General features: G+C 44.8%; 2 protein-coding genes and 1 non-coding gene across 3 annotated transcripts; 2 read left to right on the top strand and 1 right to left on the bottom strand.

The window, feature by feature from the left end:
• The first annotated feature begins 33,387 nt into the window (after positions 1-33,387).
• Positions 33,388-33,548, top strand: LOC123126776 (U1 spliceosomal RNA). Its single transcript, XR_006461998.1, has one exon. It is a non-coding gene; the product is annotated as a U1 spliceosomal RNA (small nuclear RNA).
• A 793-nt stretch (positions 33,549-34,341) lies between these two features.
• On the top strand, positions 34,342-35,181 carry LOC123123413 (uncharacterized). The gene is made up of 3 exons (XM_044543916.1): positions 34,342-34,617; positions 34,691-34,769; positions 34,891-35,181. Exons 1-3 carry the CDS (start codon positions 34,473-34,475, stop codon positions 35,036-35,038), a joined length of 372 nt encoding a protein of 123 aa, XP_044399851.1. The 5' UTR covers positions 34,342-34,472; the 3' UTR covers positions 35,039-35,181.
• A 167-nt stretch (positions 35,182-35,348) lies between these two features.
• LOC123123412 (uncharacterized) lies at positions 35,349-38,992 on the bottom strand. The gene is made up of 3 exons (XM_044543915.1): positions 38,806-38,992; positions 35,993-36,093; positions 35,349-35,857 (listed from the first exon to the last, which is right to left on the bottom strand). The coding sequence occupies exons 1-3, from the start codon at positions 38,894-38,896 to the stop codon at positions 35,579-35,581; spliced, it is 471 nt and encodes a 156-aa protein (XP_044399850.1). The 5' UTR covers positions 38,897-38,992; the 3' UTR covers positions 35,349-35,578.
• Positions 38,993-72,089: the final 33,097 nt, after the last annotated feature.

Here is a 72,089-nt window from a genome sequence, read left to right as displayed (position 1 = left end):
GGCACCGCACACGGCTAAGAATAATGTCTGTTGTGTGTCCTAGGGTGCCCCCTGCCCTCGTATATAAAGGAGCAAGGGGGAGGTCGGCCGGCCCTTGGGGCACGCCAAGGAGAGGGAGGAGTCCTCCTCCTAGTAGGAGTAGGACTCCCCTTTTCCAAATCCAACTAGGAAGGGGGAAGGGGGAAGCAAGGAGAGGGAGAGAGGGAGGAAAGAGGGGGCGCCACCCCTCCCCCCTCCTTGTCCAATTCGGACTCCCAAGGGGGGGCACGGCCAGCCCATGGCTCCCTCCTCTCTCTCTCTCTGACAGGGCCCATGTTGGCCCATTAGTTCCCCCGGGGTTTTCGATAACCCCCCAACACTCCGATAATTATCCGGTGACCCCCGGAACACTTCCGGTGTCCGAATATAGTCGTCCAATATATCAATCTTTATGTCTCAACCATTTCGAGACTCCTCGTCATGTCCGTGATCACATCCGGGACTCTGAACTATCTTCGGTACATCAAAACACATAAACTCATAATACCGATCGTCATCGAACGTTAAGCATGCGGACCATACGGGTTCGAGAACTATGTAGACATGACCGAGACGCGTCTCCGGTCAATAACCAGTAGCGGAACCTGGATGTTCATATTGGCTCCCACATATTCTACGAAGATCTTTATCGGTCAAACCGGATAACAACATACGTTGTTCCCTTTGTCATCGGTATGTTACTTGCCCAAAATTCGATCGTCGGTATCTCAATACCTAGTTCAATCAAGTTACCGGCAAGTCTCTTTACTCGTTCTGTAATGCATCGTCCCGCAACTAACTCATTAGTTACATTGCTTGCAAGGCTTATAGTGATGTGCATTACCGAGAGGGCCCAGAGATACCTCTCCGACAATCGGAGTGACAAATCCTAATCTCAATCTATGCCAACTCAACAAGTACCATCGGAGACACCTGTAGAGCACCTTTATAATCACCCAGTTACGTTGTGACGTTTGGTAGCACACAAAGTGTTCCTCCGGTATTCGGGAGTTGCATAATCTCATAGTCATAGGAACATGTATAAGTCATGAAGAAAGCACTAGCAATATACTAAACGATCAAGTGCTAAGCTAATGGAATGGGTCAAGTCAATCACATCATTCTCTAATGATGTGATCCCGTTAATCAAATGACAACTCGTGTCTATGGCTAGGAAACTTAATCATCTTTGATTCAACGAGCTAGTCAAGTAGAGGCATACTAGTGACATTCTGTTTGTCTATGTATTCACACATGTACTAAGTTTCCAGTTAATACAATTCTAGCATGAATAATAAACATTTATCATGATATAAGGAAATATAAATAACAACTTTATTATTGCCTCTAGGGCATATTTCCTTCAGTCTCCCACTTGCACTAGAGTCAATAATCTAGATTACACAGTAATGATTCTAACACCCATGGAGTCTTGGTGCTGATCATGTTTTGCTCGTGAGAGAGGCTTAGTCAACAGGTCTACAACATTCAGATCCGTATGTATTTTTCAAATCTCTATGTCTCCCTCCTTGACTTGATCGCGGATGGAATTGAAGCGTCTCTTGATGTGCTTGGTTCTCTTGTGAAATTTGGATTCCTTTGCCAAGGCAATTGCACCAGTATTGTCACAAAATATTTCCATTGGACCCAATGCACTAGGTTTGACACCTAGATCGGACATGAACTCCTTCATCCAGACTCCATCATTTGCTGCTTCCGAAGCAGCTATATACTCCGCTTGACTCATAGATCCCGCCATGATGCTTTGCTTAGAACTGCACCAACTGACAGCTCCACCGTTCAATATAAACACGTATCCGGTTTGTGACTTAGAGTCATTCGGATCAGTGTCAAAGCTTGCATCGACGTAACCATTTATGACGAGCTCTTTGTCACCTCGATAAACGAGAAACATATCCTTAGTCCTTTTAAGGTATTTCAGGATGTTCTTGACCGCTGTCCAGTGATCCACTCCTGGATTACTTTGGTACCTCCCTGCTAAACTAATAGCAAGGCACACATCAGGTCTGGTACACAGCATTGCATACATGATAGAGCCTATGGTTGAAGCATAGGGAATACCTTTCATTTTCTCTCTATCTTCTGCAGTGGTCGGGCATTGAGTCTGACTCAACTTCACACCTTGTAACACAGGCAAGAACCCTTTCTTTCCTTGATCCATTTTGAACTTTTTCAAAACTTTATCAAGGTATGTGCTTTTTGAAAGTCCAATTAAGCGTCTTGATCTATCTCTATAGATCTTGATGCCCAATATATAAGAAGCTTCACCGAGGTCTTTCATTGAAAAACTCTTGTTCAAGTATCCTTTTATGCTATCCAGAAATTCTATATCATTTCCAATCAACAATATGACATCCACATATAATATTAGAAATGCTACGGAGCCCCCACTCACTTTCTTGAAAATACAGGCTTCTCCAAAAGTCTGTATAAAACTATATGCTTTGATCACACTATCAAAATGTTTATTCCAACTCCGAGATGCTTGCACCAATCCATAAATGGATCGCTGGAGCTTGCACACTTTGTTAGCATCCTTTGGATCGATAAAACCTTCAGGTTGCATCATATACAACTCTTCTTCCAGAAATCCATTCAGGAATGCAGTCTTTACATCCATTTGCCAAATTTCATAATCATAAAATGCAGCAATTGCTAAAATGATTCGGACGGACTTAAGAATCGCTATGGGTGAGAAGGTCTCATCATAGTCAACTCCTTGAACTTGTCGAATACCTTTCGCAACAAGTCGAGCTTTGTAGACAGTAACTATACCGTCAGCGTTAGTCTTCTTGAAGATCCATTTATTCTCTATGGCTTGCCGATCATCGGGCAAGTCAACCAAAGTCCATACTTTGTTCTCATACATGGATCCCATCTCAGATTTCATGGCCTCAAGCCATTTCGCGGAATCTGGTCGCTTCCTCATAGTTCATAGGTTCGTCATGGTCAAGTAACATGACCTCCAGAATAGGATTACCGTACCACTCTGGTGCGGATCTAACTCTGGTTGACCTAAGAGGTCCGGTAGTAACTTGATCTGAAGTTACATGATCATCATCATTAGCTTCCTCACTAATTGGTGTAGGAGTCACAGGAACAGATTTTTGTGATGAACTACTTTCCAATAAGGGAGCAGGTACAATTACCTCATCAAGTTCTACTTTCCTCCCACTCACTTCTTTCGAGAGAAACTCCTTCTCTAGTAAGGATCCATTTTTAGCAACGAATGTCTTGCCTTCGGATCTGTGATAGAAGGTGTACCCAATAGTCTCCTTTGGGTATCCTATGAAGACACATTTCTCTGATTTGGGTTCGAGCTTATCAGGTTGAAGCTTTTTCACATAAGCATTGCAGCCCCAAACTTTAAGAAACTCCGTCCTTGGAGTGCTTTGCCGGCAAAACTTCCTGGGGTTTGTCACGTTGCCTGGTGAGGGTCGGCTTCCGGAGCTTGGATTGAGCTGGGAGCACTACTTGGCTGCCCCAGCCCCGCCGGGTGAGATTATCGACGGTGTCTTGTGCGACACGAGGGCAGACGTGGTGATCAGAAAGTTCTGGGTAATTTCCCCTTTACACAATTAAAAATCATCAACTAGCTAGTTATTAATTGTACTAATCAATATTGTCTCATTTGATTGCAGACATTCTACAGGTGTGAGGAGGGATACGAGGAGGAGGCGGCAAATGTTATCGAGAACGTCTGCAAGCGCCTACTACAGAACTTATGGCACGAGGCTCGGGTGCAGGCTGTTCGAGACTACTATGCCTTGCGTGGTATCAAGAAGCCCAAGTAGGCGTGCCGCGAGAAGTTCCTGAGTAAGGATCAGTACATGAAGGTAATTCTTAAGGCCTTGTACTTACTTCCTTCATTTAGTAATTCATAGCCGTAGCGCTCAAGTTTCTATTTGCTAACTTAGGCGCCTCCGTGATGGTGTGCGGATCGGATGGATTGTTGGGAGGTGTTGGTCAATGAGTGGTGCTCAAAAGAATGGCTAGCCGTCCACAACGCGGCCAAGGACAAACGTGCCCAAATGGAAGGTGTGCCACACCCCAACTTATATCAGTTCGGGCGGAACTGGGTATGTGGTTTGCTTCATGATTCATGCAATTCATTCATCATGCTAGCTTGAGCCCTTTAATTACTAATTTACATTGTTTATCTCTTTCAGGCACGCTACAATAAGGCGGATAAGGTGCCAGAGGTGTACAACCTCTATGCCATGGCCCATACTGCCTCTTACAAGAAAGTCAAGGCATTCTCTCCATCTGACCTCGATGATGCAAACAACTTCACCAACATCTCCTCCCACGACAAGCTCGTGAAATATAGAGATCAAGGGAAGGCGAGGAAAGGGGAGGACTTTAACCCGAGCCATGGTCCCATTGATCCAGAGCTGGTGATGATAGCTGGTGGCGGGAGGTCCCATGGCTCGATAGCCATTGGAGATGGACTTATCTGTTGTCCTAGCACTCTCTCGGAGATCAAGGCGCGCCAGTCGAGATCCGCTCCTGAGATAAGGCCTCGTGAACGGCCAGTCCAACTCGCCTTCAAGGTTAGTTATACGTACTCAGCTATCTTTCTCCATTACATTGTGTGCGCTTCCATCAATGATTACAAATGCTAACGAGGAGTGGTGTTGCAGGCTGCTATACAGAGTGAGAGAGATAGAACGGTGAAACTTCTGTCGGAGGCGGCGGAGAGGCAGCGGGAGTTGGAGGAGAGGACGACAAATATGTTGGAGGAGGAGAGAGCACGGAATGACATGCAGGCAAGGGCAATGTACGAGCTCCTTGTGGTAAGTTTCTTCTGCTGATTAGCCAAAACATTCATGTAGTGTTTGTCTCATTACTAACTAGTATGACTGAGTCGTCAAAACCAAATGTGTAGTCTGTGTGCGAGAAGTCCGGTCAGACCGCTCCGCCGATGCCAGAGATTGCTCCTGGGACGACGGTGAGTTTAATTTGAATGGACACTACTTGCTAGTCTTAACATTTGAGTGTCATCATACTAACGAGACAATGGAAATGATCTTTGTTGCAGCGTAACTCCAGACAAGCATCGCACGATCCTTCTCCAACTACCGGCACGAGCCAGCCCGCTCCCACACCTCCATGATCACGGTAAGTTTCTCTAGTGTTTTGCTTAACAAATGCATAAAGACCTAGACTTAGCTTTATTTCCTCCAAAATGACTTCATAAGCTTACTGACCTCCAAAACCATCCATTTTACCTAAGTTAGCTCTAAAACGATCTATACTTAGCTTTGTTCCTCCAAAATGACCAAAGTTAGCTCTCATATGCTTAGTTAACTAGGTTTGCTCAATAATGACATGTACTTAGCTTACTTATGTCAAAAATGGCATAATTAGCTTAGCTAGCTCATAAACGATCCATTTTACCTAAGTTAGTTCTAAAATGATCCATTTACCTTAGTTAGCTCATAAACGATCCATTTTACCTAAGTTAGCTCTAAAATGACCCATTTTGCCTTACTTAGCTCATATATGATCTATTTTACCCAAGTTAGCTTTAAAATGACCCATTTTACCTAGGTTAGCTCCAAAATGATCCATCTTACCTAGGTTAGCTCTAAAATGATGCATTTTACCTAAGTTAGCTCATAAGCGATCCATTTCACCTAGGTTAGCTCATAAACGATCCATTTCACCTAAGTTAGCTCACAAATGATAAATTTCACCTAAATTAGCTCATAAATGTCATATATTCTTCTTCTTCTTCATTTTCTTATTCTTCATTTTCTTCTTCTTCTTCTTCTTCTTCTTCTTCTAATCTTCTTCTTCTAACTTTCTTATTTCCCATTTTGCAGAATTCATTCGCTTCACGGAAGCTTGCATAGATGGAGTGCTTGTTTGGATGAACTATGTTTCTTTTGTATCGATGAACTATGCATGTATGATAGGATGACACTATTGTAATATGTATGGTTGGATGCATGTATGTGGAACTTGCTATGTATGGTTGATGGAACTATGCATGTACGATGAAATTATATGTGTTGGATATCTCATATGTTTGCTGTGAACTTGCCATGTGAAAAATATATATGTATCATCTATTTGCTGTGAAAATGGTTAAGAAAAAAAAAAGAAAAAAAAGAGGCAATGCAGGCTCTTTGCCGTCTGCCACCGATGGCAACGGGCTCTTTGCCGTCCGCGGCGGACGGCAAAGAAGCCACGTGGCAACCACCTGTGCTTCCTGGCAGCTGACCCATTTGGTCAGTTTGCCTACAGTGGCAGACGACAAAGGCTTGATGCTCTTTGCCGTCAGCCATGGACGGCAAAGACTGCCGTTAGCCACCTAACGGACTAACAGCGAATTTATTGTCGTCGGCTTTCTTTGTCGTCCACCGCTGATGGCAAAGGCTCCTTTGCCATCCGCGTCAGGAAGCAGACGGCAAAGAAGGTCTTTGCCGATCCTTTCTCTGCCGGCGCCTTTTGCCATCCACGGCAGACGGCAAAGGCCTTTGCCGTCCTCCTTCCATGCCTTTGCCGTCTGCCTTGGCAGACGGCAAAGTAGCTGATTCCTGTAGTGGATGTGATATGGTCAAGACGTGATGATATATAAATTGTTGTATGAGATGATCATGTTTTGTAGAAGTTATCGGCAACTGGCAGGAGCCTTATGGTTGTCGCTTTATTGTATGAAATGCAATCGCCATATAATTGCTTTACTTTATCACTAAGCGGTAGCGATAGTCGTAGAAGCAATAGTTGGCGAGACGACAACGATGCTTCGATGGAGATCAAGGTGTCAATCCGGTGACGATGGTGATCATGACGGTGCTTTGGAGATGGAGATCAAAGGCACAAGATGATGATGGCCATATCATATCACTTACATTGATTGCATGTGATGTTTATCCTTTATGCATCTTGTTTTGCTTAGTTTGGTGGTAGCATTATAAGATGATCTCTCACTAAATTTCAAGGTATAAGTGTTCTCCCTGAGTATGCACCGTTGCGACAGTTCATCGTGCCGAGACACCACGTGATGATCGGGTGTGATAAGCTCTATGTTCACATACAACGGGTGCAAGCCAGTTTTGCACACGCAGAATACTCGGGTTAAACTTGACGAGCCTAGCATATGCAGATATGGCCTCGGAACACTGAGACCGAAAGGTCGAGCGTGAATCATATAGTAGATAGGATCAACATAAGTGATGTTCACCATTGAAAGCTACTCCATCTCACGTGATGATCGGACATGGTTTAGTTGATTTGGATCACGTAATCACTTAGATGATTAGAGGGATGCCTATCTAAGTGGGAGTTCTTAAGTCATATGATTAATTGAACTTTAATTTATCATGAACTTAGTACCTGATAGTATTTTGCATGTCTATGTTGTTGTAGATCAATGGCACGTGCTACTATTCCTTTGAATTTTAATGCGTTCCTAGAGAAAGCTAAGTTGAAAGATGATGGTAGCAACTACATGGACTGGGTCCGTAACTTGAGGATTATCCTCATTGCTGCACAGAAGAATTACGTCCTGGAAGCACCGCTAGGTGTACCACCCGCGCCAGCAACTGCAGGCATTGTGAATGCCTGGCAGTCGCGTGTTGATGACTACTCGATAGTTCAGTGTGCCATGCTTTACGGCTTAGAACCGGGACTTCAACGACGTTTTGAACGTCATGGCGCATATGAGATGTTTCAGGAGTTGAAGTTAATATTTCAAGCAAATTCCCGGATTGAGAGATATGAAGTCTCCGATAAGTTCTACAGCTGCAAAATGGAGGAGAACAGTTATGTCAGTGAACATATACTCAGAATGTCTGGGTACCACAACCACTTGACTCAACTGGAAGTTAATCTTCCTGATGATAGTGTCATTGACAGAGTTCTTTAATCACTGCCACCAAGCTACAAAAGCTTTGTGATGAACTATAATATGCAAGGGATGGATAAGACAATTCCCGAGCTCTTCGCGATGCTAAAGGTTGCGGAGGTAGAAATCAAGAAGGAGCATCAAGTGTTGATGGTCAACAAGACCACCAGTTTCAAGAAGAAGGGCAAAGGGAAGAAGGGGAACTTCAAGAAGAACGGCAAGCAAGTTGCTGCTCAAGTGAAGAAGCCCAAGTCTGGACCTAAGCATGAGACAGAGTGCTTCTACTGCAAAGGGACTGGTCACTGGAAGCGGAACTGCCCCAAGTATTTGGCGGATAAGAAGGATGGCAAAGTAAAAGGTATATTTGATATACATGTTATTGATGTGTACTTAACTAATGCTCGCAGTAGCGCCTGGGTATTTGATACTGATTATGTTGCTCATATTTGCAACTCGAAACAGGGGCTACGGATTAAGCGAAGATTGACTAAGGATGAGGTGACGATGCGGGTGGGAAATGGTTCCAAAGTCGATGTGATCGCCGTCGGCACGCTACCTCTAGATCTACCTTCAGGATTAGTTTTAGACCTGAATAATTGTTATTTGGTGCCAGCATTAAGCATGAACATTATATCTGGATCTTATTTGATGCGAGACGGTTATTCATTTAAATCAGAGAATAATTGTTGTTCTATTTATATGAGTAATATCTTTTATGGTCATGCACCCTTGATGAGTGGTCTATTTTTACTAAATCTTGATAGTAGTGATACACATATTCATAGTATTGAAGCCAAAAGATATAAGTTTAATAATAATAGTGCAACTTATTTGTGGCACTGCCGTTTAGGTCATATTGGTGTAAAGCGCATGAAGAAACTCCATCCTGATGGACTTTTGGAATCACTTGATTATGAATCACTTGATGCTTGCGAACCATGCCTCATGGGCAAGATGACTAAGACTCCGTTCACCAGAACAATGGAGCGAGCAACAGACTTGTTGGAAATAATACATACTGATGTATGTGGTCCAATGAGTGTTGATGCTCGCGGCGGGTATCGTTATTTTCTGACCTTCACAAATGATTTGAGCAGATATGGGTATATCTACTTGATGAAACATAAGCCTGAGATATTTGAAAAGTTCAAAGAATTTCAGAGTGAAGTGGAAAATCATCGTAACAAGAAAAAAAAGTTTCTACGATCTGATCGTGGAGGTGAATATTTGAGTTACGAGTTTGATCTTCATTTGAAACAATGTGGAATAGTTTCGCAACTCACGCCACCCGGAACACCACAGTGTAATGGTGTGTCCGAACGTCATAACCGCACTTTATTAGATATGGTGCGATCTATGATGTCTCTTATTGATTCACCGCTATCATTTTGGGGTTATGCTTTAGAGACGGCTGCATTCACGTTACATAGGGCACCATCTAAATCCGTTGAGACGACACCATATGAACTGTGGTTTGGCAAGAAACCCAAGTTGTCATTTCTTAAAGTTTGGGGCTGCAATGCTTATGTGAAAAAACTTCAACCTGATAAGCTCGAACCCAAATCGGAGAAATGTGTCTTCATAGGATACCAAAGGAAACTATTGGGTACACCTTCTATCACAGATCCAAAGGCAAAATATTTGTTGCTGAGAATAGATCCTTTCTAGAGAAGGAGTTTCTCTCGAAAGATGTGAGTGGGAGAAAAGTAGAACTTGATGAGGTAATTGTACCTTCTCCCGAATTGGAAAGTAGTACATCACAGAAGTCAGTTCGAGTGATTCCTACACCAATTAGTGAGGAACCTAATGATGATGATCATGAAACTTCTGATCAAGTTACTACCAAACCTCGTAGGTCAACAAGAGTAAGATCCGCACCAGAGTGGTACGGTAATCATGTTCTGGAGGTCATGTTACTTGACCATGACGAACCTACGAACTATGAGGAAGCGATGATGAGCCCAGATTCCGCGAAATGGCTTGAGGCCATGAAATCTGAGATGGGATCCATGTATGAGAACAAAGTATGGACTTTGGTTGACTTGCCCGATGATCGGCAAGCCATAGAGAATAAATGGATCTTCAAGAAGAAGACTGACGCTGGCGGTAATGTTACTGTCTACAAAGCTCGACTTGTTGCAAAAGGTTTTTCAACAAGTTCAAGAAGTTGACTATGATGAGACCTTCTCACCCGTAGCGATGCTTAAGTCCGTCCGAATCATGTTAGCATTTGCCGCATGTTATGATTATGAAATTTGGCAAATGGATGTCAAAACTGCATTCCTGAATGGATTTCTAGAAGAAGAGTTGTATACGATGCAACCCGAAGGTTTTGTCGATCCAAAGGATGCTAACAAAGTGTGCAAGCTCCAGCGATCCATTTATGGACTGGTGCAAGCATCTCGGAGTTGGAATAAACATTTTGATAGTGTGATCGAAGCATATGGTTTTATACAGACTTTTGGAGAAGCCTGTATTTACAAAAAAGTGATTGTGAGCTCGATAGCATTTCTGATATTATATGTGGATGACATATTGTTGATTGGAAATGATATAGAATTTCTGCATAGCATAAAAGTATACTTGAATAAAAGTTTTTTTATGAAAGACCTCGGTGAAGCTGCTTATATATTGGGCATCAAGATCTATAGAGATAGATTAAGACGCTTAATTGGACTTTGACAAAGCACATACCTTGATAAAGTTTTGAAGAAGTTCAAAATGGATCAAGCAAAGAAAGGGTTCTTGCCTGTGTTACAAGGTGTGAAGTTGAGTCAGACTCAATGCCCGACCACTGCAGAAGATAGAGAGAAAATGAAATTCATTCCCTATGCTTCAGCCACAGCTTCTATCATGTATGCAATGCTGTGTACCAGACCTGATGTGTGCCTTGCTATCAGTTTAGCAGGGAGGTACCAAAGTAATCCAGGAGTGGATCACTGGACAGCGGTCAAGAACATCCTGAAATACCTGAAGAGGACTAAGGATATGTTTCTCGTTTATGGAGGTGACAAAGAGCTCGTCGTAAATGGTTACGTCGATGCAAGCTTTGACACTGATCCGGATAACTCTAAGTCACAAACCGGATACGTATTTATATTGAACGGTGGAGCTGTCAGTTGGTGCAGTTCTAAGCAAAGCGTCGTGGCGGGATCTAAGTGTGAAGCGGAGTACATAGCTGCTTCGGAAGCAGCAAATGAAGGAGTTTGGATGTAGGAGTTCATATCTGATCTAGGTGTCATACCTAGTGCATCGGGTCCAATGAAAATCTTTTGTGACAATACTGGTGCAATTGCCTTGTCAAAGGAATCCAGATTTCACAAGAGAACCAAACACATCAAGAGACGCTTCAATTCCTGTAACACCCACGATGCGGCTATATCTCCCACGTGTCGAGGCACGACTTAGAGGCATAACCGCATAGTGGTTTTGTCGCAAGAAGGGTCATCTTCACACAATCCCATGTAATGAACAAGAATGGGATAAAGAGTTGGCTTACAATCGCCACTTCACACAATTCATAAATATAAATCATACATCATCCAAAATACATACATATAGACCGACTACGGTCAAAATCCAGATGAAAATAAGACAACCCCAAATGCTAGATCCCCGATCGTCCCAACTGGGCTCCACTACTGATCATCAGGAAAAGACACATAGTAACGACCACGTTCCTCATCGAACTCCCACTTGAGATCGATCCCATCATCCGCACTGGCATCGTCGGCACCTGCAACTGTTTTGGTAGAATCTGTGAGTCACGAGGACTCAGCAATCTCACACCCGCGAGATCAAGACTATTTAAGCTTATAGGAAAGGATGGTGTAATGAGGTGGAGCTGCAGCGGCAAAAGCATATATGGTTGCTAACATACGCAAAAGAGAGCGAGAAGAGAAGCAACGGAAACGGTCGTCATCTAGTAATGACCAAGAAGTGATCCTGAACTCCTACTTACGTCATACATAACTCAGACCGTGTTCACTTCCCGGACTCCGCCGAGAAGAGACCATCACGGCTACACACGCAGTTGATGTATTTTAATTGGGTCAAGTGACAAGTTCTCTACAACCGGACATTAACAAATTCCCATCTGCCTCATAACCGCGGGCACGGCTTTCGAAAGATAATACCCTGCAGGGGTGTCCCAACTTAGCCCATCATAAGCTCTCACGGTCAACGAAGGATAAACCTTCTCCCGGAAAGACCCGATCAGTCTCGGAATCCCGGTTTACAAGACATTTCGACAATGGTAAAACAAGACCAGCAAAGCCACCCGAATGTGCCGACAAATCCCGATAGGAGCTGCACATATCTCGTTCTCAGGGCACACCGGATTGTCCAAGCTTCCGATAGGCCAGACCAGAGTTGCCCCTGGTGGCCACCGGCGACTGACAGGTTGGACCAATACTCAGAGGAGCACTGGCCCGGGGGTTTAAAATAAAGATGACCCTCGGGCTCTAGAAAACCCGGGGGAAAAAGGCTTAGGTGGCAAATGGTAAAACCAAGGTTAGGCCTTGCTGGAGGAGTTTTATTCAAGGCGAATTGTCAAAGGGGTCCCATAAATCACCCAACCGCGTAAGGAACGCAAACTCAAGGAACATAATACCGGTATAACAGAAACTAGGGCGGCAAGAGTGGAACAAAACACCAGGCATAAGGCCGAGCCTTCCACCCTTTACCAAATATATAGATGCATTAATTAAATAAGAGATATTGTGATATCCCAACATATCCATGTTCCAACATGGAACAACTTCAACTTCACCTGCAACTAGCAACGCTATAAGAAGGACTGAGCAAAAGCGGTAACTTAGCCAAACAACGGTTTGCTAGGAAAGGATGGTTAGAGGCTGACATGGCAATATGGGAGGCATGATATAGCAAGTGATAGGTAGCGCAGCATGGCAATAGAGCGAACAACTAGCAAAGCAAAGATAGAAGTGATTTCGAGGGGTGGTCATCTTGCCTGCAAGGTTATCAGAGTTGTCGAAAGCTTGATCCCCGTAAGCGTACTCAACAGATTCCTCGTTCACGAACTCGTCTCCCGGCTCTACCCAAGACAAGAACACAAGCAACGGAACCACAATCAATCACGAGAAATGTACGAGCAACATGATGCAAAACATGTATGATATGCGAGATATGATATGCGATGCATATGCGTGCTCCGGAAGGAAAATGATGAACAAGGCAGTAACTTGGCAAACCAAGCATGCCACTGGAAAGATGAGATGATTTCGGTCGAAATCGATATAAAGATCACCGGAAACGGATGCACGGTTTGCAAATGGCAAGCAAAACAAGAATGACACGAATCTGCGATTAACAGCATGATAGCACTTAAAATGCAACAAGCAACAATGCTACAGCACTCCAACATAGCAACAAAGTATATGACAGTAAACTAAAGGAGATGCTTGACAAAATATGAACACTAAGCTACGGCTAGATCACAACATATCAAGCTCAAACAAGCATGGCAAAAGTGCAAAAGATATCAGGTTCACAGACTTAGAGAAATTACTGGACATGGCAGAAAACAGCATCAGGTAGCAATGTTCAGAGCACGAAATCAACATGCTAACGGAACTTGACATGGCAAAACAAGCAATGGCATTGTTTTACTAAATGCATATGAAAAAAGTCCCTTACTGACCATAAGCCAAAAAGGACCAGAAGATATGATGGCAAGCAGGTAAACATAGCAAGTTTCGTTAACAGGTTTCAGACTTAGCAGAAAACAGAGCATGGCAGAAATAATAATATGAAGGCATCTTTGAGAGCTTGATGTACTCACCACAAAGCAATTCATGACAAAACAAGCATACCTACAGCAAGATGGCATGTTTATGAAGCTCTCCATGGCAAGAACAAGTACATAGCATGTATGGATAAACTAAAATAAGCTTGGCAAAAATGAATATCATGTTAAGAATCTGCCAGAATTATTTTATAGCAAAAGTAGAGCAAGATAGAGTCATGCTATGGCACTCCATAAATGCAAAAAAGGGCAGGAATGGATCAATTACAACAATATCTACAAAACATCCTTACTGAACATCTCCAAAATATGCATGGATCTCTCTGTAGCATCAAGTTTACATGGCAACAAAATAACAGCAGACAAGGACTTAGAGAAATCACTAAGTCCCTGCAATCAGAAACATTACGGGGCCTAGTTTGCATGCTTGTGTTAGTCACCACAGGGATCACAAAAAATATACGGCATACACCCTTGGAAAGATGGCATGGCATACAACAAAACACATGTAGAGCTCATGCCCATAAGATGCACAGATTTAATGATACAAAAATGACAAATCTCCAAGTTCTGATAAGAACCAGCAGATAACAGCAACTAGCCCTCTTGCAACAGAGATTTGGGTATCAAGATGACCTCTAATGAACATGGTGCAATTGAACAAAATGTAGAGCATCATGAGACGAACAATTTGACATATTACACGCGCGAAACGGAGCTATATGCAGAGAGTTATGCAATGATGAACATGGGTACTTGCTGAAAATTATTGAAGACTTGGAAATATTTCGGGCACGGGAAAGTCAACCTGCTACAGTATTCTCGATCGGATATGGCTGGCTCGCACGGGCTCGGGCTCCCGAGCGGCGGCGCGGCTCGCCGGAGGGAGACCGGAGGGGAGGGCCGGCGAGGGGGGCGCGGCGGCCGGAGGGGCGGCGTCGGGCGCGGCGGCCGCGGCGGCGGAGGAGGGCGGCGCCGGCGGGGCAACGGCGCGGCGAGGCGGCGGGCGACGGCGGTGGCGCGGCGAGGCAACGACGAGGCAGGCGCGGCGCGGGGCGGCGAGGGCAGGCGCGCGGCGGCGGCCGGGCCGGGAGGGCCCGCGGCGGGCCTGCGGGCCGCGGCAGCGCGGGGTACGGGCCGCGGCGCGGCTGCCACGTGGCGAGCGTTGATTGGCCCGGGCGGTGGCGCGATTTGTCTGGCCGGCGGCGGACGCGTCCGGCGCGGTGCGAGGAGCGGGTTAGGGTTTCGTCTGCGATCGTTTTCGGGAGGGCTCACATATAAATAGGTAGAGGGAGCTAGGAGGCTCCAAATGAGGTGCGGTTTTCGCCCACACGATCGTAATCGAACGACCTACAGCATGGAAGAGAGTTTGGTGGGTTTTGGGCTGGTTTTGAGGGGGGTTATTGCTGCACACACAAATGGCCTTTGTGGATGCCCGATTAACCGTTGGAGTACCAAACGACCTCCAAATGGAACGAAACTTGACCGGTGGTCTCCGGGTGGTATACCAAGGCCACTTGACAAGCCTCGGTCCATTCCGAGAACGTTTGACACCCGCTCACGAAAGAAAACAAGAGGGGTGCACCGGAGGAGATGGAAGCGCCGGATTGCAAAACGAACAACGGGGAAAATGCTCGGATGCATGAGACGAACATGTATGCAAATGCAATGCACATGATGACATGATATGAAATGCATGACATGGGCAAAATGCAAAACAAAAGACAAAACCCGACCACAGAGGGAATATCATAGCACATAGCCGAAAATGGCAAGAGTCGGAGTTACAAATATGGAAAGTTACATCCGGGGTGTTACAATTCCATCCGCGATCAATTCAAAGAGGGAGACATAGAGATTTGAAAAATACATACGGATCTGAATGTTACAGACCCATTGACTAAGCCTCTCTCACGAGCAAAACATGATTAGCACCAAGACTCCAAGGGTGTTAGAATCATTACTATGTAATCTAGATTATTGACTCTAGTGCAAGTGGGAGACTGAAGGAAATATGCCATAGAGGCAATAATAAAGTTGTTATTTATATTTCCTTATATCATGATAAATGTTTATTATTCATGCTAGAATTATATTAACCGGAAACTTAGTACATGTGTGAATACATAGACAAACAGAGTGTCACTAGTATGCCTCTACTTGACTAGCCCGTTAATCAAAGATGGTTAAGTTTTCTAGCCATAGACATGAGTTGTCATTTGATGAACGGGATCACATCATTAGAGAATAATGTGATTGACAAGACCCGTCCGTTAGCTTAGCACTATGATCGTTTAGTTTGTTGCTATTGCTTTCTTCATGACTTATACATGTTCCTATGACTATGAGATTATGCAACTCCTGAATACCGGAGGAACACTTAGTGTGCTATCAAACGTCACAACGTAACTGGGTGATTATAAAGATGCTCTACAGGTGTTTCCGATGGTGTTTGTTGAGTTGGCATAGATCGAGATTAGGATTTGTCACTCCGATTGTCGGAGAGGTATCTCTGGGCCCTCTCGGTAGTGCACATCACTATAAGCCTTACAAGCAATGTGACTAATGAGTTAGTTGCAAGATGATGCATTACGGAACGAGTAAAGAGACTTGCCGGTAACGAGATTGAACTAGGTATGATGATACCGACGATCGAATCTCGGGCAAGAAACATACCGATGACAAAGGGAACAACGTATGTTATTGTGCGGTTTAACCGATAAAGATCTTCGTAGAATATGTAGGAACCAATATGAGCATCCAGGTTCCGCTATTGGTTATTGACCGGAGATGAGTCTCGGTCATGTCTACATAGTTCTCGAACCCGTAGGGTCCGCACGCTTAACGTTCGATGACAGTATGTATTATGAGTTATGTGATTTGATGTACTGAAGGTTGTTCGGAGTCCCGGGTGTGATCACGGACATGACGAGGAGTCTCGAAATGGTCGAGACATGAAGATTGATATATTGGAAGGTTATGTTTGGACACCGGAAAGGTTTCAAATAGGTTCGGGCATTTACCGGAGTACCGGGGGGTTACCGGAACCCCCCGGGGGTTAATGGGCCTTCATGGGCCATAGTGGAATAGAGGAGGAGGCAGCCAAGTGGAGGGGCGAGCCCCCCCAAGCCCAATCCGAATTGGGGAGGGGGGTCGGCCCCCCTTTCCATCTCTCCCTCTTCCCTTTCCTTCCCCTCCTAGTTGGACTAGGAAAGGGGGGAACCTACTCCTAGTAGGAGTAGGATTCCCACCCTTGGGGCGCGCCCCATGAGGCCGGTCGGCCTCCTCCTCCACTCCTTTATATACAGGGGAGGGGGCACCCCATAGACACACAAGTTGATTTCTTAGCCGTGTGCGGTGCCCCCCTCCACAGATTTCCACCTCGGTCATATTGTTGTAGTGCTTAGGCGAAGCCCTGCGTCGGTAACTTCATCATCACCGTCACCACGCCGTCGTGCTGATAAAACTCTCCCTCGGCCTCAGCTGGATCTAGAGTTCGAGGGACGTCACCGAGCTGAACGTGTGCAGATCGCGGAGGTGTCGTGCGTTCGGTACTTGATCGGTTGGATCGCGAAGACGTTCGACTACATCAACCGCGTTACTTAACGCTTCCGCTTTCGGACTACGAGGGTACGTGGACACACTCTCCCCGCTCGTTGCTATGCATCTCCTAGATAGATCTTGTGTGATCGTAGGAAATTTTTTGAAATATTGCGTTCCCCAACACGACCACACGGCTGCGTGAGGACCCTCTCTGTGATGCCCCCTGCTTCCTCGATGCAACACGGCGGAGGAAGCGATTCTGGAGTCTAGACAAGGCAGGGGCTTCGTCTTCGGCGGCGGCCACCTCGAGACCCTCCGTCACGGCCGCACAAGCGCAGACCCGGGAGCCGCTTCCTTGACGATCTGCAAGCGGATCCGGCGATGCAGAGAAGTGTGGAGTGTTGGGGAACGTAGTAATTTCCAAATTTTCCTACGCACACGCAAGATCATGGTGATGCATAGCAACGAGAGGGGAGAGTGTTGTCCACGTACCCTCGTAGACCGACAACGGAAGCGTTATCACAACGCGGTTGATGTAGTCGTACGTCTTCACGATCCGACCGATCAAGTACCGAACGCACGGCACCTCCGAGTTCTACACACGTTCAGCTCGATGACGTCCCTCGAACTCCGATCCAGCCGAGTGTTGAGGGAGAGTTTCTTCAGCACGACGGCGTGGTGACGATGATGATGTTCCACCGGCGCAGGGCTTCGCCTAAGCTCCGCAACGGTATTATCGAGGTGTAATATGGTGGAGGGGGGCACCGCACACGGCTAAGAGATCTCAAGGATCAATTGTTTGTGTCTCTGGGGTGCCCCCCTGCCCCCGTATATAAAGGAGCAAGGGAGGAGGAGGCCGGCCCTAGGAGGGGGCGCACCAAGTGTGGAGTCCTACTAGGACTCCCTAGTCCTAGTAGGATTCCACCTCCCATATGGAATAGGAAAAGAGGAAGGGAAAAAGAGAAGGAAGGAAGGGGGCGCCCCCCTTCCCTAGTCCAATTCGGACCAGACCAAGGGGAGGGGTGCGGCCACCCTTGAGGCCCTTTTTCTTCTTTCCCGTATGGCCCAATAAGGCCCAATACGTATTCCCGTAACTCTCCGGTACTCCGAAAAATACCCGAATCACTCGGAACCTTTCCGAAGTCCGAATATAGTCGTCCAATATATCGATCTTTACGTCTCGACCATTTCGAGACTCCTCGTCATGTCCCCGATCTCATCCGGGACTCCGAACTCCTTCGGTACATCAACATACATAAACTCATAATAAAACTGTCATCGTAACTTTAAGCGTGCGAACCCTACGGGTTCGAGAACTATGTAGACATGACCGAGACACGTCTCCGGTCAATAACCAATAGCGGGACCTGGATGCCCATATTGGCTCCCACATATTCTACGAAGATCTTTACCGGTCAGACCGCATAACAACATACGTTGTTCCCTTTGTCATCAGTATGTTACTTGCCCGAGATTCGATCGTCGGTATCTCGATACCTAGTTCAATCTCGTTACCGGCAAGTCTCTTTACTCGTTCCGTAACACATCATCCCGCAACTAACTTATTAGTCACAATACTTGCAAGGCTTATAGTGATGTGCATTACCGAGTGGGCCCAGAGATACCTCTCCGACAATCGGAGTGACAAATCCTAATCTCGAAATACGCCAACCCAACAAGTACCTTTGGAGACACCTGTAGAGCACCTTTATAATCACTCATTTACGTTGTGACGTTTGGTAGCACACAAAGTGTTCCTCCGGTAAACGGGAGTTGCATAATCTCATAGTCATAGGAACATGTATAAGTCATGAAGAAAGCAATAGCAACATACTGAACGATCGGGTGCTAAGCTAACGGAATGGGTCAAGTCAATCACGTCATTCTCCTAATGAGGTGATATCGTTAATCAAATGACAACTCATGTCTATGGCTAGGAAACATAACCATCTTTGATTAACGAGCTAGTCAAGTAGAGGCATACTAGTGACACTCTGTTTGTCTATGTATTCACACATGTATTATGTTTCCGGTTAATACAATTCTAGCATGAATAATAAACATTTATCATGATATAAGGAAATAAATAATACTTTATTATTGCCTCTAGGGCATATTTCCTTCAGTCTTCCACTTGCACTAGAGTCAATAATCTAGTTTACACAGTAATGATTCTTACACCCATGGAGCCTTGGTGCTGATCATGTTTTGCTCGTGGAAGAGGCTTAGTCAACGGGTCTGCAACATTCAAATCCGTATGTATCTTGCAAATTTCTATGTCTCCCACCTGGACTAAATCCCGGATGGAATTGAAGCGTCTTTTGATGTGCTTGGTTCTCTTGTGAAATCTGGATTCCTTTGCCAAGGCAATTGCACCAGTATTGTCACAAAAGATTTTCATAGGACCCGATGCACTAGGTATGACACCTAGATCGGATATGAACTCCCTCATCCAGACTCCTTCATTTGCTGCTTCCGAAGCAACTATGTACTCTGCTTCACATGTAGATCCCGCCACGACGCTTTGTTTAGAACTGCACCAACTGACAGCTCCACCGTTCAATGTAAATACGTATCCGGTTTGCGATTTAGAATCGTCCGGATCAGTGTCAAAGCTTGCATCAACGTAACCATTTACGATGAGCTCTTTGTCACCTCCATATACGAGAAACATATCCTTAGTCCTTTTCAGGTATTTCAGGATGTGCTTGACCACTGTCCAGTGATCCACTCCTGGATTACTTTGGTACCTCCCTGCTAAACTTATAGCAAGGGACACATCAGGTCTAGTACACAGCATTGCATACATGATAGAGCCTATGGCTGAAGCATGGGGAACATCTTTCATTTTCTCTCTATCTTCTGCAGTGGTCGGGCATTGAGTCTTACTCAATCTCACACCTTGTAGTACAGGCAAGAACCCTTTCTTTGCTTGATCCATTTTGAACTTCTTCAAAACTTTGTCAAGGTATGTGCTTTGTGAAAGTCCAATTAAGCATCTTGATCTATCTCTATAGATCTTAATGCCTAATATATATGCAGCTTCACCGAGGTCTTTCATTGAAAAACTCTTATTCAAGTATCCCTTTATGCTATCCAGAAATTCTATATCATTTCCAATTAGTAATATGTCATCCACATATAATATCAGAAATGCTATCGAGCTCCCACTCACTTTCTTGTAAATACAGGCTTCTCCAAAAGTCTGTATAAAACCAAATGCTTTGATCACACTATCAAAGCGTTTATTCCAACTCCGAGAGGCTTGCACCAGTCCATAAATGGATCGCTGGAGCTTGCACACTTTGTTAGCTCCTTTTGGATCGACAAAACCTTCCGGTTGCATCATATACAACTCTTCTTCCAGAAATCCATTCAGGAATGCAGTTTTGACATCCATTTGCCAAATTTCATAATCATAAAATGCGGCAACTGCTAACATGATTCGGACAGACTTAAGCATCGCTACGGGTGAGAAGGTCTCATCGTAGTCAATCCCTTGAACTTGTCGAAAACCTTTTGCAACAAGTCGAGCTTTATAGACAGTAACATTACCATCAGCGTCAGTCTTCTTCTTGAAGATCCATTTGTTTTCAATGGCTTGCCGACCATCGGGCAAGTCAACCAAAGTCCATACTTTGTTCTCATACATGGATCCCATCTCGGATTGCATGGCTCCAAGCCATTTTGCGGAATCTGGGCTCACCATCGCTTCTTCATAGTTCGTAGGTTCACCATGGTCTAGTAACATGACCTCCAGAACAGGATTACCATACCACTCTGGTGCGGTTCTTGATCTAGTTGACCTACGAAGTTCAGTAATAACTTGATCTGAAGTTTCATGATCATTATCATTAACTTCCTCACTATTTGGTGTAGGTGTCGCAGAAACTGATTTCTGTGATGATCTACTTTCCAATAATGGAGCAGGTACAGTTATCTCATCAAGTTCTACTTTCCTCCCACTCACATCTTTCGAGAGAAACTCCTTCTCTAGAAAGGATCCATTCCTAGCAACGAATATCTTGCCTTCGGATCTGTGATAGAAGGTATACCCAGCAGTCTCTTTTGGGTATCCTATGAAGACACATTTCTCCGATTTGGGTTCGAGCTTATCAGGTTGAAGTTTCTTCACATAAGCATCGCAACCCCAAACTTTAAGATACGACAACTTTGGTTTCTTGCCAAACCATAGTTCATAAGGCGTCGTCTCAATGGATTTTGATGGTGCCCTATTTAACGTGAATGCAGCCGTCTCTAAAGCATAACCCCAAAACGATAGCGGTAAATCAGTAAGAGACATCATAGATCGCACCATATCTAGTAAAGTGCGATTACGACGTTCGGACACACCATTACGCTGTGGTGTTCCGGGTGGCGTGAGTTGCGAAACTATTCCGCATTGTTTCAAATGTAGACCAAACTCGTAACTCAAATATTCTCCTCCACGATCTGATCGTAGAAACTTTATTTTCTTGTTACGATGATTTTCAACTTCACTCTGGAATTGTATGAACTTTTCAAATGTTTCAGACTTATGTTTCATTAAGTAGATATACCCATATCTGCTTAAATCATCTGTGAAGGTGAGAAAATAACGATATCCGCCACGAGCCTCAATATTCATCGGACCACATAAATCTGTATGTATAATTTCCAACAAATCTGTTGCTCTCTCCATAGTACCGGAGAACGATGTTTTGGTCATCTTGCCCATGAGGCACGGTTCGCAAGTACCAAGTGATTCAAAATCAAGTGATTCCAAAATTCCATCAGTATGGAGTTTCTTCATGCGCTTTACACCGATATGACCCAAACGGCAGTGCCACAAATAAGTTGCACTGTCATTATTAACTCTGCATCTTTTGGCTTCAACATTATGAATATGTGTATCACTACTATCGAGATTCATTAAAAATAGACCACTCTTCAAGGGTGCATGACCATAAAAGATATTATTCATATAAATAGAACAACCATTATTCTCTGATTTAAATGAATAACCGTCTCGCATTAAACAAGATCCAGATATAATGTTCATGCTCAACGCTGTCACCAAATAACAATTATTTAGGTCTAATATTAATCCCGAAGGTAGATGTAGAGGTAGCGTGCCGACGGCGATCACATCGACTTTGGAACCATTTCCCACGCGCATCCTCACCTCGTCCTTAGCCAATCTCCGCTCAATCCGTAGCCCCTATTTTGAGTTGCAAATATTAGCAACAGAACCAGTATCAAATACCCAGGTGCTACTACGAGCATTGGTAAGGTACACATCGATAACATGTATATCACATATACCTTTGTTAACCTTGCCATCCTTCTTTTCCGCCAAAAACTTGGGGCAGTTCCGCTTCCAGTGGCCAGTCTGCTTACAGTAGAAACACTCAGTTTCAGGCTTAGGTCCAGACTTGGATTTCTTCTCCTGAACAGCAACTTGCTTGCTGTTCTTCTTGAAGTTTCCTTTCTTCTTCCCTTTGCCCTTTTTCTTGAAACTAGTGGTTTTACTGACCATCAACACTTGATGCTCCTTTTTGATTTCTACCTCCGCAGCCTTTAGCATTGCGAAGAGCTCGGGAATTGTCTTACTCATCCCTTGCATATTATAGTTCATCACGAAGCTCTTGTAGCTTGGTGGCAGTGATTGAAGAATTCTGTCAATGACGCTATCATCCGGAAGATTAACTCCCAGTTGAATCAAGTGATTGTTATACCCAGACATTTTGAGTATATGCTCACTGACAGAACTATTCTCTTCCATCTTGCAGCTATAGAACTTATTGCAGACTTCATATCTCTCAATTCGGGCATTTGCTTGAAATATTAACTTCAACTCCTGAAACATCTCATATGCTCCATGACGTTCAAAATGTCGTTGAAGACCCGGTTCTAAGCCGTAAAGCATGGCACACTGAACTATCGAGTAGTCATCAACACATGACTGCCAGGCATTCACAATGTCTGCAGTTGCTGGTGCAGGTGGTACACCTAGCGGTGCTTCCAGGACGTAATTTTTCTATGCAGCAATGAGGATAATCCTCAAGTTACGGACCCAGTCCGTGTAATTGCTACCATCATCTTTCAACTTTGCTTTCTCAAGGAACGCATTAAAATTCAACGGAACAATGGCACGGGCCATTTATCTACAATTAACATAGACAAGCAAGATACTATCAGGTACTAAGTTCATGATAAATTTAAGTTCAATTAATCATATTACTTAAGAACTCCCACTTAGATAGACATCTCTCTAATCATCTAAGTGATTACGTGATCCAAAGCAACTAAACCATGTCCGATTAACACGTGAGATGGAGTAGTTTCAATGGTGAACATCACTATGTTGATCATATCTACTATATGATTCACGCTCGACCTTTCGGTCTCTGTGTTCCGAGGCCATATATGTATATGCTAGGCTCGTCAAGTTTAACCTGAGTATTCCGCGTGTGCAACTGTTTTGCACCCGTTGTATTTGAACGTAGAGCCTATCACACCCGATTAACACGTGGTGTCTCAGCACGAAGAACTTTTGCAACGGTGCATACTCAGGGAGAACACTTTTATCTTGAAATTTTAGTGAGAGATCATCTTATAATGCTACCATCAATCAAAGCAAGATAAGATGCATAAAGGATTAACATCACATGCAATCAATATAAGTGATATGATATGGCCATCATCATCTGGTGCTTGTGATCTCCATCTCCGAAGCACCGTGCTTGTGATCTCCATCTCCGAAGCACCGTCATGATCACCATCGTCACCGGCGCGACACATTGATCTCCATCGTAGCATCGTTGTCGTCTCGCCAACTTATTGCTTTTACGACTATCGCTACCGCTTAGTGATAAAGTAAAACTATTACATGGCGATTGCATCTCATACAATAAAGCGATAACCATATGGCTCCTGCCAGTTGCCGATAACTCGGTTACAAAACATGATCATCTCATACAACACATTATATCACATCATGTCTTGACCATATCACATCACAACATGCCCTGCAAAAACAAGTTAGACGTCCTCTACTTTGTTGTTGCAAGTTTTACGTGGCTGCTACGGGCTTAGCAAGAACCGTTCTTACCTACGCATGAAAACCACAACGATAGTTTGTCAAGTTGGTGCTGTTTTAACCTTCGGAAGGACCGGGCGTAGCCACACTCGGTTCAACTAAAGTGAGAGAGACAGACACCCGCCAGTCACCTTTAAGCAACGAGTGCTCCGAACGGTGAAACCAGTCTCGCGTAAGCGTACGCGTAATGTCGGTCCGGGCCGCTTCATCTCACAATACCGCTGAACCAAAGTATGACATGTTGGTAAGCAGTATGACTTATATCGCCCACAACTCACTTGTGTTCTACTCGTGCATAGCATCAACGCATAAAACCTGGCTCGGATGCCACTGTTGGGGAACGTAGTAATTTCAAAATTTTCCTACGCACACGCAAAATCATGGTGATGCATAGCAACGAGAGGGGAGAGTGTTGTCCACGTACCCTCGTAGACCGACAGCGGAAGCGTTATCACAACGCGGTTGATGTAGTAGTACGTCTTCACGATCCGACCGATCAAGTACCGAACGCACGGCACCTCCGAGTTCTACACACGTTCAGCTCGATGACGTCCCTCGAACTCCGATCCAGCCGAGTGTTGAGGGAGAGTTTCTTCAGCACGACGGCGTGGTGACGATGATGATGTTCCACCGGCGCAGGGCTTCGCCTAAGCTCCGCAACGGTATTATCGAGGTGTAATATGGTGGAGGGGGGCACCGCACACGGCTAAGAGATCTCAAGGATCAATTGTTTGTGTCTCTGGGGTGCCCCCCTGCCCCCGTATATAAAGGAGCAAGGGAGGAGGAGGCCGGCCCTAGGAGGGGGCGCACCAAGTGTGGAGTCCTACTAGGACTCCCTAGTCCTAGTAGGATTCCACCTCCCATATGGAATAGGAAAAGAGGAAGGGAAAAAGAGAAGGAAGGAAGGGGGCGCCCCCCTTCCCTAGTCCAATTCGGACCAGACCAAGGGGAGGGGTGCGGCCACCCTTGAGGCCCTTTTTCTTCTTTCCCGTATGGCCCAATAAGGCCCAATACGTATTCCCGTAACTCTCCGGTACTCCGAAAAATACCCGAATCACTCGGAACCTTTCCGAAGTCCGAATATAGTCGTCCAATATATCGATCTTTACGTCTCGACCATTTCGAGACTCCTCGTCATGTCCCCGATCTCATCCGGGACTCCGAACTCCTTCGGTACATCAACATACATAAACTCATAATAAAACTGTCATCGTAACTTTAAGCGTGCGGACCCTACGGGTTCGAGAACTATGTAGACATGACCGAAACACGTCTCCGGTCAATAACCAATAGCGGGACCTGGATGCCCATATTGGCTCCCACATATTCTACGAAGATCTTTATCGGTCAGACCGCATAACAACATACGTTGTTCCCTTTGTCATCAGTATGTTACTTGCCCGAGATTCGATCGTCGGTATCTCGATACCTAGTTCAATATCGTTACCGGCAAGTTTCTTTACTCGTTCCGTAACACATCATCCCGCAACTAACTTATTAGTCACAATGCTTGCAAGGCTTATAGTGATGTGCATTACCGAGTGGGCCCAAAGATACCTCTCCGACAATCGGAGTGACAAATCCTAATCTCGAAATACGCCAACCCAACAAGTACCTTTGGAGACACCTGTAGAGCACCTTTATAATCACCCATTTACGTTGTGACGTTTGGTAGCACACAAAGTGTTCCTCCGGTAAACGGGAGTTGCATAATCTCATAGTCATAGGAACATGTATAAGTCATGAAGAAAGCAATAGCAACATACTAAACGATCGGGTGCTAAGCTAACGGAATGGGTCAAGTCAATCACGTCATTCTCCTAATGAGGTGATATCGTTAATCAAATGATAACTCATGTCTATGGCTAGGAAACATAACCATCTTTGATTAACGAGCTAGTCAAGTAGAGGCATACTAGTGACACTCTGTTTGTCTATGTATTCACACATGTATTATGTTTCCGGTTAATACAATTCTAGCATGAATAATAAACATTTATCATGATATAAGGAAATAAATAATACTTTATTATTGCCTCTAGGGCATATTTCCTTCATGGAGGTGGTGGCTGAGCGGGAGATAGGGGAAGGCGGGCGGCGATGGAGTGGGAGATTGGGGGCGGCGCCGCATCGGTAGAAGAGGTAGGGTGCCCGTGGCATTTACTCGAGGAGATCGAGAGGAGCGGTGTTTCGTGGTGGTGGGTTTTTTTTGTGCGTGCGTGCGTGGGGTGGGGTGAGGGGAGGGAACGAAAAAAACCAACGAAAAAAACGAACGAAAGTGGCGGGACGAAAAAACTAGTGGAGGCTATTGTACCAACTGCTCCATTAGGAGTAGAGATTTTCTAACCTTTGGGAAAAAGCGCACCTTTTTTTGGCACGACATGAACAAACTATTACATTGTTGTTGTTTTTTGCACTACATGGACAAACTATTATAGCGTGGTGATCTTTTCTTTAAATATACTTCCTCCGTCCCAAAATAAGTGTCTTAACTTTGTACTAACTTTACTGCAAAGTTGTACCAAGCTTGAGACACTTATTTTGGGGAGGGAGTATATAATAATTTTGGAAAGATGGTTGAGAATTAGTTTTTTTAGGGGTTGAGGATTAGTTTATCCTTGTCCCTAAATGAACTATTTTATAACATGATGGACTTTTCTTAAAAAGTTTACATTTTCTTTTTTGTAAAATTGGTAGGGAGACAACTAACTCTCAGTCAATCTAGACATGGGCGCTCCTATTGATTTTCAGGGAACTGTGATTTTTTTTAACACAGTACAGACGCAAGCGCTTATACATACGTGCATACACTCACTCCTATGAACACACACATGCATACCCTACCCCTATGAGCACCTTTGAGAGACTGAGCCGTCATATCATCTTAAGATTTATTTTTGCTTAGCCTGGCACTTCTGCCTTCGTGGCAAAGTGGTGCTTGTGCATAAATAAATCCACATAAATAATATAATTTCAACTCACCTCCATGGTCAAATAATATAAATCCAACTCACCTCCATGAAAATGTAATGTGCATAAACAATGTTACTCAAACTCACCTCCATGATCAAATAGAATAAGATATTCGCCAGAGGGAAAATAGCGAATCCAATACACATAAGACTTTTTCTCAGGAAATTCCTAATGTAAATGATGAATTTGGGATGTCATGCCCCACAAGTTAGTTGCGCAAAGGAGGATCAAGGGCTTGTTAAGGAAGGCGGCTAGGGCCGCTGAAGCACGAAGGAACTGCCTAAGCATACTTTTGCGGATCCAAACTTATTTGTTCTTTCAAAGTCTTCTTCTTGCATATAAGAATGCAACTCTTGCAATTCCATGCCATTGTAGGATGAATTTCCTAAGGCCTTGAATTCGTTGGCAAGGTGATCAGGGTCCTCCAAATAGAGATTGTGTGGGTGTGAAGTGTACTGTCTTACTAGTTCCGATCATTTCTCTCATTCCCTTTTGTTTTCAGGTTGGTTCGTTTCCTCCTATCTACGCAATTCTTTGTCTTCATTCATGATCATCTTAGGCGAAAGGATAGGTATAAATTGTGCCTTCTGCCTCTGACACATCATATCGCCTATGCCGACCTCGTACTTTTGATCACTTCTTCCTTACAAATTGTATCTGTTATGAATTGTGTCTATTTAAGCAGGGAAGATCTAAATATGGCGCAGAAAGACCTAAATCGAAATGAATGGAAGATGCCTCTGCCTCGAACGGGTCAGCACCTCCGAAAGAAAGAGAGGGAGGACTTCATGCAGTGACTCCGCGATCGCCCTCTAAACGATCAAAATAAGGTAAAGCTCCATGAATCTCGAGATGATACTGATTAGCCTGAAATCCTCGACGGTGTTGGCATCTTTTTTTTCTTTGCCATCTCTCCTACATAACTTATTTTGGAAGATAAAGTGAGTGAATAGCGCTCAGTTATAGCTACAGTTTAGCATCAAGAGGGAGGTTTTGTAAAAGCAACAGGAAGAATTGCTCAGATATCCATGAGCGTATATAACTTGGGTCGTGTTGTAAATGCTCTTCCTGAATAGACTCTATTCTCCCATCGAGAGTTTCTTTGAAAGTCTTACCTAGAAGACTGGGGAAATAGCAGGATTGGAAAAGTTTGAAGAGACTAAGAAAGACAAATCCATTGTCAAAACCTGCAAAGTGAGCCTTACAAACATGAGTAAACATTTTGTTGTATGTGATAGCTTGTCTTTATCTCTTTCATATAATCCTTATTTCTACTTGTGTGTGTGTGCAATAAGTCAACAACTATGCATGGTTAGTTGTAGTTGGGAGGAGAACATAGTTCAGTTTTGTGTATGCCATCTTGGATTTATTTCCATTTGTTTCAATTTTCTGTTGTATTATCGATGGACAACAACAGGAAGAAGCAAATTTATGCAAATTTATTTATTATTACAACGTCTGTTGATGTTTCTCTCAAGGTATGTAATGATAGTTGCCCTTTTTTCATGGAGAACCTAGAAGAGAGATAGACATTTGCTTTAGGATTTTCTCTCGCGTATGAAGACACAATGACAAGGCCTGTGGATTGTGTGTCGTGATTTCAACGAGGTTCTTTCCCAGGACGAGCATTGTAGCCCTCGGGATCGATCAGAAGCGCAAATCAATGCATTTCGGGGATGTCTCATGGATTACGGGCGTTTGGATCTTGGTATCTCAGGGCCCAGGTACACTTGGCATAATTTGACAGGATCCAAAATGCTATGTGAAGGTCCATCTCGACAGAGTTGTTGCTAATAGCGCCTTTATTAACATGCATGATTTTGGTGTTGTTGAGAATGTGATCACCACATCCTCTGACCATTATGTTATTCTTCCGGCTTTCTAGTCGGACTGCTTATTTTAGCAACTCAAGACGGGCTGCTGAAAGGGGTTAACGGTCAGGCCAGTGCAGCGAGGATTTAAATATTAGGCTATGTGGCTCCGGTCTGCTGATTAGAAGGGGAATCTCGACAGGGTTGGGAATAGGGCAAAGAGGGTGAAATGTCCTTGCAAGCTACCAGCATAATTTGCATCGGGTTGGTGGTGCTTTAAAGGTCTAGAGTCGAGATTTTCTTGGATTGGTTCACCGACAAATTTCCAAACTTGAGCATCTTGGTTGTTCACGATTGGATGCTTCGCTTGCATGGAAGGGCCATCGAATCTCAATTGTGTGAGCTCTTTCAGGAGAAATTATGGCGTGTCATCGGTCTAGGGTGGATTGGTTCCGTGAACGAAACGACTTCTTCCATGCCCGTGTAACATCACCTAAACATGCCAATAGGATTCCTTCATTGGCCCTGTTTGATTTCATGACTTAGAGTTAGTTTGGGTTAGTTTGGACTCAACTAACCTAAAAATATCCAAACGGGAGGGTTAGTTTGGGTTAGATGCATCTAACCCATCCAAAAAAATCTAACCCACCCAAGAGTGCTTATTTGGGTTAGTTTTTCTTGGGATCACTAAAAAAAACACACTTTTCTCTCGCTCTCCTTGCAGCAGATCCCTCCCCACTTCCTCGAAGCTTCTCGGCCTCTCCCTCCCTCCCTCTCGCACCGCCCGTGAAGGCGCCTCGCCGTATCCGTGCTCCCGTCCGCCGCCGGTAAGCAGCCCCGCCCTATCCTCCCGTTCCAACCCCCTCGTCTCCCCGCGGCCTGTCCGCCCGCCGGTAAGCAGTCGCGACTCCTTGCGCGGCCCGTCCCCATCAGCCTCGGCCAGCGCGACTCCTTGCGCAGGGACGGCAGGTTCGGTCGGCGGGCTGCGCGAAAGGCCAGTGCGACTCCTTGCCAGGCGCGTCCCCGTCTGCCTTGGCCAGGTTTCACTCCGCCAAATCCGGCAGAAAATAGGGTCCAAAGTAGCCAAATGATTGAGAAAGAGCCTTTATTGTCAATCTAACCCTGTCATCCAAACACCTCTTTGGTTAGAGCTAGTTTTGGGTTGGTTCAGGGTTAGAATTTAACTCCAACATCTAACTGAGTTAGAGTATCCAAACAGGGCCATTGATTCACGATAATGGCTCTGTTTGAGACTGTCAAGGTGAGACCAAAGGACTCGTGCATAATTTTTATGAGAATCTAATTCACTTTTGAACCTTGTGATGGTGTTGATGTTGTCCTTGATGTTATTTCTCACAAGATTTATGATTAGATGAATAATGATCTTTATAAATCATACACCAATGAGGAGATCAAGGGTGCATTTTTTCATATGGCCCCCGCCAAAGCTCTTACACTAGATGGTTTTCCAACTCTCTTTTATCACGCCCATCAGGATTTTTTGGTAGAGGAAATTTGTCAGCCTAGCAAGAGTTTCATGAAGGGAAACCTATTTTGGATGGCTTATGTCCGGTCGATTCCGTCGTTGTTACCGCACCATAGCCGTCCGCACCCCCCCGTAGATGCACCCCTCCGTCGTCTCACAACCCTAGCTGCACCCGCCGCTGTCGCCGCAACCCATAGTCGCACGCTAACACCAAAACACGCGAAGGGCAAGTCCGACTTCAAAGGGGTCCGGTTGCGGCTCTCTGACCGCTTCGGCGTCGAGTTCCAATGTGACGACCAATGACAGTGGCTCGACAATTTCGAATCGGCGACGATCGCCACTCGCACCCACGACAACACCGTTTGGAGGCTCAGTTGGCCGCATTCGGAACTCAACTTCCCAGAGATCGAAACCCCAGTAGGATGCAGAGTTCATCAGTCCACCTGTGGTCACTGAGTCCCGCCTGGTGAAGAGGGGCACCCCCATTGTCTTCGATGAGCGGACACCCAAAAAAAGAACGAGGCGGCGATGGTGAGGTTCGCAAGGGAACACCCGCACCTCATGTGGGTGGAGGCGGAGTTCTTCTAAAAGAGGGAGAACGAGCACAAGGCGGAGCGGAAGACGGAGGACGAGGTTGGCCCCTCCAGTGTAATCAACGTCGACTTCGACCACGAGGTTCAGCCCGCCGGCGAGAGTGACAAGTCCGACGACATTACTAGGACAACCTTTAGTCTAAGTTTGCATGTTTGTAGTTTAAGTTTGAATGTATGTACTCGAAATATGTTTGGAAGTTTGGATCGAAGTATGGAATATGATCGAAGTAGTTTGAATGCTTTTATTTACGTTTTTGCTGTTTTGGATGCCCTATTTTAAGGCAACTATCGGAGAAACTCGCTTTTTTGTGTCTTAAAAACACATTTTTGTGCCCTAAATTTTACTCCAAAGGTTTTTGGTGCCCAGGTAGCTATTGGGGATGACTGATTACGTGAATTGATGGATGTGTGCGTATACAATCAGTCATTGGCCCTACTTCTTACCCTGGGCCAAGTGGCCACCATGTTTTTATTTTGAGTCACGGCTAACCAGCTGTTGTGTACATATGAGGGCCTACCCCCTCCCCCCAGAATTTAGGGGCCCGAGCCGGCCGCCCCTCCAGCCTCCCCTCAGGGCCGGCCCTGGCAGAGACCATGATGGCTTTTGCGTTGTGGCATGCACCGAGCCAATCCTTACGGCGTTTGAGCCTGAAATGGTTGAAGCAATGGTCTCGAGACGTGTTGTTCAGTTGGCACGAGATGAGCAGGTCTCTCATGCTATCTTTGCCTCCGATTGTTTATTTGTGGTGTAGACTGTAGAGGCTAAAAACTCCAGTAGCTGATCGCTCGCCCGTTGGCTTGCTTGTTGCTGATATCAAGTCTGTTTCTGATGGCTTCGCCTCGGTGATATTCAAACATGTTTGTCGGCATTTAAATGTAGAAACACATTTGTTAGCTAAATCGTATGCACTCTATTAATCCTAGTATTTTCCATTATTTTTCATATTGTATCCAGGAACTTTGTGCAATGTTGTTGATAATCAAAAAAGCTGGCATTCTCTCTATAAAAACACCTAGGTACCAGCCGGTTTGTGCAAATTGTTGGGTGCAACAGGCCGAAACAGAGGCATCAAAGGTGTAGTGATTTCTGATTTTCAAAAAGAAAAAGGTGTAGTGATTTCTTTTTATGCTGCAATGCACATTAATAGCAGAAGTAAATGAACAAAATACGAGTAAGAGAGAGTTAGAGCGATAGTATTTTATTTAGAATCAAGAGCAATAATACTATGGAGGTGCTGGCACAATCGAAATGAGGTTGTTCATGGCAAGATTCCACCTCCGATGGATGTCTCAAAGCAATTCTTGTGCAGCTACCTTGACTCGCTACTTGCGATTGCTCAGAACACAGAGTGTGATCCTTTGAAGGGAAAAGTTGTAATAACTTATGCTAGTACCAAAACACCACATGAAATAATAGGTCAGGACCCACCTGTTAGGTGGGTTCCTCCACCGACGGGTTGGGTCAAGCTCAATACAGATGGATCATGGACAGAGGAAGGTGGAGCAGGAGCAGGCATGGTTTTGCGTGATTGTCTTGGAAAAAATTATTTTCTCTTCTTGCAGGGTGCTCTTCTCCTGCCGAGATGCACTTGAGGCCGAACTATGTGCTTGCATGGAGGGTATTTCTCTTGCTATCCAGCGATCGGAGCTGCCGATTTGTGTGGAAATGGATTCTGTAGTGGCGGTGAATATGGTTAAGGATAGAGACACGGGCAGGTCTATATTTGCCTCCTTGGTGAATGAGATTAAACACTTGATGTCCCTTCGTACAACTAGTGTATTTCATATCAATTGTAACCAAAATGTGGTTAGCGATTATTTAGCTAATTTTGCAAGAACTGAAGGTAGAACAGTAGTTTGGTTGGGCTCTGGTCCCCAACAGGTTGTGGACTTGTGTAAACTGAATTGTAATTCCCTGGATCTTTGATTAATACAAGTCTTTCTCGCGAAAAAAAATAGTCTTTTTTTTAGCAGCTCAAGACCAATAGTGAACGACCAGAACACTGGGAAAAAGCTGCTACGGCTCTTAAGGCCCACACGCCTATCTCTCGTCATTCAGCCCATACAGGAGCCAAGTCAAGCCCAACGAGACGTAGTACCTCCCGTACCGTGACTCTCCCTTCACGGCTTCACGGCTGCCGCTGCTGCTGCGCTTCGGTTTTTAGTCCCACCTCGCTCAGCGGAGAGCAACGAGCGGGAGAGCTGGCTATAAGAGGAGGGCGAAGTGCAGCGTTGTTCCATACTTACCTGGACGGGGTCGACGGGCGATCAAGAAGGCCCGTGGCCTGGGTCAATGGCTCACATTGCACTTGGTGGGTGCGTTGGCCCACCATCTCCCCAAGTGGGAGAGTGGACGTCATAATTTGTGCTAGAGGGGGTACGCGTTCGCGCGGCCCCTGCCAATTCTTTGAAATTAAATCTTGGTCCTTTTGTGGTAGAGGGTAGACGAGTACGCGCGGCCCCTGCCAATCTTTGAAATTAAATCTTAGTCCTGTTTCGCTGGCTTACGAAGTCAGTTTTACAATCCAGTCCTTGTTCTGGTTCATCTGTTGCACACATCGACGGGGAGCCAGCAACGTGTTCTCCGAACAGAGAAAAAGAAGATTTCATAGGCTGGAGGGTTCTGATCCAAGTTTCCCTGAGCAACATGAACGGCGTATAACATCTGAAACTTGGGCTGTCCGGTCGTATATTCTGGTGTTCTTCGCCTCCCGCTTACAACTAAGTAAAAATTGGCGACAAATTCACTTCTGCACTACTCTACTAGATATAGTAGGGATGAATAAAGTCACTGCAGTCTTGAGCTTATTATAACCTGTCAGTTCAGACTTCAGACAGAGACAAGCACCCCGAGTCCAGCTTTAGCCTGAAACAAAGTGAAATACCAACAACTTCACAATCATATGTGTCACCAACCAAGTTTGCCGGCTACCAGTTCTCTGTGGTGAGCTGAAAAAACAACACTCCGCAAAACTCATGTGCATCTGGAGCTGGCAGCTGCCGTATATTCTGGTCCTGTTCACCTTAATATTACAATCAAGTAAGATTTGGCCAGAACTGAACTTCTAAACATGTAGGTAGAGATTGAAGTCGCCGTCAGTTCAAGTAGAGACAAGCACCCCCACACAGTTTAGCATTTTGACCAGTGTAAATGTAAATTCAACAACTTAAATCTGCCACGGAAGGAAAGATAATACGGCTAGCTCGTGGATAAGGTGAGTGCTACGCGGCCGAAAGGTGAGGGGGAGTGCTATAGGGTGCGTGGTGCATGAGGCAGGAGAGCTCTTTTCCTCCTCCACACAGACCAACCCAACAACAACCACCATGGCCATGGCCTCCGGCTCCAGGGTTGTTGCTCCGTCACTCCTCGCCTTCGGCGGCGGCGCCACCACCTTCGCTACCCCGCTTGCAGCATCCAAGAGAGGCGCCCGCCTCGTAAGCAAGCGCTCCAGAATCTCCGCGCAGCTCGGTACCCACGATTCCTCCTCAACTTCTCTTATGTTGCATTTTGTTTTGAGTCCATAAGCTACGCGTGTATGCAGGTGGTGGTGGTGGTGGTGGAGATGGAGAGACCAAGCCTGACGGCAAGAAGTTCATCACCAGAGAACAGGAACCAGAACAGTAAGCAAGCGTGCATGTGCATCCATCAGCTCTCATCATCATATCATGAGTTCATGTATGTGTGTGGTCTGTGGTCAATTGCCAAATGGTGTGGATAAAATGGATGATGATGATGATGTAGGTACTGGCAGACTGCTGGGGAGAGGAAGGGGGAGAACCCCATGATGACGCCGCTGCCCTACATCGTCATCTTCGGCTTCTCCACCCCCTTCATCATCCTCGCCATCGCCTTCGCCAATGGATGGATCAAGGCGCCCCTCATCCGCTGAGCTCCGGTCGAGCTCTCCTCCTTCCCCTTCCGGCGAGAGAGACGATGACCTGCTTCCATTCTATAGAGATTACTGTAAAGCTGTATGTATGTAATTCATTTCTTCAGAGATCTTTATATAGTGGAGTCACCGGTTGCTCTACATACATTCATGACTGCATCTGGTGCTGCATATAGAGTGAAAAGCCCTGCATTTGTTGAGCTTGTGAACACTTTCCACAGTTCAAGATCGATCGATCAAGAATTTGGGGAAAAAGATATAATGACAACGGTACCAGCAGCTACAGATTTCAACCAAGGAGGCAAGAATCTACACATAACCACATACAATACCACATGCCACCGCTACAGATTCATCTCAAGTCAGACATACATTCTAGCAAGATTCATGAGAGTCTGCATACCATAGAATACCGTTGGCTATTCCTTCTCATAAACTTGCAGATAACAAAGACATGTTTTTGGGGCATAGCCAGTAGCCCACAGCAGTATACAGTTAAAGATTTTGCGCAAAAGGACACATCATATGGCAGCCACCTAGCTAGCGCGGTTTCCTATCAAACTCCGACTCGCGACAGTGTGGGTCAAGCCAGTCGCGACGAGAACTCTTCGCCATGCCCCTACCATCTGTTGTCACAGCCCCCATGAGCTCTCTTAGGCTTTCCACCTTGTTCTCCTGAGCATTGCCACTGGATTTCCTATCTGCTTCCTTCAGCTTGTTTCTGACACTCTGCTTACGGCCAACTGTGTTAAGTTGTTGCTGCTTTGCTCCTGATGGTGGCGCCCCATGAGGTCCCAGGTATATCTTCTCCTCTTTAGCCTGTTCATTCAAATACGAATTTACATCTCAATGAACTAATTCAAACCACTGCGCTATCCAAGTAGTTGTTCAAGTTGCATGAACTGAAAGTCAAGTCTCATGATGGACATTGCGGCGAAAAGATCTGGAACTCGCCTGCTGAGGTTCAGGATCCCTTGCTTTGGGGACACTGTGTGTAGTAACATCATCATCATCATCTTGAATAGTCACATCAGGAATAACAAATCCATCCGCATCTGTAATTGTAGCATCAACATTGTAAGAGCTCAGATAAACCTCATGTTTTGAATAGAACAGTTGGCACATGTACAACAGCATCCCTACATCAGTACCACCTTCCACAAAAAACTCTGGTATTCAAGTAATGAGCCACAACTACTATTCAATAAATAGAACTCCCTGATATCAAGTTTCATGAGATATATGGTGCAAGCAAGTCACTAGCATAACAGCCAGCAGAAGGAAGTTAGTAGCACATAACTCTCTTGATGATTATCATTAATGAACATCTTAAAAGCACGTCAAACTTTCATATCAACGGTTTAAGAAACAATAAACATTCTTAAGTAAAAATACCCACAAAGAGATGGAACCTGGTTTAGGTATCTCTGTGACCACATCCTGATTAGATAGCTATGATGGGCATGAACAACTTGTGATTATCACTAGAATATATTAATAACATTCCTATTTCCATACCATGAGGACTGTCTGCATTGCCTCCTGTCATAGAGGAAAGGGCTCGTATTTAAGCATGATCATCAAGAGAAACAGATCGCACCCTTCAGTTGGCATCACTCATATGATTATATTATCAGAAAAGAGTTATGAAGGTGAATCAAGAGGGATTCCTCATAATGCATCAAGATATATCAAGACCAATGGCTCAATGCTAGTAAACTTGGTCCTGGGTTGGTACTTATGCGCAACAAATGCAGGCATATACTTTATAAATCTATTATATATCAAAACATGCATGAAGTTTACACATTGTTTTCTTCAAACCAGCAGATATTTTTTACATCTTGTAACCTTAAGTGAGCAAAATATCGCCCAAAGCAATACGCTTTCCGATTCCACCTCAAATATCTTCAAATTGCTCCAGCACTGCTAGTTTCAACCAGTTTGTGCATATTGTTCCATAAAGATAGGCGTACGTATAACTTCAACATACCAGGTCTGTTCAAACCTAGTAACGATTATGTTCCAGGTAATGCATACTTAATACAACTGTTGTGACTCGTCAAAAAGGGCCTGTTTGCTGCTCCCAGGAAATTGATATATGTCCCAGGCAAACTCCTCTATTTAATTGTGTTGATATATTTTGTTCAATCTTTTTTACATGTTGTTTTTTTCAAACTAGCAGATGTTTTAAAATTTTACAATAACCTAAGCAGTAGGCAAAAATATCACCCAAAGCAATAGTAGGCAACCAGTTTGTGGTATATTAATAGCATTCCTATTTCCATTAAATGAAGATTTTCTACATTTTTTTCCGAACCTTGTGCAGATTGTCTACATTGCCTCCTGTCATAGAGGAAAGGGCTCATATTTAAGCATGAATCATCACGAGAAACAAATCGTACACTTCAGGGCGTCACTCATATTATTACATTATCAGAGAGAGTTGTGAAGGTGAATCAGTGGAGTGACTCCTCATAACATACCAAGATATCAAGACTGATGGCTCAATGCTAGTAAACTTGGTATTGGGTTGGCACTTACGTGCGACAAATGGAGACATATATTTTACACGTTGTTTCCTTCAAACTAGCAGATGTTTTTACATTCTATGGCCTAAGCAGTAAGCAAAACATCGCCCAAGGCAATATGATTTCGATTCCACCTCAAATTTCTCAAAATTGTTCCAACACAGCTAGTTTCAACCAGTCCGCGGGCATTGTGCCATAATAAAGGATAGGCGTATAACTTCAACACACCAGGTCTGTTCAAACCGAGTATGATTATCTCCCAGGTAATGCATACTTTTCTTGAATTAATACAACTGCTCAAAAAGGGCATGCTTGCTACAGTAATTGATCCATGTCCCAGGCAACTCCCCGATAATACGATGGGTACGAGCAAGAGAATAACAGCCAAAGAAAGCATCACGCATCTAGATCGAACTCCTCTTCAAGACAATCACGGCAGAAGAACATGAGTAGGATATGCTGGGGGCTTTAGCAAGCTAGAGGCGCAGCAAGAAACAAGGGCGCGGAGCAGAGGCGGGTGGTAGTTAGTTACCCCACTCGTCGTTGGAGGCAGAGGCATCCAGGGGCAGCGGGATGTTTCCGCCGGCGAAGGTTTGGTATTGGGTTGGTATTTATGTCCAGGGGCAGCGGGAACGCTTCCACCCGTCCGGTGGCTCAATACTAGTAAACTTGGTACTGGGTTGGTATTTGTGTGCGAAAATGCAGTCATATACTTTGTTCAGTCTATTTAACATCAAAACAGGGATGAAGTTCACACGTTGTTTTCTTCAAACTAGCAGATGTTTTCACATTTCATAACCTACAAGCAGTAAGCAATTCCACCTGAAATATCTCAAAATTGTTCCAACACAACTAGTTTCAACCATTTTAGTTGATACTGTCCCATAAAGATAGCCATATAACTTTAACCCACCAGGTCTGCTCAAACCTAGTATGATTATTTCCCAGGTATAATGCATACTTTTCTCGAATTAACACGACTGCTGCGACTCGTCAAGAAGGGCATGCTTGCTACAGTAACTGATCTATGTCCCAGGCGATTCCCCGATAATACACGGATGGGTACGAGCAAGAGAAAACGAGTCAAAGAAAGCATCACGCGTCTAGATCGAACTTCTCCTCAACACAATCACGACAGAAGAACAAGAGTACGATACAGTGGGGTACTTCAGCCAGCTAAAGGCGCAGTAAGAAACAAGGGCGCGGGGGAGAGGTGGGTGGTAGTTGGTTAGTTACCCCACTCGTCGTCGGAGGCGGAGGCAGAGGCGTCGAGGGGCGGCGGGGACGCTTCCGGCGGCGAAGGGGCGGGGGCGGGGGCGGCCGCCATGGAAACCGGAGCGGCGAGGAGGATCCCCCTCCCCCTCCTCCAAGGATACCTACCTCTCGGTTTTGGAATTGGATTCCGATTCCAGTGCTCCTTGTCGCCGCCCGTCTGGCATGATTAATAACGCACACCGACCCTAGTACTGGGCCAGCCCATTTTGCGGTGTCTTGCTGGCATGCCGGTTTTCGTCTGGCTTTCGTGTTCTGCTCTCCCATTTTGCTTTTTCTTTCTCTTTTCATTTTATTATTTTCCTGTTCTAGGGTTTCCTCTTTTTGGGGAAAAAACAAGCGAATGCTTTTTTCAAGTGCACGTGAACATAAACATCAAGTCGTTTGACGGCACAATTAGAATTGCATTTTTACATTTTTATTCTAAAAAGCATAACAATTTTAAACCATGAACATTTTTAAAATATATGACCATTTTATTAAAAAAGGAGCATTTTCTAGGCACGTGATTTTTGAAAATATACGATCATTTTTAACACAAAGATGAACATTTGCTCCAAGTATATGGATTTTTTTAATGTTGTAATACATATATGAATAAATGAATAAATTTTTATGAATAAAAAATCTCAGTGGATTACTTTTATTATTTGAATATATGACAATTCATTTTCCCTTAGTACTTATATTTTTAATAAAAAAATTCCTTGCAACAAAATAAAATAAAATTAACATGATGATATTAGGCCAACCCATTTAGGGCATCCATATGCATTGTATGGTCAATTTCATGCATAACGCGTAGAGTAGGAGAAAACCGTCTCTCTCTTTTGAGGATCAATTCCCTTTTTCTGGATTTTCAAAAAAAATTGGAAAAATATCTGAACAAATCACCAATACCTGCACAAACAGTCAAACAACTTGCACACAACGCGATAAAGGGGTTGTCAATCCCTTCGCGGTCACTTGCAAAAGTGAGATCTAATAGAGATAGATAAAACTAAACAAACGATAAAATATTTTTGGGTTTTTTGGTTTATAGATCGAAAAGTAAAAGATTGCAAAATAGTAGATCGGAAACTTATATGATGGAAAATAGACCCGGGGGCCATAGGTTTCACTAGAGGCTTCTCTCAAGATAGCAAATAATACGGTGGGTGAACAAATTACTGTCGAGCAATTGATAGAAAAGTGCAAAGTTATGACGATATCCAACGCATGATTATGAAATATAGGCATCGCGTCAGTGTCAAGTAGACCGACTCCTTCCTGCATCTACTACTATTACTCCACACATGACCGACTCCTGCCTGCATCTAGAGTATTAAGTTCATGAAGAACAGAGTAACGCATTAAGTAAGATGACATGATGTAGAGGAATAAACTCAAGCAATATGATGTAAACCCCATCTTTTTATCCTCGATGACAACAATACAATACGTGCCTTGCTGCCCCTGCTGTCACTGGGAAAGGACACCGCAAGATTGAACCCAAAGCTAAGCACTTCTCCCATTGCAAGAAAAATCAATCTAGTTGGCCAAACCAAACCGATAGTTCGAAGAGAATTACAAAGATATCAAATCATGCATAAAAGAATTCAGAGAAGATTCAAATAATATTCATAGATAAGCTCATCATAAATCCATAATTCATCGGATCTCGACAAACACACCGCAAAAGAAGATTACATCGGATAGATCTCCAAGAACATCGAGGAGAACATGGTATTGAGAATCAAAGAGAAAGAAGAAGCCATCTAGCTACTAGCTATGGACCCGTAGGTCTGAGGTAAACTACTCACGCTTCATCGGAAGGGCAATAGAGTTGATGTAGAAGCCCTCCGTGATCGAATCCCCCTCCGACAGGATGCCAGAAAAGGCCCAAGATGGGATCTCACAGGAACAGAAGGTTGCGGCGGTGTAAAAGTGTTTTTGTGGATGCCTCTGGTGGTTTGGAAATATATGTGAATATATAGGAGGCAGAACCAGGTTAGCGGAGTCATGAGGGGCCCACAAGGCAGGGGCGCGCCCTCCCCCCTTGTCGCCGCCTCGTGGCTCTTCTGACTTGAACTCCAAGTCTCCGGGGTGTCTTCTGGTCCAAGAAAAATCATCGCAAAAGTTTTATTTCGTTTGGACTCCGTTTGGTATTCCTTTTCTGCGAAACTCAAAAACAAGGAAAAAATAGAAACTGGCACTTGGCTCTAGGTTAATAGGTTAGTCCCAAAAATATTGTAAAATAGCATATTAATGCATATAAAACATCCAAAACAGATAATATAATAGCATGGAAACATAAAAAATTATAGATACGTTGGAGACGTATCAAGCATTCCCAAGCTTAATTCTTGCTCGTACTCGAGTAGGTAAATGATAAAAACAGAATTTTTGATGTGGAATGCTACCTATTTATCCATGTAATTTTCTTTATTGTGGCATGAATGTTCAGATCCATAAGATTCAATACAAAAGTTTAATATTGACATAAAAACAATAATACTACAAGCATACTAACAAGGCAATTATGTCTTCTCAAAATAACATAGCCAAAGAAAGCTTATCCCTACAAAATCATATAGTCTGACTATGCTCCACCTTCATCACATAAAATATTCAAATCATGCACAACCCCGATGGCAAGCCAAGCAATTGTTTCAAACTTTTGGTGTTCTGAAACTTTTTCAACTTTCACGCAATACATGAGCGTGAGCCATGGACATAGCACTATAGGTGGAATAGAATATGGTGGTTGTGGAGAAGACAAAAAGAAGGAGATAGTCTCACATCAACTAGGCGTATCAACGGGCTATGGAGATGCCCATCAATAGATATCAATGTGAGTGAGTAGGGATTGCCATGCAACGGATGCACTATAGGTATAAGTTTATGAAAGCTCAAATAGAAATTAAGTGGGTGTGCATCCAACTCGCTTGCTCACGAAGACCTAGGGCAATTTGAGGAAGCCCATCATTGGAATATGCAAGTCAAGTTCTATAATGAGAAATTCCCACTAGTATATGAAAGTGACAACATAGGAGACTCTCTATCATGAAGATCATGGTGCTACTTTGAAGCACAAGTGTGGTAAAAGGATAGTAACATTGCCCCTTCTCTCTTTTCTCTCATTTTTTTGGGCTCTTTGGCCTATTTTTTCCTCTCTTTTTTCGTCCAGAGTCTCATCCCGATTTGTGGGGGAATCATAATCTCCATCATCCTTTCCTCACATGGGACAATGCATTAATAATGAAGATCATCGCACTTTTATTTACTTACAACTCAAGAATTACAACTCGATAATTAGAACAAATCATGACTCTATATGAATGCCTCCGGCGGTGTACCGGGATGTGCAATGACTCAAGAGTGACATGTATGAAAGAATTATGAAAGGTGGCTTTTCCACAAATACGATGTCAACTACATGATCATGCAAAGCAATATGACAATGATGGAACGTGTCATAATAAACGGAACGGTGGAAAGTTGCATGGCAATATATCTCGGAATGGCTATGGAAATGCCATAATAGGTAGGTATGGTGGCTGTTTTGAGGAAGTTATATGGTGGGTGTATGTTACCGGCGAAAGTTGCGCGGTACTAGAGAGGATAGCAATGGTGGAAGGGTGAGAGTGCGTATAATCCATGGACTCAACATTAGTCATAAAGAACTCACATACTTATTGCAAAAATCTATTAGTTATCGAAACGAAGTACTACGCGCATGCTCCTGGGGGGATAGATTGGTAAGAAAAGACCATCACTCGTCCCCGACCGCCACTCATAAGGAAGACAATCAATAAATAAATCATGCTCCGACTTCATCGCATAACGGTTCACCATACGTGCATGCTACGGGAATCACAAACTTTAACACAACTATTTCTAAAACCCACAATTACTCTAATATCACCATCTTTATATCTTAGAACAATCATAATGAATCAAACTTCTCATAGTATTCAATGCACTTTATATGAAAGTTTTTATTATATCCCTCTTGGATGTCTATCATACTAGGACTAAATTTATAACCAAAGCAAATTACCATGCTGTTTAGAGAATCTCAAAATAATATAAGTGAATTATGAGAGTTCAACAATTTCTATAAAATAAAGCCACCATCATGCTCTAAAAAGATATAAGTGAAGCACTAGAGCAAAATTGCCTAGCTCAAAAGATATAAGTGAAGCACATAGAGTATTCTAATAAATCACGATTCATGCGTGTCCCTCTCAAAAGGTGTGTACAGCAAGGATGATTGTGGCAAACTAAAAAGCAAAGACTCATATCATACAAGACGCTCCAAGCAAAACACATATCATGTGGTGAATAAAAATATAGTCTTAAGTAAAGTTACTGATAGACGAAGGCGAAAGAGGGGATGCATTCCGGGGCATACCCAAGCTTAGGATCTTGGTTGTCCTTGAATATTACCTTGGGGTGCCTTGGGCATCCCCAAGCTTAGGCTCTTGCCACTCCTTATTACATAGTCCATCAAATCCTTACCCAAAACTTGAAAACTTCACAACACAAAACTCAACAGAAAATCTCATAAGCTCCGTTAGTATAAGAAAATAAATCACCACTTTTGATACTGTTGTGAACTCATTCTTTATTTATATTGGTGTAATATCTACTGTATTCCAACTTTTCCATAGTTCATACCCCCCGATCCTACCCATAGATTCATCAAAATAAGCAAACAACACATAGAAAACAGAATCTGTCAAAAACAGAACAATCTGTAGTAATCTGTAACTCTCGAATACTTATGTGACACCAAAAATTGTGAAAATTTAGGAAAACCTGGGCAATTTGTGTACAAATCTTGTGCAAAAAGAATCAGATCAAAATCACGCTTCTATAAAAAATTAAAATTATTTTCCTGGGCACAAAAGTTTCTGTTTTTCAGCAAGATCAAAACAACTATCACCGTAAGCCATCCCAAAGGTCTTACTTGGCACAAACACTAATTAAAACACCAAAACACATCTAACCAGAGGCTAGATGAATAATTTATTGAAAAACAGAAACAAAAAGCGAAGAACAAAAATAAAATTAGGTTGCCTCCCAACAAGTGCGCTATTGTTTAACGCCCTTAGCTAGGCATAAAAACACAAATAGATCTAGGTATTGTCATCTTTGGTATGCAATCCATAAGTAGCTCTCATAATAGATTCATATGGCAACTTAATTTTCTTTCTAGAAAAGTGTTCCATGCCCTTCCTTAACGGAAATTGAAATCTAATGTTTCCTTCTTTCATATCAATAATTGCACCAATCGTTCTAAGGAAAGGTCTACCAAGAATAATAGGACATGTAGGATTGCAATCTATATCAAGACCAATGAAATCTACTGGCACATAATTCCTATTTGCAACAATAAGAACATCATTAATCCTTCCCATAGGTTTCTTAATAATGGAATCCGCGAGATGCAAATTTAAAGAACAATCATCAAATTCACGGAAACCTAACACATCACATAAAGTTTTTGGAATCGTGGAAACGCTAGCACCCAAATAACACAAAGCATGGCACTCATGATCTTTAATCTTAATCTTAATAGTAGGTTCCCACTCATCATAAAGTTTTCTAGGGATAGAAACTTCCAATTCAAGCTTTTCTTCAAAAGATTGCATCATAGCATCAACGATATGTTTAGTAAAAGCTTTGTTCTGATTATAAGCATGAGGAGAATTCAACATGGATTGAAACAAGGAAATACAATCTATTAAAGAACAATTATCATAATTAAATTCCTTGAAATCCAAAAGATTGGGTTCATCGCTACTTAAAGTTTTGACCTCTACAATCCCACTTTTATCAATTTTTGCATCAAGATATAAAAACTCCAAATCATTGAGACGCCTTTTAACTAAGTTGACTCATCTCTAGTCCCATCTTTATCAAGATTTATATTGGAAAACAAATATTCAATAGGAGTCACATCAATCACTTTAAGATCTTCATCATTATTTTCATAAAAACTAGAAGAACACGCTTTTACAAACCAATCTCGTTTAGCACACATCTTAGTGGTTCTTTCTTTGCACTCATAAATGGATATTATCATACCCTTTAGAGATTCATTGATATCATGCTTGGGTGGAATAGATCTAATTTTCAAAGAAGCAACATCAAGAGAAATTCTATCCATGTTCCTAGCCAAATCATCAATCTTAAGCAATTTTTCTTCAACCAAAGCATTAAAATTCTATTGCAAACTCATAAATTCTTTAACACTATTCTCAAAATAAGAGGGCATCTTATTATAATTTCCATAAGAATTGTTGTAGGAATTACCATAATTATTAGAGGAATTACTAGGAAACGGCCTAGGACTAAAATTACCTCTATACGCGTTATTACCAAAATTGTTCCTACCAACAAAATTCACATCCATAGATTCATTATTATTTTCAATCAAAGTAGACAAAGGCATATCATTAGGACCAATAGAAGCACTCTTGCTAGCAAATAATTTCATAAGTTCATCCATCTTTCCTTTCAAAACATTAATCTCTTCCATCGCATGCACTTTTTTACTAGTGGAAGATCTTTCGGTATGCCATTGAGAATAATTAACCATAATATTTTCTAGGAGTTTAGTAGCTTATCCTAGAGTAATTTCCATAAAAGTACCGCCCGCGGCCGAATCTAAAAGATTTCTAGAAGCAAAATTAAATCTGGCATAAATTTTTTGTATAATCATCCACAAATTCAAACCATCAGTAGGGCAATTTCGTATCATCAATTTCATCCTCTCCCAGTATTGTGCAACATGTCCATGATCAAGTTGCTTAAAATTCATAATATCGTTCCTAAGGGAGATGATCTTAGCGGGAGGAAAATACTTGGAAATAAAAGCATCTTTACACTTATTCCATGAATCAATACTATTTCTAGGCAAAGATGAAAACCAAGTTTTAGCACGATCTCAAAGTGAGAACGGAAATAGCTTCAATTTAACAATATCATTATCCACATCTTTTTTCTTTTGCATATCACACAACTCAACGAAATTATTCAGATGGGATGCGACATCTTCACTAGGAAGGCCGAAAAATTGATCTTTCATAACAAGATTCAACAAAGCGGCATTAATTTCATAAGATTCCGCACTAGTGGCGGGAGCAATCGGAGTACTAATAAAATCATTGTTATTAGTATTGGAAAAGTCACACAATTTGGTATTCTCTTGAGCCATCGTGACAAAGCAAGCAATCTAACACACGAGCACACAAAAAGCAAACGAGAAGACGAACGGAAGAGGGGCGAATAAAAAGGCAAATCTTTTCAAAAATTGTTTTAGAAGTGGGGGAGAGAAAAACGAGAGGCAAATGGCGAATAATGTAATCCAAGATATGAGAGTTTTATGATGGGTACTTGGTATGTCTTGACTTGGAGTAGATCTCCCCGGTAACGGAGCCAGGAATTCTTCCTACTACGTCTTGAGCTTGCGTTGGTTTTTCCCTTGAAGAGGAAAGGGTGATGCAACAAAGTAGAGATAAGTATTTCCCTCAGTTAGAGAACCAAGGTATCAATCCAGTAGGAGACAATGCACAAATCACCAATAACTGCACAAACAATCAAACAACACGCCCCCAACGTGATAAAGGGGTTGTCAATCCCTTCACAGTCACTTGCAAAAGTGAGATCTGATAGAGATAGATAAAACTAAACAAACAATAAAATATTTTTGGGTTTCTTGGTTTATAGATCGGAAAGTAAAAGATTGCAGAATAGTAGATCGAAAACTTATATGATGGAAAATGGACCCGGGGGCCATAGGTTTCACTAGAGGCTTCTCTCAAGATAGCAAATAATATGGTGGGTGAACAAATTACTGTCGAGCAATTGATAGAAAAGCGCAAAGTTATGACGATATCCAAGGCAATGATTATGAAATATAGGCATCACATCCGTGTCAAGTAGACCGATTCCTACCTACATCTACTACTATTACTCCACACATCGACCGACTCCTGCCTGCATCTAGAGTATTAAGTTCATGAATAACAGAGTAACACATTAAGTAAGATAACATGATGTAGAGGAATAAACTCAAGCAATATGACGTAAACCCCATCTTTTTATCCTCGATGGCAACAATACAATACGTGTCTTGCGGCCCCTACTGTCACTGGGAAAGTGATACGTCTCCAACGTATCCATAATTTATGAAGTATTCATGTTGTTATATTATCTTTCTTGGATGTTTTACAATCATTTTATAGAAACTTTATATCATTTTTGGGACTAACCTATTGACATAGTGCCAGTGCCAGTTACTGTTTTTTGCTTGTTTTTTTTACATCGCAGAAAATCAATATCAAACGGAGTCCAAATGCAGCAGAACTTTTTGGAGATTTTTTTTGGACCAGAAGACATCCAGTGAGCCAGAGAAGTACCAGAGGGGTGCCCCGAGGGGGCACAACCCACCTGGGCGCGCCTGGGGGCCCAGGCGCACCCTGGTGGGTTGTGCCCACCTCGGTGGCCTCCCGCACCGCCTCTTCGCCCTATAAATCATCAAATATTCCAAAAACCCTCGGGGGAACCATAGATCAGAAGTTCCGCCGCCGCAAGCCTCTCTAGCCATGAAAAACCAATCTAGACCTCGTTCCGGCACTCCGCCTGAGGGGGAAATTATCACCGGAGGCCATCTTCATCATCCCAGCGGCAACCATGACGAGGAGGGAGTAGTCCACCCTCGGGGCTGAGGGTTTGTACCAGTAGCTATGTGTTTAATCTCTCTCTCTCTCTCTCTCGTGTTCTTGATATGTCACGATCCTGATGTATCGCGGGCTTTGTTAATATAGTCGGATCGTATGGTGTTTTCCCCTCTCTATCTTGTTGTGAATTGAGTTTTCCCTTTGAGATTTCGTTTTATCGGATTGAATACTTTTATGGATTTGAGAACACTTGATGTATGTCTTGCTATGAATACCCGTGGTGACAGTGGGGTATCATATTGATTCACTTGATATGTGTTTTGGCACTCAACTCGCGGATTCCCGAGGTGACATTGGGGTAATCTATGCATAGGGGTTGATGCACATTCTCGTCTTGTTTCTCTGGTAGAAATCTTGGGGCACTCTTTGAGGTTCTTTGTGTTGGATTGAGTATTATGAATCTGAAATTGTTTGATGCATATCATATAATCAACTCACGGATACTCGGGGTGACATTGGAGTATCTAGGTGACATTAGAGTTGGTTGATGTGTATCATATGGTGTTATTTTAGTACGAACTCTTGGATAGATCGAACGGGAAGAATAGCTTTGTGTTATTTTAGTACGAACTCTTGAATAGATCGAATGGAAAGAATAGCTTTGAGGTGGTTTCGTACCCTACAAACAATTTCTTCTTATGTTCTCCACTAGATAGGAACTTTGGAGTGATTCTTTATCGCACGTTGAGGGATGGTTATATGATCCAATTATATTAGCATTGTTGAGAGATTGCACTAGCGGAAGTACGAACCCTAGGCCTCATTCTACGTTTTATCAATTGTTACCTTGCTGTTTTTATTGTTCGTATGACAAAAACCAATATCTACTATCATTACTACGCTTGTATCACCATCTCTTCGCCGAACTAGTGCACCTATACAAATTACCATTGTATTTGGTGTGTTGGGGACACAAGAGACTTTTTATTATTTGGTTGCAGGATTGTTTGAGAGAGACCATCTTCATCCTACGCCTCCCACGGATTGATAAACCTTAGGTCATCCACTTGAGGGAAATTTGCTACTGTCAAACAAAACTCTGCGCTTGGAGGCCCAACACGAGTCTACAAGAACAAGTTGTGTAGTAGACATCAGAAAGGACACCACAAGATTGAACCCAAAGCTAAGCACTTCTCCCATTGCAAGAAAAACCAATCTAGTTGGCCAAAACAAACCGATAGTTCGAAGAGAAATTACAAAGATATCAAATCATGCATAAAAGAATTCAGGGAAGATTCAAATAATATTCATAGATAAGCTGATCATAAATCCACAATTCACCGGATCTCGACAAACACACCGCAAAAGAAGATTACATTGCATAGATCTCCAAGAACATCGAGGAGAACATAGTATTGAGAATCAAAGAGAAAGAAGAAGCCATCTAGCTACTAGCTATGGACCCGTAGGTCTGAGGTAAACTACTCACGCTTCATCGGAAGGGCAATAGAGTTGATGTAGAAGCCGTCCGTGATCGAATCCCCCTCCGGCAGGATGCTGGAAAAGGCCCCAAGATCGGATCTCAGGGGAACAGAAGGTTGCGGCGGTGGAAAAGTGTTTTCGTGGATGCCTCTGGTGGTTTGGGAATATATGTGAATATATAGGAGGCAGAACTAGGTCAGGGGAGTCACGAGGGGCCCACAAGGCAGGGGCGCGCCCTCCCCCCCTTGTTGCCGCCTCGTGGCTCTTCTGACTTGAACTCCAAGTCTCTGGGGTGTCTTCTGGTCCAAGAAAAATCATCGCGAAAGTTTTATTCCGTTTGGACTCCGTTTGGTATTCCTTTTCTGCGAAACTCAAAAACAAGGAAAAAAATAGAAACTGGCACTGGGCTCTAGGTTAGTAGGTTAGTCCCAAAAATAATATAAAATAGCATATTAATGCATAGAAAACATCCAAAACAGATAATATAATAACATGGAACAATAAAGAATTATAGATACTTTGGAGACGTATCACACAACATCGGTCCAAGTTTATGGCTCATAACTCTTGATTTAGTTTGGGTAGTTCATGCCCTTACTTTTATTATTTTCTGCCAACAAATAGGTAGCCAAACAAAGTAGTAGCCAATTACTGATACACTTTTTTGGCAAATAACAACCATGTGTTATAATTCAGCTCATAGAGTCATAGTCAGGTTTATAGACATAAAGTCCCAAATTGTAGCAACAACCCCACTGAAAAGACAAAATAGAAAGCACTCCGTAGAAAAAACATTCACACCCTCTATTGTTGGCGGATGATCCACTTGATGAGCTTGAGCACATCAACTGCTCCAGACTTCGCAATGACTTCCATGTCACAGTTGCATACCAAAGTTGAAATGTCATCAACAAGCAAAAACATATGGCTGTCATCGACAAGACAATGACCCTATTAAGGGCTTTCAACACACCCTAACACCCAAACTGGGTCGCAGGCTCCACAACAACCATAGTTGCAAGAGTGAAGCCAAGAAAACAAACCTGAGCCAACCAATAAGCTTTGGCATCTAGGCAAGCTCTAAACCAGGGATTCACTCCCTCAGCTAGGTTCAATAAGAGGGAGGCTATTCTCATGTGTGTGTGGAGGATGAGAAAACATCACTTAGGAATTTTAGGAGGGGGAGGTGCTACCTCTTGAGCATGCGTTGGTTTTCCCTTGAAGAGGAAAGGGTGATGCAGCAAAGTAGCGTAAGTATTTCCCTCAGTTTTGAGAACCAAGGTATCAATCCAGTAGGAGACAACGCACAAGTCACCTAGTACCTGCACAAACAATCAAGAACCTTGCAACCAACGCGATAAAGGGGTTGTCAATCCCTTCACGGTCACTCGCAAAAGTGAGATCTAATAGAGATAGTAAAGTAAATATTTTTGGTATTTTTGTCGTATAGATTGCAAAGTAAAGATTGCAAAATAGTAAACGAGATGCAATGTAAATAAAAGAAATGCAATATAATAGGAAAGAGACCCGGGGGCCATAGGTTTCACTAGTGGCTTCTCTCAAGATAGCATGTATTACGGTGGGTGAACAAATTACTGTCGAGCAATTGATAGAAAAGCGCATAGTTATGAAGATATCTAAGGCAATGATCATGAATATAGGCATCACGTCCATGTCAAGTAGACCAAAACGATTCTGCATCTACTACTATTACTCCACACATCGGCCGCTATCCAGCATGCATATAGAGTATTAAGTTCATAAGAATGGAGTAACGCATTAAGCAAGATGACATGATGTAGAGGGATAAAATCAAGCAATATGATATAAACCCCATCTTTTTATCCTCGATGGCAACAATACAATACGTGCCTTGCTGCCCCTACTGTCACTGGGAAAGTACACCGTAAGATTGAACCCAAAGCTAAGCACTTCTCCCATTGCAAGAAAGATCAATCTAGTAGGCCAAACTAAACCGATAATTCGAAGAGACTTGCAAAGGTATCAATCACGCATATAAGAATTCAGAGAAGAACCAAATAATATTCATAGATAATCTTGTTCATAAATCCACAATTCATCGGATCTCGGCAAACACACCGCAAAAGAGTATTACATCGAATAGATCTCCAAGAACATCGAGGAGAACTTTGTATTGAGAATCAAAGAGAGAGAAGAAGCCATCTAGCTAATAACTATGGACCCGAAGGTCTGTGGTAAACTACTCACGCTTCATCGGAGAGGCAATGGTGTTGATGTAGAAGCCCTCCATGATCGATTCCCCCTCCGGCATATCGCCTGAAAAGGCCCCAAGATGGGATCTCACGGGTACAGAAGGTTGTGGCGGTGGAAAAGTGGTTTCGTGGCTCCCCTGGTGTTTCTATGGTATAAGAGTATATATAGGCGAAAGAAGTACGTCGGTGGAGCTACGAGGGGCCCACGAGGGTGGGGGCGCGCCCTCCTGCCTCGTGGCCTCCTCGTGGAGTTCCAGACTTCGACTCCAAGTCTTCTAGATTGCTTTCGGTCCAAGAAAGATCATCGCGAAGGTTTCATTCCATTTGGACTCCGTTTGGTATTCCTTTTCTGCAAAACTCTAAAATAGGCAAAAAAACAGAAACTGGCAATGGGCCTCCGGTTAATAGGTTAGTCCCAAAAATAATATAAAAGAGCATATTAAATCCCATTAAACATCCAAAACTGATAATATAATAGCATGGAACAATAAAAAATTATAGATACGTTGGAGACGTATCAAGCATCCCCAAGCTTAATTCCTGCTCGTCCTCGAGTAGGTAAATGATAAAAACAGAATTTTTGATGTGGAATGCTACCTAACATATTTATCAATGTAATTTTCTTTATTGTGGCATGAATGTTCAGATCCGAAAGATTCAAGACAAAAGTTTAATATTGACATAAAAACAATAATACTTCAAGCATACTAACAAAGCAATCATGTTTTCTCAAAATAACATGGCCAAAGAAAGCTATCCCTACAAAATCATATAGTCTGGCTATGCTCTATCTTCATCACACAAGGTATTTAATCATGCACAACCCCGATGACAAGCCAAGCAATTGTTTCATACTTTTGATGTTCTCAACTTTTTCAATCTTCACGCAATACATGAGCGTGAGCCATGGGCATAGCACTATAGGTGGAATAGAATGGTGGTTGTGGAGAAGACAAAAAGGAGAAGATAGTCTCACATCAACTAGGCGTATCAACGGGCTATGGAGATGCCCATCAATAGATATCAATGTGAGTGAGTAGGGATTGCCATGCAACGGATGCACTGGAGCTATAAGTGTATGAAAGCTCAACAAAAGAAACTAAGTGGGTGTGCATCCAACTTGCTTGCTCACGAAGACCTAGGGCACTTTGAGGAAGCCCATCATTGGAATATACAAGCCAAGTTCTATAATAAAAAATTCCCACTAGTATATGAAAGTGACAACATAGGAGACTCTCTATCATGAAGATCATGGTGCTACTTTGAAGCACAAGTGTGGTAAAAGGATAGTAGCATTGCCCCTTCTCTCTTTTTCTCTCATTTTTTTATTTGGGCCTTTTCTCTTTTTTATGGCCTCTTTTTTTTCTTTTTTTTATTTAGTCCGGAGTCTCATCCTGACTTGTGGGGGAATCATAGTCTCCATCATCCTTTCCTCACTGGAACAATGCTCTAATATTGAAGATCATCACACTTTTATTTACTTACAACTCAAGAATTACAACTCAATACTTAGAACAAAATATGACTCTATGTGACGGGATGTGCAATGATTCAAGAGTGACATGTATGAAATATTATGAATGGTGGCTTTGCCACAAATACGATGTGAACTACATGATCATGCAAAGCAATATGACAATGATGGAGTGTGTCATAATAAACGGAATGGTGGAAAGTTGCATGGCAATATATCTCGGAATGGCTATGGGAATGCCATAATAGGTAGGTATGGTGGCTGTTTTGAGGAAGGTATATGGTGGGTGTATGGTACCGGCAAAAGTTGCGCGGCACAAGAGAGGCTAGCAATGGTGGAAGGGTGAGAGTGCGTATAATCCGTGGACTCAACATTAGTCATAAAGAACTCACATACTTATTGCAAAAATTTATTAGTTATCGAAACAAAGTACTACGCGCATGCTCCTAGGGGGATAGATTGGTAGGAAAAGACCATCGCTCGTCCCCGACCGCCACTCATAAGGAAGACAATCAATAAATAAATCGTGCTCCAACTTCATCACATAACGGTTCACCATACGTGCATGCTACGGGAATCACAAAGTTTAACACAAGTATCTCTCAAATTCACAACTACTTTACTAGCATGACTCTAATATCACCATCCTCATATCTCAAAACAATCATCAAGCATCAAACTTCTCATAGTATTCAACGCACTTTATATGAAAGTTTTTATTATACCCATCTTGGATGCCCATCATATTAGGACTAATTTTATAACCAAAGCAAATTACCATGTTGTTCTAAAAGACCCTCAAAATAATATAAGTGAAGCATGAGAGTTCAACAATTTATATAAAATAAAACCACCACCGTGCTCTAAAAATATATAAGTGAAGCACTAGAGCAAAATTATCTAGCTCAAAAGATATAAGTGAAGCACATAGAGTATTCTAATAAATTCCGATTCATGCCTGTCTCTCCCAAAAGCTGTTTACAGCAAGGATGATTGCGGTAAACTAAAAAGCAAAGACTCAAATCATACAAGATGCTCCAAGCAAAACACATATCATGTGGTGAATAAAAATATAGCCTCAAGTAAAGTTACCGATAGACGAAGACGAAAGAGGGGATGCCTTCCGGGGCATCCCCAAGCTTAGGCTTTTGGTTGTCCTTGAATTTTACCTTGGGGTGCCTTGGTCATCCCCAAGCTAAGGCTCTTGCCACTCCTTATTCCAAAATCCATCAAATCTTCACCCAAAAACTTGAAAACTTCACAACACAAAACTTCAACAGAAAATCTCATGAGCTCCGTTAGTATAAGAAAATAAACCACCACTTTAAGGTACTGTAATGAAATCATTATTTATTTATATTGGTGTTAAACCTACTGTATTCCAACTTCTCTATGGTTCATACCCCCCGATACAACTCATAGATTCATCAAAATAAGCAAACAACACACTAAAAACAGAATCTGTCAAAAACAGAACAGTCTGTAGCAATCTGTAACTTTCGAATACTTCTGTAACTCTAAAAATTATGAAATAACTTGGTGGACGTGAGGAATTTGTCTATTAATCATCTGCAAAAAGAATCAACCTAAAAGCACTCTCCAGTAAAACATGACAGCTAATCTCGTGAGGGCAAAAGTTTCTGTTTTTTACAGCAAGATCGTAAAGACTTCACCCAAGTCTTCCCAAAGGTTCTACTTGGCACCAACACTAACCAAAACATAAAACCACTGAAAGGATCGATATAGTTGACTAGAGGGGGGGTGAATAGGCAACCAACAATTTTTAGCTTTTCTTTACCAATTTAAACTTTGCATCAAAGTAGGTTGTCTAGATTTGCAACTAAGTGAGCAACCTATATGATGCAATGACAACAAGCACACAAGCAAGCAAGGGATTTAACACAAGTAAGCTTGCGAAAGTAAAGGGGCGAGCTAACCAAGAGTGGAGCCGGTGAAGACGAGGATGTGTTACCGAAGTTCCTTCCTTTTGAGGGGAAGTACGTCTCCGTTGGAGCGGTGTGGAGGCACAATGCTCCCCAAGAAGCCACTAGGGCCACCGTATTCTCCTCACGCCCTCACACAATGCGAGATGCCGTGATTCCACTATTGGTGCCCTTGAAGGCGGCGACCGGACCTTTACAAACAAGGTTGGGGCAATCTCCACAACTTAATTGGAGGCTCCCAACGACACCACAAAGCTTCACCTCAATGGACTATGGCTCCGCGGTGACCTCAACCGTCTAGGGTGCTCAAACACCCAAGAGTAACAAGATCCGCTAGGGATAAGTGGGGGGAATCAAATTTCTCTTGGTGGAAGTGTAGATCAGGGCCTTCTCAACCAATCCCGAGCAAATCAACAAGTTTGATTGGCTAGGGAGAGAGATCGGGCGAAAATGGAGCTTGGAGCAACAATGGAGCTTATGGGGGAAGAGGTAGGTCAACTTTGGGGAAGAGGACCTCCTTATATAGTGGGGGGAACAATCCAACTGTTAACCCCCAAAACAGCCCCGCAGAGGGCGGTACTACCGCAGAAGACAGCGGCACTACCGCTGAGAACAGCGGTACTACCGTGGAGTTTGGAGGGCAGGAGAGAGACGGACCCGAGCAGTACTGCCGCGGTGGTAGGGCGGTACTACCGCGCATAAGAGGCACTGCCGCTCTATTGCCGCTGCAAAGTACCGCACAGTGCGACACGAAAAATGACCCCTCGAGTCGACGCGGTAGGGGCCTGGTACCGCAGCGGTACTACTGCTGAGGACCCACCGGCGGTACTACCGCTGCGGAGCGGTACTGCCGCCTGTGACCCCTAAGCGGTACTACCGCTGGGTACCGCGGTACTACCGCTAGGACCAGACACAGCCCAAAGAAAGGGGAAAGAGATCTCCAATGAAGCGGAAAGGCTCAGAGGGTGTAAAGAGGAAGTGTACGTGTTGATTCCACCCTAGCCTTACCAAAGCGGACCCCCTCTTGATAGTACGGTTACTCCTACGAAACTAGTCCACCAAAAGAAGCGAAAGAGCTACACCGTCTTGAATGACACTCCGAGGGGAAAGAAATCGTCTCGTGCCAAAGGATGAATCTCTGAAATGCTCAAAGCACGCGATTAGTCCGCAAACATGTTGTCATCAATCACCAAAACTACATCTAGAGAGATATGCCTTAACAATCTCCCCCTTTTTGGTGGATTGATGACAACCAGGGATTTGCACAAGGATATATCATGAAAGTAAAGATACTTAGAACTACAAAATATAGACGGGCTCCCCCTGAATGTGTGCACCTAGTTAGTAGTGCCTTTGGAATGTAGGACACACACATTAGGATCAACACTCCCCCTATATTTTATAGTCCAACAACCTAAGCATAGGATACATGAGAGCAGGTAATAAAACAGGATAGACAAGCAACTCATAAGATACCAAAGTACTAGAAAGACATAGATAAAGATAAGGTAGCATATGTCTTACACCATATGTCTGGAACTTAGGCCTCACTGGCACACAACCAAACAAGGCAAATGGCGAGAAAACACAATGACACAACAAAGAAAACGACGAAACGACAACACCATAAAGCACAAATCCCTAAGCTCTCTCCCCCTTTGGCATCGAGACACCAAAAGGGCAAAGAGCGACGCTACGGCTCCAGGTGAGGGCAAACTGAGGAGCTCTCTCATCACATCCTGGCAGGGTCATCTGCACTGCCATCCTCAGTCGGAAACTGCTCGGTGTCGGAATCGGTCCACGGACAGTGCTGCTGAATCCACTCCTCTTCCTCAATGATCTGGCCCTCAGACCCACTGACAACGGTCGCACCCAGATGACGCATGAGCTCCTTGTGACGCCCCCTGGCCTTCTTCTCAGCCACATGAGTCATGTACTGACCACGAGACTCCATGCAGAAGAGCTTCTTCATCTTGCGCTTGATATTCTTTGCCCAAGAGGGCTCTGTCCAGAAGGCTCATAATCCTCATCGTCATCATCGGCCTCAGCCCCGTCCTCGGTCTCCATGTCAGCAGCAGTAGATGGACCCCCGGATTTAGGGGCTGGGGTGCCCCAACTGTCCTTCTTCCTCAGACGCTTGATCTCATGGGAAACCAATTCTCCAATTTCCAGCATCACCTGGGGATAGACACGTGCCCAGGCCTTCTCAATGAGCAGCATGATGAACGGGCCATAGATCGGGCACTTGCGCTCAGAAATGGCAGTGAGGACTTCAGACCACATAACATGAGAAATGTCCAGGGACTCGCCAGTGTTTGCTTCCTTCTCATGCTGGCAGAAGAGAAGCATATCCACGAGATAGGAGTGGACCATATCCAGATTCCCGATGCGAGGAAAGAGGGTCTCTCGAAACACACGATGAAGGATGTCTAGGTAGGTAGACAACTCATAGGTTTCCTTCTTAGTCACAGTGCAGTAGGGCCAGAGGGCTTGCTTGTGAGTGGAGTTGACATTGCGGTGAGGGCGAAAGCCGACAGGAGTCTCGAGCCCGTGATCTTCCACCTCAAGTAACTCCATGAAGGCCTTCCACTTGACAGACAGTAACTTGCCATTTGTCATCCAGGTCAGAGTCCTTTCTTCATCAGTGCCAAGATGGACAGTAGCATAGAATTGAGCCACCAAATCTGCATCAAAGTCCTTGTTGAACTGCATGATTCTGAGAATGTTTAGCTGAGCACACATCTGAAGAGCTTCACCAAAGTACTCAGGATCCTTTTCCATGGCATCCGTGTCAATGGAGCGAACATCAACATAGAGATTCTTCTTGGCCTTGATCACATAAAAGTAGATGGCAAACTGAAAGCGGTTCCAGAATGGGCGGTTGACCAAATTGGGTTCTTGGTCTTCCGCATAGGGGTTGCGGCGACGCCTTTCCCAGAACTCCTTGGCAGACAACTTAGTCATAGTATTGCCCCTTGGCTTCGGCCTGTTGGCAGGTTTCTTCTGGAGTTGAGGCGGAGGTGCCGCACTTGAGGAAGCACCTACTGACTCAGAGGTGCGGTAGCGCTTTGATGTTGCACGACCGGGGTTGACACGGCGGACTTGCTGCTCAAGACGTTCATCACCTGGAACCAAACACACGAACAGAAGAGCCAACACGAAAGAAAAAGCATAAGCCTCCAAACAAAGCCACATGGATCAAATAGTGGTAGGAAAATGATGGAATCGGGCAAGCAGCGGTAGTACCGCTGGCCATAGGCGGCAGTACCGCACGAGCGGTAGTACCGCTCCAGTGGGAGCGGTAGTACCGCTCAAGACTGGGAAACGGCGGTTCCTACTGCCGTGGTCAGATCCGGCACTACCGGACTGCCAAATTCAAAAATACTCCTACCAAAACTTAATCCACACAGTCTAGACACCTTCTCCAAACTACTCAAGTCGGGATTTAGCCAAAAATCGAGAGATGCAACCACTATTGCCCCAAAAACGCTAGATCTGAGAACTAGACAAAAAGAGAGAAGGAACGAGGGCAATACCGGCATCCATGGCAAGAGGATGAGGTGGGGATCGACTCCACCAAAGGGAATGGAGAGGGATGGCCCGGAGACGGCGGCCCGCCGGAGCCCTCCCGCGGCGAGGCGACGCTGGAGAGAGGAAGAGGGACGAGGGGGCGGTGCAAATGGGTATGGGGGAGGAGAAACCTCCCCCTGCCCCGACATAACCCCCTGGTCCCGCCCCCCAAAGGTAGTACCGCTCGGGTGGGCAGTAGTACCGCTTGTCAACATAAGCGGTAGTACCGCGCATCACCAGCGGTAGTACCGCTCAGCAAGACCCAAAGACTAGACACCGAACGACTAGCTCAAAAAGAAGGGAAAAACAAGCAGGCAAGAAGAGGAGACTAAGACAAGGCAGAGAGAAAGAAAGGCAAGAGACAACAAGGACCAACCACAAGACACAGCCTCTCCAAGGAGAGGGCGGTGGCCGGAGCCACCTATGTTTGAGTCAATTGGTATAGCACCGCGAAGAATTATCCTTGGGCCCATGACCAAAACTCGTCTTTGAAGTACAAGTACCATCAAAAATGGCTAATGTGAAAGAGTTGATCAATTTATGCATAATAAGGGGAGGAAGAGTTCATTAAGAGAACAACACTCCCCCTATGTCCATGCCTACACCTAAACAAGATAACAAGTTGAGTATGGTGGGGAGTGCAAGTGTTCAAGCAACATTGCTCGAGTCAATGATATTTAGCTCATGCCTTAACTCGCGAAATCTTGCTTCATCCAACGGCTTCGTGAAAATATATGCAAGGTTATCATGAGTGTTGACATAGTTGAGCTCGGTCTCCCCTCACCTAATATGATCCCGGATGAAGTGATACCGAATCTCAATATGCTTCGTCTTGAAGTGTTGCACCGGGTTGAGAGAAATTTTTGATGGCACTTTCATTGTCACACCAAAGAGGCACTTTGTCACAAATGACACCGTAATCCTTTAAAGTTTGCCTCATCCATAAGAGTTGTGCACAACAACTGCCGGCCGCCACATACTCCGCTTCGGTGGACGAGAGAGACACACAACTTTGCTTTTTAGAAGACCAACTTACCAAAGAGCAACCAAGGAATTGGCACCCTCCGGAAGTGGACTTCCTATCCACTTTGTCTCCCGCCCCAATCGGAGTCCGAATACCCTACAAGCTTGAAGTTTGCTCCTCTTGGGTACCATAAGCCAAAGTTTGGGGTATGAGCCAAATATCGAAAGATTCGCTTGACCGCCACAAAGTGGCTTTCCTTAGGTGCGGCTTGAAAGCGTGCACAAATTCCCACACTCAACATGATATCCGGTCTAGATGCACAAAGGTAAAGTAAGGAACCGATCATGGAGCAATATACCTTTTGATCCACCGCTTTACCATTGGGATCGATGTCAAGTTGGCACTTGGTGGGCATTGGAGTGGATGCCGGCTTGACATCACTTAGCTTGAATCTCTTGAGCATGTCTTGAGTGTATTTGGCTTGGTTGATGAAGGTTCCTTCTCTTCTTTGCTTTACTTCGAAACCGAGAAACAACTTCAACTCTCCCATGGAAGACATCTTGAACTTTGAGGTCATGAGTGCGGCAAATTCCTCATTGAAAGCTTTGTTAGGGGAACCAAAGATAATGTCATCAACATATAGTTGGCACACAAACAACTCCCCTTTGACCTTCTTAGTAAAAAGAGTGGGGTCGATTAGCCCAACTTCAAACCCACGATCTTGTAACAACTCGGTAAGGTGGTCATACCACGCACGTGGGGCTTGTTTAAGGCCATAGAGTGCCTTATCGAGTTGATACACATGATCGGGAAAGTAGGGATCCTCGAACCCGGGGGGTTGCTTGACATAAACCAACTCATTAATAGGACCATTAAGAAAAGCACTCTTCACATCCATTTGTTGCAACTTAAAGTTGTGATGAGAAGCATAAGCAATCAACAAACGAATAGATTCAAGGCGAGCAACGGGAGCAAAGGTTTCACCATAGTCGATACCCTCGACTTGGGAGTAGCCTTGTGCCACCAATCGTGCCTTGTTGCGGATGATGGTCCCATGAGCATCTTGCTTGTTCTTGAATATCCACTTGGTTCCAATGACATTGTGGTTCCCCGTTGGCCTTGGCACTAATCTCCACACCTTGTTGTACTCGAAGTTGTTGAGTTCTTCATGCATGGCATTAAGCCAATCCGGATCTTCGAGTGCTTCATATACCTTTTGGGGTTCCACACAAGAGACAAACGCGTGATGTTCACAATAGTTTGCCAATTGTCTACGAGTGCTTACCCCCTTTTGAATGCTTCCAAGCACATTCTTCATGAGATGACCCTTGGTGGAGAGCTTGGAAGCAATCTTGGCGGCACGACGCTCCAATTCCTCCTCGGTGGTGAGTTGAGGAGCGGTCACTTGATCATCTTGAGCGCCGTATTGAGCTTGTTCTTGATCTTGAACTTGCTCGGAGGAGAGAACTTGACCTTGGGCATCACTTGGTGTGTCACCACCGTCTTGAGCATGATCTTGCCCTTGGTCTTGTTCATGAGGTTGAGGGCCTTCACTTTGTTCTTCGGAAGCGTGTGGGCCTTGGGTTGGTGATGGCTCCAGGAGCATTGTCCTTCTCCTCCGGTCACAAGGGGTTCCTCAATGGGTAGGATAAAACCAACACCCATTCTTCTTATGGCTTGAGGAGGAATTTCATCACCTACATCACAAGTGCCACTTTGCTCCACTTGGGAGCCGTTATTCTCATCAAACTCCACGTTACACGTCTCCTCAATAAGTCCCGTGGATTTATTGAGGACACGGTAAGCATGAGAGTTTGTAGCATAACCAACAAATATGCCCTCATAAGCTCTAGCCTCAAACTTAGACAACCGAACACCTTTCTTGAGAATGAAACACTTACACCCGAACACCCGAAAGTACTTGAGGTTGGGCTTGTTACCGGTGAGTATCTCATATGGTGTCTTGTTCAAGCCCTTGCGGAGGTAGAGCCGATTGGATGCATGACACGTGGTGTTGATGGCTTCGGCCCAAAAGTTGTATGGAGACTTGAACTCCACCATCATGGTCCTTGCGGCATCCATCAACGTCCGGTTCTTCCTCTCCGCAACACCGTTTTGTTGAGGGGTGTAAGGTGCGGAATATTGATGCTTGATCCCCTCATCACTAAGAAACTCATCCAAGGTGTAGTTCTTGAACTCGGTGCCGTTGTCACTTCTTATTGTCAAGATCTTTGCATTGTGTTGACGTGGGCTTCATTTGCAAAGTCAATGACGGTTTGTTGGGTCTCACTCTTCCTCTTGAAGAAATACACCCAAGTGTATCTTGAATAGTCATCCACAATCACCAAGAAATAATTTCTACCCCCAAGACTATCAAAGGATGGAGGCCCAAAGAGATCCAAATGAAGGAGCTCCAAAGGCCACTTCGAGTAAATGAGAGTCGTGGGAGGGTGAGCCTTCTCATGAAGCTTTCCTTCGATACAAGCACTGCAAGCACGATCTTTAGCAAAACTAACGTTCGTTAGTCCATGGACATGGTCCCCCTTGAGAAGACTTTGCAAAGATCTCATATCGACATGGGCTAAACGGCGATGCCAAAGCCATCCCACGTCAACTTTAGCCATTAGGCATGTCGCAGTCTTAGTGGGTCGCTCCGAAAAGTTAATCACATAGAGACCGTTCTCGACATGCCCAACAAAGGCTACTTTAAGAGTCTTGCTCCACAAGAGGGCCACGGTATCAATATCAAAGAAGGTGGCAAAACCCATGATTGCAAGTTGACGAACGGAAAGTAAATTGTATGCAAGGGACTCAACAAGCATGACTTTCTCGATCGTGAGACCATGAGAAATGACAACTTTGCCGAGTCCCAATACCTTAGAAGACGAGGCATCACCCCACTCGACATTGGTGGGCATAGATGGAATCTTGTGCACGTCCACCACCAAGTTCTTACTTCCGGTCATATGATTTGTAGCTCCACTATCGAGCAACCATGATCCCCCACCGGAAGCAAACACTTACAAGAGATCAATGCTTGGTTTTAGGTACCCATTTTGTAATGGGTCCTTTGATGTTAGTAACAAGGGTCTTAGGAACCCAAATAGACCATTCAATATACTCATGAGGAGAACCAACAAATTTGGCATAAACATGCCCATCACTGGCACGACATAGCACATAAGAAGGATTAAAGTCGCCGGCTTTGTTGGAAGGGGTGGCATTGCCCTTCTTGACACCGCCACCCTTCGCATTGTTCTTCTTATCCTTGGAAGCACCCTCTACCTCCTTCACAAAAGTTTGCTTGAGAGGAGGAGGTCGTTTGGTCTTGTCATTCTTCTTCTTGTTCTTGGGCTTGGGTGTGAACCCAATCCCCTCCTTGGCCACAACTTCCTTTTGATTGCTCAAAAGGTCGTTGAGGTTCTTCTCACCTTGTATGCATGACACAAGACCTTTCTCAAGTTGCTCCTTCAACTTAGCATTCTCCTCAACAAGATGCACATGCTCACAGCAAGGGTTAGTAGCATTTGCATTATCAATTAACACCATATGAGGAAAGGTGGCTTTCTCCTTAGTTAGCTTCACTTGGAGTTGATCATGAGACTCCTTGAGGCTAGCATGAACACCCTTCAAGACTTTGTGAGCCTTGTCGAGAATGTCAAACTCCTCTTTGACTCTAGCAAGATCAACCCCAAGCTTTGCCTTCTCGGAGTTTAGCACACGAGACACAACAAGAGCATGATCAAGATCTTTCTTTAACTTAGCATGATCATCGTTGTATGACTCCTCAAGAGCCAAACGAAGACCACGCTCTTCGTCAAGAGCATTGGAAAGATCCGAAATCTCATCGGCATAGTCACGACTATGCCCCTCTATCTTAGAGATGGTATCTTCGTGAGCCTCGATCATGTCATTGGCTTCACCAAGTTGTTCCAAGAGAGCAACGAAGTGCTTCTTGGATTTACCCTTGAGTTTACCCATAAAGGTCTCAAACTCATTTTCCTCCACATGTGTCCCCTCATGTTCATCAATGCTATCCGTCGAAGAAGGATGATTAATGATGGTAGTTTTGATGTTGGGGGTTACCTTGTTGGTGGCTTTAGCCATGAGGCACTTGGCGGTGATGTTCTCATTGGGTGAGTCGAAGAGAGACATCCGTGGAGTCATCGCAATGGCAACGGAGGCCATGGCAACCGACTCACCATCTTCATCATCATCATCATCCTCATTGTACTCTTCTTGTACCACCAATGCCTTGGGAGGAGTCTTCTTGGTGAAGTTGCTCTTGTTGGGGAACGAATTGGCCTTGTCCTTTCGGATGAGCTTGCCACCATTTTCTTCCCTCTTCTTGTAAGGGCACTCCGCAACAAAGTGGCTCACATTGCCACAATTGAAGCAAGTCCTCACTCGTTGCTTGCCCTTTCCGCCACTTGAATTGTTCTTGTTAAAGTTTGGCCTTGTGTTCTTCTTGCTCCAAAATTGCCTTGAAGCAAGAGCCATGTGTTCATGATAGGCATACTTCGTATCTTCGAGGTTGCTCTCCTCTTCTTCCTCTTCATCCTCTTCCTCCATACTAACCTTGGCCTTTAGAGCAAGGTTGGGCTTCTTTACTCTTTGAGAGCGAAGAACCGCATTGTCGGCGGTCTTGTCCAAGATGCTCATAGCAACGAACTCATCCAACACTTCACTTGAGGACAAGGTGTGGAAGTCCGGCCTTTGACGAATGACGGAGGACATGGCTTTGTGGTAGGGCATCATTGCCTTGAGGAATTTGCGCTTGATCCAATTGTCATCCATGTCCTTACTTCCATGATCTCGGAGAGAGACCGCGAGTTTGGTTACTCTCCGAAAAAGCTCACGAGGTTCTTCATCTTCTTTCATTGCAAACTCATCGGCTTCATCTTGCACCACTTCATAGTTGGAGCGTTGAATGCTTGCGCTTCCCCGATAGAGGGAGACAACTTGGAGCCAAGCATCTTTGGCCACGGTGTAGGGCCGGAGATGAGGAAGATCTTCGGGTGGGATTGCTTCTTGGATGATGAAGAGAGCATTCTCATTGAATTGATGATCCACAACTTCTCTAGGAGTGAAGTTACTTCGGTCATGCGGATAGAAACCTTCTTCAATGATTCTCCAAAGGTTAGTGTTCACATGATTTAAATGACGCTTAAAACGATAGACCCAAGAATCAAAATCTACATTCTTCTCAATCTTAGGGGCCGGGCCGGCATGATTCAAATGAGTAGAAGGGAGCGGTCCACCATAGACAAGTGGAGGTTCCACATGGGCAAAAATGCCGGTGCCATTTTTACCACTAGAAGAAGGAGCTTTCTCGCTAGTAGCTTCCCCCTTGTCGGAGGTAGCATCCGTCACCTTGTTGGCGGGATCACCCACTTTCAACGGTGCGGTGGAAAGTTTAAGCCCTTCTAAGAATTTATTAAACATGCTTTCGACCTCGGTAGTCATGGAGGTTTTCAATGTGTCCAACGCCACATTGAATTCCTCACGAGAGACCGCGGTTCCCCCATCTCCCGTAGACGAGACCGGATTCACTCCGGAGTGCTCCTCCACACCGTCTACGACGTCAACCATACTCTTTGGACGGTAAAGTCCTTAATAAAGAGACGAGGCTCTGATACCAATTGAAAGGATCGATATAGTTGACTAGAGGGGGGGTGAATAGGCAACTAACAATTTTTAGCTTTTCTTTACCAGTTTAAACTTTGCATCAAAGTAGGTTGTCTAGATTTGCAACTAAGTGAGCAACCTATATGATGCAATGACAACAAGCACACAAGCAAGCAAGGGATTTAACACAAGTAAGCTTGCGAAAGTAAAGGGGCGAGATAACCAAGAGTGGAGCCGGTGAAGACGAGGATGTGTTACCGAAGTTCCTTCCTTTTGAGGGGAAGTACGTCTCCGTTGGAGCGGTGTGGAGGCACAATGCTCCCCAAGAAGCCACTAGGGCCACCGTATTCTCCTCACGCCCTCACACAATGCGAGATGCCGTGATTCCACTATTGGTGCCCTTAAAGGCGGCGACCGGACCTTTACAAACAAGGTTGGGGCAATCTCCACAACTTAATTGGAGGCTCCCAACGACACCACAAAGCTTCACCTCAATGGACTATGGCTCCGCGGTGACCTCAACCGTCTAGGGTGCTCAAACACCCAAGAGTAACAAGATCCGCTAGGGATAAGTGGGGGGAATCAAATTTCTCTTGGTGGAAGTGTAGATCAGGGCCTTCTCAACCAATCCCGAGCAAATCAACAAGTTTGATTGGCTAGGGAGAGAGATCGGGCGAAAATGGAGCTTGGAGCAACAATGGAGCTTATGGGGGAAGAGGTAGGTCAACTTTGGGGAAGAGGACCTCCTTATATAGTGGGGGGAACAATCCAACCGTTACCCCCCAAAACAGCCCCGCAGAGGGCGGTACTACCGCAGAAGGCAGCGGCACTACCGTTGAGAACAACGGTACTACCGCTCCCCCGGGCGGTACTACCGTGGAGTTTGGAGGGCAGGAGAGAGACGGACCCGAGTGGTACTGCCGCGGTGGTAGGGCGGTACTACCACGCATAAGCGGCACTGCCACTGCAAAGTACCGCACAATGCGACACGAAAAATGACCCCTCGACTCGACGCGGTAGGGGCCTGGTACCGCAGCGGTACTACTGCTGAGGACCCACCGGCGGTACTACCGCTGCGGAGCGGTACTGCCGCCTGTGACCCCTAAGCGGTACTACCGCTGGGTACCGCGGTACTACCGCTGGGACCAGACACACCCCAAAGAAAGGGGAAAGAGATCCCCAATGAAGCGGAAAGGCTCAGAGGGTGTAAAGAGGATGTGTACATGTTGATTCCACCTAGCCTTACCAAAGCGGACCCCCTCTTGATAGTACGGTGACTCCTACGAAACTAGTCCACCAAAAGAAGCGAAAGAGCTACACCGTCTTGAATGACACTCCGAGGGGAAAGAAATCGTCTCGTGCCAAAGGATGAATCTCTGAAATGCTCAAAGCACACGATTAGTCCGCAAACATGTTGTCAGCAATCACCAAAACTACATCTAGAGAGATATGACTTAACAACCACATCTAAACAGAAGCTAGATGAATTATTTATTACTAAACAGGAGCAAAAAGCAAAGAACAAAAATAAAATTGGGATGCCTCCCAACAAGCGCTATCGTTTAACGCCCCTAGCTAGGCATAAAAACAAGAATAGATCTAGGTATTGCCATCTTCGGTATGCAATTCTTCAATTGAACACACATAACCCTTAGGAGGTTCTTTGGTTTTGTTAATGATCAAACTCCTAGGCAAGAAATCAAGAAATTCATTTGTAGCAAAAGGTTCCTTAATGATATCGAAAAAGTTGGGGTGAACACTTATTGATTTGAGATCTTCATTTTCCTTACTGGAAGATTCACCCTTATTTTTAGGAACATAGAAAAACTTGGCAACTTTGGTAAGAGGAGGATTTGAGGTATTTTTAACGGCAGAAAAGCGGACCTCAAGTTGGTAATAATATCTCCGAGCTTATCACTTCTAGTGGAATCTTGATCTATCTTCTCATTAACTATGGGTTCCTTCTCCCTAAGATTTTTCAGAGTAACTCCTACCTTAGATCCATATTGGGTAATTTGATTGTGGATCTTTTTACCCAAATTTTCGATTAACTCTATAGTGGCAATTTTATTTTCAATAATATCAAGCCTTTGCATCACATGTTCCAAAGTTAAATTAGTTCCATTGACCAAAAGAGGTGGTGGGCCTAACAAATCTATCATAGCATTATAAGAATCAAAAGTGTGGCTTCCCAAGAAATTCCCTCCGGTAATGGTGTCAAGAACATGTCTATTCCAAGGAGTGATGCCTACGTAAAAATTGCGAAGAAGAACGGAAGTGGATTGCTTTCTAGTAGATCTATTTTGAGATTTGCAAATTCTATACCAAGCATCTTTTAGATTTTCTCCTTCCCTTTGTGTAAAATTGAGAACTTCATTATCGGGAGTATTAGCAATGATAGGAGGACTAGCCATGAAGGCGAAACAAATGATCTAACACACGGACGCACAAGAAGCAAGCAAAAAGAGACGAATGGAAGAGGGGCGAAGAAAAGGCAAAGGTTTTCGAAAATCGTTTTAGAAGTGGGGGAGAGGAAACCGAGAGGCGAATGGCAAATAATGTAATGCGAGGGAGAAGAGTTTATGATGGGTACTTGGTATGTCGCTTGGCGTAGATCTCCCCGGCAACGGCGCCAGAAATCCTTCTTGCTACCTCTTGAGCATGCGTTGGTTTTCCCTTGAAGAGGAAAGGGGGATGCTGTCGGATCACGGGTTCCAGCAAAACCCTTTAGGTTCGAACTCTGGGGTGCGCACGAAGATCTCCCCCTACCGATCCGCGTCCTAGCTTGCTATGGTCTCAAGGACTAACTCGACGAACTCGCAACACAAAGGACACAAGATTTATACTGGTTCAGGCCATCGTTGTGGTGTAATACCCTACTCCAGTGTGGTGGTGGTGGATTGCCTCTCGGGCTGAGGATGAACAGTTACAAGGGGAAGAACAGTCTCCTGAGGTTGAGGTGTTCTTATGCTCGGTGTGTGGCTAAGGGTTGGCTCAAGATTAGATTAGTTGTCTCTCTATCAGTTGCCTCCTACGGTGGTGGCTAGTCCTATTTATAGAGGCCCTGGTCCTCTCCCCAAATATTGAGCGGGAAGGGAGCCAACAATGGCCAATTTGAAAGGGGACAGCTAGTACAACTTATCCTGACAAAAGCAGTCTTCGCCTGCAAAAGGCTTTGGTGGAGACGCCGCCTTGGGCTCCATGGTGACCTCCGTCTTGCCGTCCTGCTGGTCTCGGTCTCCTTGCACCGATATGGAAACCTTTTCTCGACGCCTCGATACTCCTCGCCTGCGCTTGCTTCCTTAGCACCAAAGAGGAAACAAGGACACTGTGCGCGCTGGCGCCCGCCTGGTCTCGATTGTCATGGCTCACGTCACGAGAACCTCGCGAGGTTTGCCTTGCCTTGATCTCTCCGCCCCTCGCGAGCCAACCTGGTGAGGCCGCTCCCGAGGAGGTCTTGTGTTACCCGCCTCGCGAGGCTTGGCCCCTTGCGAGGGTCTTGAATGCTTGTTGGTGAAGATGGGCCGTACGGGCCCGCTCGCAGAGCCACGCCGTGGGCCGCAGGCAGGCAAGTCTGGGGACCCCCGTTCCCAGAACGCCGACAGTAGCCCCCGGGCCCAAGGCGCGCTCGGGCTTGGCTTCAAGGCAAAGCCAAAGGTCAAGTGCGGAGCACCGCAGGCCCCAATAGCCTGCGGCCCTGGTCGACGCGTGGCGGTTGATTGGACGTGGGCATCTCCGCTTCCCCGCGCTGCCTCGGCAACTGCCCGACTTGACAAAAGGCTGGCATGGACCGCGCTTGTCTTCACTGCTTTCCTTTGCCTTGCTCCAAATCCCCTTTCTCACTCCTTGCTGCCGAAACCTCCAGATCTGCTTCAATCCTCCCCCTTTAGCGACCAATGGTGCCCCGGAAGGTCAAACTTGCCTCGCCGCCGGCTTGGTACGAGCCGATCCTCGACGCGCCCAGCGCTATGGTGAAGAGCCTCGCCGCCACATGCCTTCTGACGGCAGGGGAAATCAACGAGAGGGGGAAGACTGAGCTCCGGGCTGGCTCCGCCGTGCCGGAGCTGGAGGGAAGCACCTTCTTCCCCTTCTTCACGAGCAGCATCGCGGCGGGGCTGGTTCCCCCCTTTTCTGACTTCTTCTATGAGGTCCTCGGCCACTACGGGCTGCACGCGTTGCACCTTCATCCCAACTCCATCCTTCTCTTGTCCATCTTCGCCTACTATTGCGAGGTGTATCTGGGTGTGATGCCGTCTGTGGCTCTGCTACGCCACCTCTTCTTCCTCCGCATCAACGAGGGTCACATCTCCGGGTGCGCCAATTTCATCACGGCCGGCAAGGCCAACTCGATCTCAAAGACCGGGAGGAAGGCCGACAACTTCAGGGCCAAGTGGGTCATGATGGATGCCAAGTGCGTCCACCCGCGTTTGGTGCTGCCGACGGAGATGCCCCAGTCCAACAAGGGGTGGTCCCGTGCGAAGCTTACTGACGAACAGGCGGCGCTGGTGTTGGAGCAGATGAACGTCGATCTGAAGCCGGGCAACACGAAGACGGCGAAAGTGACAGGGGCCATGCTCTTGAGGGAATTCTTGATGCTGCGCGTAGCCCCGCTTCAGGCGCGTACCCCTTGTGGAGGCTTGGAGATGAAGAAGACAAGATTCGCCTGAGCCCGGAAGCTTTGCCTGGCAACGAGTTGGCTGCGGTTCTGCGCCTCCTAGTCACGGATGACCAAGAGTACCCACCGAGCGCCTTTGTTCCTTTGTTCCGCCGCAAGGACTGGGAGCAGGTCGTGGCCGCCAGGCCCACCTTCGACGGGCGTGGGCTGGTGCCGCCGGCGCCCACTGGAGCTTCTGCGGTGCTGCCGCCGGTGGTGCTGTCTTCTGACGAGTCCCGCGGGGAGGAAGAAGGGGAGGACGAGGAGCACGACCTGGAGGTGACCCCCGAAGGGACTGGGGAGACCTCCCCCTTGAGCAAAGCTGACATCCTCCGCGCCTTTCCTGATGACGACGAGGCCGACGCCCGCCAGGAGGAGGGGGAGCTGCCCGTTATCCCGACGAGGGGCAGATCGTCACTGGTCTCCTGGGATGCTACTTCTGTTCTGGCGCCGACTGGTGCCGCTTCTGGTCCCTCCGCTGCCCCGGTTTCTGCTTCTGAAGCCGGCGCGCTCGTACCTCAAGCCTCGAAGCTCTCAGGCTTCAAGCTCACCAGGCGGAGGGTGGACTACACTGCTGTGGACTAGTAAGTGCCTGAGCTTCATCTTGTTCTTTCTTATACTGCTGCTTCCTCACGTTCGTCCTTGTTCGTCCAGGCCGCCGCCTTCGGCGAAGAAGAGGAAGGAGGATGCAATGCCCACGCCTGGGACTGAACCATCTGCAGCGGCCGCGCCCCCCTCCGTGGGGAAAGGAAACGCCAGCTCTGGCGCCTCCCCGGCCTAGTCACCCTCGCAAGACCAGGAGGAGCGTTGTCACGAGGAGTCAGCCCCCGAGGTCCCGCTGGCTCCGGAAGTATCGATGTCTGGCTCGTCTGCCAAGGTCCCAAAGGCTCAGGAACCCTTGGTCTCCTAGGCCCTGGTGACGGCGTCGCCTCCTTCTCCTACCGCGCCATCGTTCCCAGGTTCTTCTGCCTCCTATGCTATCTTGGAGCATGCCCTTTCAGAGATGACTCAGCTGCGGGAAGATCTCCTGGGCGCGGATCCGCGCCTGGTAGCCGGGCGCCTGGAGCTGGCCTTCGGCTGGCTTTAGTCTGATGCAGCAGTCCGAGCGACGCTGAGCCAGGCCGTGACGACCTCCGAGAAGGAGAAGCGGGCTGCCGCTCAAGCTGCGGCCGACCGCGAGGCGGCGCTGATAACCCACAAGTATAGGGGATCGCAACAGTTTTCGAGGGTAGAGTATTCAACCCAAATTTATTGATTCGACACAAGGGGCGCCAAAGAATATTCTCAAGTATTAGCAGCTGAGTTGTCAATTCAACCACACCTGGATAACTTAATATCTACAACAAAGTGTTTAGTAGCAAAGTAATATGATAGTAGTGGCAATGGTAACAAAAGTAGCGGTAGCAAAAGTAATATTTTTGGTGTTTTGTAGTGATTGTAAGAGTAACAACAGGAAAGTAAATAAGCGGAGAACAATATGTGAAAAGCTCGTAGGCATTGGATCGGTGATGGAAAATTATGCCGGATGCAGTTCATCATGTAACAATCATAACATAGGGTGACACGGAACTAGCTCCAATTCATCAATGTAATGTAGGCATGTATTCCGAATATAGTCATACATGCTTATGGAAAAGAACTTGCATGACATCTTTTGTCCTACCCTCCCGTGGCAGCGGGGTCCTAATGGAAACTAAGGGATATTAAGGCCTCCTTTTAATAGAGAACCTGAACAAAGCATTAGCACATAGTGAATACATGAACTCCTCAAACTATGGTCATCACCAGGAGTGGTCCCGATTATTGTCACTTCGAGGTTGCCGGATCATAACACATAGTAGGTGACTATAGACTTGCAAGATAGGATCAAGAACTCGCATATATTCATGAAAACATAATAGGTTCAGATCTGAAATCATGGCACTCGGGCCCTAGTGACAAGCATTAAGCATAGCAAAGTCATAGCAACATCAATCTCAGAACATAGTGGATACTAGGGATCAAACCCTAACAAAACTAACTCAATTACATGATAGATCTCATCCAACCCATCACCGTCCAGCAAGCCTACGATGGAATTACTCACGCACGGCGGTGAGCATCATGAAATTGGTGATGGAGGATGGTTGATGATGACGATGGCGATGAATCCCCCTCTTCGGAGCCCCGAACGGACTCCAAATCAGCCCTCCCGAGAGGTTTTAGGGCTTGGCGGCGGCTCCGTATCGTAAAACGCGATGAATTCTTCTCCTTGATTTTTTCTCTCCCCGAAAGCAAATATATAGAGTTGGAGTTGAGGTCGGAGGAGCTCCAGGGGGCCCACGAGGTAGGGGGGCGCACCCTAGGGGGCAGGCGCGCCCCCCACCCTCGTGGCTAGGGTGTGGGCCCCCTGGTCTTCATCTTTTGCAAGGATTTTTTATTATTTCCAAATAGACATTCCGTGGAGTTTCAGGTCATTCCGAGAACTTTTGTTTCTGCACATAAATAACACCATGGAAAGTCTGCTGAAAACAGCGTCAGTCCGGGTTAGTTCCATTCAAACCATGCAAGTTAGAGTCCAAAACAAGGGCAAAAGTGTTTGGAAAAGTAGATACGACGGAGACGTATCAACTCCCCCAAGCTTAAAC

Source organism: Triticum aestivum, chromosome 5D (assembly GCF_018294505.1).
Source record: "Triticum aestivum cultivar Chinese Spring chromosome 5D, IWGSC CS RefSeq v2.1, whole genome shotgun sequence".
Taxonomy (NCBI): domain Eukaryota; kingdom Viridiplantae; phylum Streptophyta; class Magnoliopsida; order Poales; family Poaceae; genus Triticum; species Triticum aestivum.
Note: the sequence above shows the minus strand (reverse complement) of the source record. Positions and strands in the feature narration are given on the sequence as shown.

Bases quoted from the DNA above. Each gene is read 5' to 3' on its own strand.
- LOC123123413 (XM_044543916.1), top strand. From the start codon at position 34,473: ATGGCCATGGCCTCCGGCTCCAGGGTTGTTGCTCCGTCACTCCTCGCC. The intron at 34,618-34,690 runs GTACCCACGATT...GCGTGTATGCAG, and splicing joins CAGAATCTCCGCGCAGCTCG to GTGGTGGTGGTGGTGGTGGA. The intron at 34,770-34,890 runs GTAAGCAAGCGT...ATGATGATGTAG, and splicing joins AGAGAACAGGAACCAGAACA to GTACTGGCAGACTGCTGGGG.
- LOC123123412 (XM_044543915.1), bottom strand. From the start codon at position 38,896: ATGGCGGCCGCCCCCGCCCCCGCCCCTTCGCCGCCGGAAGCGTCCCCG. The intron at 36,094-38,805 runs GTAACTAACCAA...CTACAATTACAG, and splicing joins CGCCTCCGACGACGAGTGGG to ATGCGGATGGATTTGTTATT. The intron at 35,858-35,992 runs GCGAGTTCCAGA...TTGAATGAACAG, and splicing joins GGGATCCTGAACCTCAGCAG to GCTAAAGAGGAGAAGATATA.